At 42.2% G+C, this 71,435-nt stretch overlaps 3 protein-coding genes across 7 annotated transcripts in view; all 3 read right to left on the bottom strand.

The window, feature by feature from the left end:
- KNG1 (kininogen 1) overlaps nt 1-9,594 on the bottom strand; it is a 24,210-nt gene extending 14,616 nt beyond the window's left edge. Inside the window, exons 1-5 of one of the 3 annotated variants that reach the window (XM_034990107.1) lie at nt 9,187-9,594; nt 5,276-5,386; nt 4,224-4,308; nt 2,549-2,721; nt 1,609-1,716 (exon numbers count right to left, since the gene is read on the bottom strand). In XM_034990107.1, coding sequence (XP_034845998.1) covers nt 1,609-1,716; nt 2,549-2,721; nt 4,224-4,308; nt 5,276-5,386; nt 9,187-9,378 — 669 coding nt within the window. In that variant the 5' untranslated portion in view covers nt 9,379-9,594. The remainder of the gene's footprint in view (nt 1-1,608; nt 1,717-2,548; nt 2,722-4,223; nt 4,309-5,275; nt 5,387-9,186) is intronic. The other 2 variants (XM_034990106.1, XM_034990113.1) reach the window with 2 other exon arrangements.
- A 1,970-nt stretch (nt 9,595-11,564) lies between these two features.
- On the bottom strand, nt 11,565-20,885 carry HRG (histidine rich glycoprotein). The gene is made up of 7 exons (XM_034990104.1): nt 20,694-20,885; nt 18,894-19,010; nt 17,961-18,051; nt 16,646-16,812; nt 15,598-15,681; nt 13,771-13,872; nt 11,565-12,450 (listed from the first exon to the last, which is right to left on the bottom strand). Exons 1-7 carry the CDS (start codon nt 20,883-20,885, stop codon nt 11,605-11,607), a joined length of 1,599 nt encoding a protein of 532 aa, XP_034845995.1. The 3' UTR covers nt 11,565-11,604.
- A 3,553-nt stretch (nt 20,886-24,438) lies between these two features.
- Nucleotides 24,439-44,367, bottom strand: FETUB (fetuin B). 3 transcript variants are annotated; one of them, XM_034990086.1, is made up of 7 exons: nt 43,874-44,367; nt 43,427-43,537; nt 41,848-41,935; nt 39,794-39,957; nt 38,964-39,065; nt 25,787-25,870; nt 24,439-24,944 (listed from the first exon to the last, which is right to left on the bottom strand). In XM_034990086.1, exons 1-7 carry the CDS (start codon nt 44,093-44,095, stop codon nt 24,561-24,563), a joined length of 1,155 nt encoding a protein of 384 aa, XP_034845977.1. In that variant the 5' UTR covers nt 44,096-44,367; the 3' UTR covers nt 24,439-24,560. The 3 variants fall into 3 exon arrangements, with proteins under 3 accessions (XP_034845977.1, XP_034845983.1, XP_034845987.1); XM_034990092.1 differs by lacking the exon at nt 43,427-43,537 and having other exon boundaries at nt 43,874-44,095; XM_034990096.1 differs by lacking the exons at nt 41,848-41,935; nt 43,427-43,537 and having other exon boundaries at nt 43,870-44,095.
- Between the last annotated feature and the right edge of the window lie 27,068 nt (nt 44,368-71,435).

Below are 71,435 nucleotides of genomic sequence, written 5' to 3'. Positions count from 1 at the left end.
TTAATATGCAGATTCTGATTTAGTAGGTACGGGTGGAGTTGAGCTCCTGCTTTTCTAACAGCCCCCCCTGGTGATGCTGACACCGCTGCTCCTTGCAATACACTTTGGATAGCGTGCCTCGGACTATAGCAGCTGTGGGCAAAACATTTCATTTCTATTTCATGTCCTTGAACGATGCTAACCCCTCCGTGAGACAGGTGTTGCTCTTCTTCTTCTTCTTCTTTTTTAAAGATTGTATTTATTTATTTGACAGAGAGAGACAGCCAGAGAGGGAACCCAAGCAGGGGGAGTGGGAGAGGGAGAAGCAGGCTTCCCGCGGAGCAGGGAGCCGGATGCGGGGCTCGATCCCAGGACCCCGGGACCATGACGTGAGCTGAAGGCAAGATGCTTAACGACTGAGCCACCCAGGCGCCCCTCCTTTGCCCATTTTTAAATTGGGTTGTCTTTTTGTTGTTGCAATGTATGGGGTTTTAATAATATATTCTTCATACTAAACCCTTATCAAATAAGGGATTGTTGTGTCCCACTCTGTGGGTTGTCTTTTTACTCTCTTAATGCCATCCTTTTAATTTTTTCCCTGGTTATGAAATAAACACATGCTTCATCAGAGACCTTGAGAAGTACTGAAGAGTTCCAATTGTATGAAGAATTAGAAAAAGCACCTAAATTTCCAACTGAAAGTTAACTAATTTTATGTTTTGGCATATTAGTTTCTCATCACTTTTTATACTTACATTTACCTTATATTTTTGAATGACTCTGTATATATAGTTTTGTTCCCTTTTTTTACTTAACATATTATAGTCATTTTACTAGTCACTAAAACCTAGAAATGTAATTTTAATGGCTGCACATATTCTACCACAGATACACTGTAATTTACTTAACCATTCCCTACTGTTGAAGATATGTCACTTCCAATGTTTTTCTATTAATAATAATGCTGAAATTACTTCTGTCTGGATTTCTCATTTTCTTCCCATGTAACAGAATTCTAGAAGTTGAATTCCCAGGTTAAAGGGCTTGCTTAAAGCATAGTCTTCTGCGACTATGCCAATATCCCTGGGGAAGTCATCATGCCTTGGCCATCTTAACATGCACTAATGACTGTCACCTCGAGATACTCTCTTTTAACATAATTTTGGTTCAGACAATGGGATATCAGCCCAAAAAGGGTCACTAAGGGATAGAGACTCGGGATGTGTTTATTGGAGATAAAGGCAGGGGAGGAAAGGTGAGAAAACAAGCAGAGAGGGACTGTTCTGGGTAGAGCTTGGGAGTAAGGGTATGGAGCACATGGGGAAGAAAAGGAGACAGGAGAGTGAAGGCATGAAAAGACAGACTTAATCATGGCGTCACTTAGTCTCAGGCTCTCCTAGTCCCTGCTTACATCTGTAAGTGCTCTGTGGGGTGTGCAGATTCCTGGACTAGGTGGGAAGGGCTGCTTGACCAGTGTGTGAGCTTTGGAGTTCCCAAGGGAATGTGAATCAGTGAATGTCATCTAACATCTTAGTGACTGAGACTTCCTACACAGCTGAGCGTTCCCTCACCTGGAAAGACTGGACACAAAGTGCCAAGAATTTTGTAATTAGATTTTTGCCTACTTACACCATTCAAAAGGGACTTGCAATCTGGAGTTAAGAACAGAAAATTCTCCTTGGAACAATTCGTTTGCGCAATTGAGTAAGTAATTTCATAGTTCCATCCAGCCACCACCTGAAACAGTTTTGGAGCAAATATTTAAAAGGCAGTTTAAACATCATTGACAGCATTATGAGGCGCAGAGAACGTTGCCTGGCATATCGTAAGTGCTCAAAAATATGAATGATGATTATTACTAGGCAGAAGTCATTTCTGAATAAATAGCAAGCACTTTATGACTCTCACTCTGTCCACACAACCCCCACACCCTGCACCCCCACACATCTAACAACCGAAAGCAATATACATGTGGAGTTACTCTAGTTCCCTAAGTAAGACCTAGCAGTATTTCCTCGCTAGGCAGCAGGAAGAAAAGCTTCCACTGAATTTGTGAAATTTCGAGCTTGCGTGGCCTTTACTGGTAGAGCGTCAGGTTCCCAGACTGCCAGGCAGGAAGATTTCTCCTGCTTCATCCTGGACTAGTTGCACCCTGATACAGCTGGATATGGACATAATCGAGCAGAACACAGGTCTCGCGTGAAAGCAAATCAGAAGGTCTATTAAAAGCCGGGCATGTTACTGAGCAGAGTGAGTCCTTCATAATTAGAGGCCGAAATACAAAGGACCTAGTCAACTGTCAGTAGAGGCTTAGTGAACTGAGGCAACAAAAAAGACCAGATTTACAAGTTTTTACTCCCCCCCCCGATGATATGGAACCTAGAATTTAGAGGATATCCAGAATTTTTAGGTATAACTTAATCTTTGGAGCCATTTTGACTCATGATAGGTGGGTAATGATACAGTTTTCTTAAAGCCTTAAGGACAGAATAACTTTTCCATTTCACGGTCTCTGCAAAGATCACGTAATACCGACCACAGGTGCAAAATGAACAATTAAAGAACAAACCTGTCTGTGGGCCCTTCTCACTTCTCTAAGAGCAAAGAGGTGGGAATGATCCGTGTTGTTGTTAAAATGTTCAATGGCATGTCTTAGAACGGGTTCCAGGTCAGGGCTCGCAGTCGAGATGGGGTGCACACAGCCAAGGCACTCATACTGAGCTCTCACCACAGGGCCCTCGGCTTGACAAAGAGCAGGCAAAGGGGCAGCATTAATGAGTGAGACCTGCGTTTAGATACACTGCCCTAAATAAGATAATTTGGAAAGCCCTCATAAACTTTCCAGTAAATCCTAGTATGCATTAAAAAAAGAGGATGCAAGACTGCTCTCTAGCCAGAACAATAAACCTCTCATTCGCTTAGGAACATCTTACACACATACTAGTGGGCATAGTTATTTTAAATTTATTTAAAAGTAATTTTAAATTATAGAAGCAACATGGATTTATCCTCTTACGAAAAGTAAAACATTGGGGCGCCTGGGTGGCTCCATCGGTTAAGCGTCTGACTCTTGATTCGGCTCAGGTCATGATCTCAGGGTCGTGAGATGGAGCCCCGTGTCTGGCTCCACACTCAGCAGGGAGTCTGCTTGAGATCCTCTCTCTCCCTCTGCCCCTCCGTGTCCTCCACCCCCCCCCACACTCTCTCACCCTCTCTAAATAAATAAATCTTTTTTGGAAAAGTAAAACATAATAGATAAATTATTATTATTTTTTTTAGCATGAATTAAAGCTCCTCAAAGCCTGGTTCAGAGTATAATACATTTTGTATCAATTCAATCCAACCAACATGTTTTGCATCCGCTGTCACGCGCCAGGCGCTGAGCTAGGCTCCGTGGGTACGCTAATTTGTTAGTAATGGTGGCTGGTGTGAAGCAGTTGGGTAAAAGTCAAGTGAGAGACAAAGAACTGCAGATGGATCATTTCAATATGATTTGGCCCCTCTGCCATTTTCGGAAAGGAGCCAATAAGGAGCCACTGCTCCATCCTTAGATCCCAAAGGAATTGTGTTTATTCAGCATCTACAATACCAACTCTGCTATTTAGTAGTTGTGGGATCTTAGGCAAGATACCTAACTGCGGGGGGCCTCAGTTTCTTACCTGTAAAGCGGGGATATTAATGCCTACCTCCTAGAGTTGGGAGGATTAAGTAAGTTAATATATGTGAAGCACTTAGAACTGGCGGGCAGTAAATGCCCAGTAAATGTTAGCTCTTATCACTTGTATCCTGGTTAGCCTTACTAGATGATGACGATGGGACCTTCAGAAGCATCTTCCAGTTGCAGTCTACAACAACCCTCTGATGCAGAAATCGTTGTTATCCCTTATCCCCTTTTAGAGATAAGAGGAAAGCCGAGAAGATGAGGAATTTGGAAAGATTCCAGGCCAAGTCCGACCTCAAAGCCTGTGCTTTTCTCCCTCCCTCTTGGCCTACAGCTGAAGGCAGTTATCTGTCTTCTGGTCCCTTCTCAGGGCGTCTGCACATGCCCGATACAATGCCACAGTCAAGAGGAGAGTCGGGATAGCGCGGAGGGGATGACTGGCCTGAGCTCGGCCCTGATCTAGGACTCTGCCGCTCCCCCACCCCACCCCCAAGGCATTGCTGGTGCCACCTGGGGACGGGGCCCTCCTCTAGGCTGTGCTCCTGACACCACAGAGAACAGGTTCCTTGTCCCCCAGGGCTACCTGGAGTGATCTGGCAGGTCTGCGTAGCCACGGAGAATTTCATATTCCCTCTCTTCCCCACCGTGGCGGAGCATTCTCCTGTGGCCTAGAAAGAAAAAAGAAAAAAAAAAAAAAAGGAGAGAGAGACCATTTATCTTCACCTTTCAGATGGAGAAGTCCACCTAGTACTATGGCTCAATATAGCTTTTCCTTTTTTTTTTTAATTTTTTTAAACAGTTTTGAGACGCAAGAATGAAAGTTTTTGTAGCCTCATGATTATTTTGGCAAGGCACTGATTTCACGAGACGTTGGGGGAGGGGCAGTAAAAAAGGCGAGGTTTTAAAACAAGTTTCCTTTTCACCAAAATGGATGCAGTGCCTTAGAGCGAGCCTGCCAGGCTCTCCTCTTGATTTTCCTTTCCATTTCGGTGTTGAAAGCGCGGGCCCGAGGCCAGTGTTGTGACACGCAGACGTGGATCCCGGGACTGGGGAAAGAGCGGCTTCCATCGGGCCAGACGCCCCCCGCACTCGCCCCTCATTAAGGCAAACAACCAGCTGTGCTGGGCCAGGCACTTGCTAGGCATTTGGTTGAGGTAGGCATTGCCAGCAAAAGAAGGTTGTTTGTATACGTGTCTCATTTCATCCTCCAACAACCCGATGAGGTCAATGTTATCTCCCCTTGAAGAGGCAACACGGAGGGAGGTTCTGGGGTGTCAGCTGGTGGGAAGCAGAGCCTATGCAATGAAAGCATCCATGCTGTCTCCTCAGCAGCCCTCGATCTTGGCCCAGATGTTGATCTGTTGTCTCTTTGGGACCCGGTCCCCTGCCCTAATTGGTCATTAGAGTCCCCGTCTCTTGAGAGGGCTTTCTCTATGTCTCACTGCTGGCCTCTTCGTGTTCTGACATAGAGAACGAGAACACGGACGCCGAGCCTTGGCTTTTCTAGGCATTTGAGGGTTTATGCGCATCCCTTACAAAGAGGCCTAACAATACTAACCATCTCCAGCTCTGGTGACAGAATCTGACAGTCTCGACAGAGAACACTGGGGGCTCAGGAACCACCAACCCACTTACAGCTTGTGCAGATTCTTTGTAGTCACAATCCTGCCAGGTTTTGCCACTTTGAACAGAACAATTTCCTTCCCTGATTTGGTACTTGAAGGAATAAAACGTGTCAGGGTCATCCTGAAAAAAACAACCAGAGACATATAATTGACCCAAGAGCAAATAATTTGAGTGAGATCTAATGCAGATGTGAGTATTTGATCTTGATTTAATTCAGTGAGACGGAAACATTTCTTAAAAATACTTAAAGTTGGGGCGCCTGGGTGCCTCAGTTGGTTAAGCGACTGCCTTCAGCTCAGGTCATGATCCCAGGGCCCTGGGATCGACCTCCATGTTGGGCTCCCTGCTCAGGAGGGAGTCTGCTTCTCCCTCTCCCTCTGCTCCTCCCCCTACTTGTGCTCTCTCTCTCTCTCAAATAAATAAATAAAATCTTTTTTAAAAAATTAAAATACTGAAAGTTATAAAGAGTTACTTGGAAGAGTGTTCATAATATATTTATAAATACATATTTGTAAGTTACAAAGTGGTATCTATAGTATTAGCCCATTTTTGTAAAAACCAATTTATAGGTACATATATGATTCTTAAAAGTCTGGAAAGTTATGAAGCAAAGCTATTAAAATGTTTGTCTTTCGGTGGTGGGAGTACAGCTGCTCACTTCTTTAAACAAATGTTTGTGAGTTGCCTTTTTAAAAAATAAACATATTTATTTTACAGTGAGGAAACAAATAAGAGGTCACTTCTCGTTTTCAAAAAAATGTTATCTCTGGATGGTGGATTAATTTTTGGTAATTTCAGTATTTTTATTTGCCTTATTTTTTCTAGTATGACATGAGATAATAAATAAAACTTTTAAAGTGCAAGGTACTTTAAATACCTAACTGTGAGACCTGAAAATATAAAACTCCTAGAAGAAAGCACAGGCAGTAATTTCTCTGACATTGGCCTTGGCAACATCTTTCTAGATGTGTCTTCCCAGGCAAGGGGAACAAAAGCAAAAATAAATGATTAAGACTACACCAAAATAAAAAGCTCTTGCACAGCAAAGAAAACCATCAACAAAATGAAAAGGCAACCTACTGAATTGGAGAAGGTGTTTGCAAATGATATATCTGATAAAGGGTTAGCATCCAAAATATATGAAGAACTTATACGACTCAACACCAAATAAAACAAATAATCCAATTAAAAAATGGGCAGAGAACCTGAATAGACATTTTTCCAAAGAAGACCTATAGATGGCCAACAGACACATGAAAAGATGCTCAACATCACTAATCATCAGGGAAATGCAATTCAAAACCACAATGATACATCACCTTACATCTGTCAGAATGACTAGAATCAAAAAGACAAGAAATAACAAGTGTTGGTGAGGACATGGAGAAAAAGGAACCCTCTTGCACTGTCAGTGGGAATGTAAACTGGTGCAGCCATCATGGAAAACAGTATGAAGCTTCCTTAAAAAGAATTAAAAATAGAAATACCATATGATCCAGCAATCCACTACTGTGTATTTACCCAAAGAAAACAAAAACACTAATGTGAAAAGATATATGCATCCATATGTTTACTGCAGCATTATTTACAGTAGCCAAGATATAGAAGCAACTCCAATGTCCATCAATAGATGAATGGATAAAGAATATGTGTGTGTATATATATATACGCCTTGATGTATACATATCTATATAATGGAATATCACACAGCCATACAAAAGAATGAGATCTTGCCATTTATGACAACATGGATGGACCTACAGCATATTACGCTAAGTAAAATAAATCAGACAGGAAAGACAAATACCATATCATTTCACTTATATGTGGAATCTAAAAAATGAGACAAATGGACAAACCAAAAGCAGAAACAGACCCCTAAATACAGAGAACAAACTGACGGTTGCCAGGGCAGAGGAGGGTGGGGATGGGTAAAATGGGTGAAGGGGAGAGGGAGTTACAGGCTTCCAGGTATGGAATGAGTAAGTCACAGGGCTGAAAGACACAGCCTAGGGAATATAGGCAATGATACCGTCATAACGTTGTATGGTGACAGAGGGGAGTTACGCTTGTAGTGAGCATCGTATAGCATATAGAGTTGTCAAACCATTATGTTGTACACCTGAAACTAGTGTAACTCTGTGTGTCAACTACACTTCAATTAGAAAAAAGAAAGTGCAAAGGTGTTGAGTTAGTTGAGCTTCCCAAATGGGAAATCCTGGCATTCAAACAGCAAGGGACCAGAGAGGTGATGTTGTCCAGCCCATCACTTTGCAGGTGAAAGAAAGGAAGCCCCAAGTAGACGGGCAGGGCTGAGGCAGCCCGCACACCTTGAAAAGGCAGAACCGGCCCCAGATCCCAAGTCTCCTGACTCTCAGAGCCTGCTTGCATCACTTTATTTGCATCTGGGATGATTGAGTCAAACAACATGGTCTCCCAAGTTCCTTCCAGGTCTCAGATTTTGATAAAGAAGTAGGCAGTAGTGGTATAGATGGTGCCCATATGGCAAAGTAAAGCATGATTCCATGGACATTTTAGAACAAAAAAGCACATTTGTCATGGATGTCACCCAACGAAGAGAACACCAATCAACTGTTGCTTGAGAGGACCAGGACCAAATGTCTACATCATTACACTAGTTTGTGAAACAGAATGGCTCAATTTTACTTTCAGGGGAAAAAAAATCATGTCCCGTGGGCTTTTTTCTTTATCCTGATCATGTCAAATGACCGGACTTTTCTCCTCTGCCAAAGTAAACAGTTACTTTACTATGATAGGCACAGAGTTTTATAGTGAAGTTCATTTAAACAAACTATCGAAAGACTAGTATTTTTTGAAATCACACATACTGTCAGGATTTGTCTCCAACCTGTGTGCATCAATTAGTTATAAGAAATATTAAAAACCATCTAGAACGTCACTGTTACCCTTGATGCATTCAGCCATACGGACTGATCGACATTTTGTCTAATGCATGCTAATCTCATTTCTGCCTCCTCTTAGATGTAACTCTCCCTTCCCCCTAGCTTTCTTGAGGTATAATTGACAAATGAAAATTGCATATGTCAAAAGTTTGCAATGTGATGAGATATATATACATATATACACATACATTGTGAAGTGATTGTCACAAACAAGCTGATTAACACATCCATCGCCCAATATAGTTACCTTCTGTGGGTGTGTATGTGTGGTGAGAACACTTAAAATCCAGTCTCATAGCAAATTTCAAGTATACACTACAGTATTATTAACTATAGTCACCATGGTGCATCTTAGATCCCGAGGACCTGCTCGTCTTATAACTGGAAGTTTGTACCCTGTGACCAGCACCCTCCGTTTCCCCCAGCCTGAGCCCCTGGCAACCACCATTCTACTTTCTGCTTCGGTGAGTTAGACATTTTTTTAGATTCCACATATAAGTGAGATCACGCAGTATTTGTTAGACATAAGCATTCCCGCCCCACCTGTGGTCTGGAGGTCTTCATATTTTCTAATGGGTGACCAGTCCTTAGGCTGGTCACCCAGTAAGTCCTTTTGTTGCAGTCCCACTGAGTTCCTGGATTCTCCCACTCTGAATAGTTTCTTTCAAATGATTCCATCTACCTTTGTCTCATTACACCCTGCCTTCCTGATCACCCAGGAAGCCAAGCTTGGCCGCCTGAGGGCTAGTCATACCCTGCCCTGCACCCCCGGGGCCAAAGAGTGGTGTTGATCTTTTCTCAGAGCTGTAAGCTTCTACCTTTGCTTCTTGGTTCTTTGGTGATTGTTGGTGTTGTTGTTGTTGTTGTTGTTGTTGGTGGTGGTGGTGGTGGTGTTGGGGTGTGTGTGTGTGTGTGTGTGTGTGGTGGGGGAGGGGCTGGGCTCCGAGTGACAGCACACATCTCAAATGGCCTCAAGGTAAGACACAGCTCACTCACCGTCCTGACGACCTCAGTTACACGGTACAACACAAACTGGTTGCCGCTTTGGTTTCTACTATTATATTTCTTCAGCGCAGTGTCCACTGCCTTAAATAAGTCCTCGTCATCACAGTCGATTTCTTGTGAGGACTCCTGGGTTAAACTTGGTAGTAGCCTGGAGCAGACAAAAAGCAAGGCAAGTAATTTCATGATTTAGCAGTCTCCCTCCAGAAGCCGAGGGATGGTTTCACCAAGAATCGGGCGCCAACTTGGATGCCGATTTTAGCTATTCCCAGCCTTTTATTTCTGTATGTGCGTGTCTCTGCCTCAGCGCTCCAAAATCTGGTGGATTCCTGCCCGCCATACGCAATTCACCCTATTTCCAAAGGACAAATGGCTCTGTTGGGTTATCCAAGCAGATTTCAGGCTGAAACATTACAACACTGGGGTTGTTAACCTGCTTGTTTGCATTCAGGAAGCACGTGGGAGCACAGAGCACATTTCCAGGTGATTGCACAATGTTGTATAACAAATCAGAACAGAAACTATTAAAGGAGGAAAAAAACACCAATCGCCTGTTATTCCCTTTCCCAAATGACTTTCCCAAAGCCCTTTATGAAGGTCACTACATGGGACAACAATGTGACAATGAGTACAATGTACAGATATCTTTTAATCATTTCTTTGCAAGATACCTAGCTGCAGAAAAGCAGGCTGCTACCAATCACGTTGCACGCCTGGGGAGCCCATGCATAGGGACATAGTGCATGCCGGGAGTCCCACACCAGGACGCTGGTGCAACTAAAAGTAAAATATGGGCATCCTCTCTGGTCTCTGGTCAAGTCAGCCTCTCTCCACTCAATTGTATTGGTTCTAGAAAGGAAAATGCTCCCCAGGGTGGAGGAGACAGGAGACAAGCATAAGAAGAGATGTGTTGAGTGAAGTCCTGTGTCCCCCATCCTTGCATCTTGTTTCTGGTGTGGTGGATTTGGGTGTCTACTCACCAAACCTAAGGAACCTTTCTGATAAACCCCAAGATCTGATTCCAACTCCTCCTGCACTGTGCGCTGTTAGACATCTCCTCTCTCTTCCAGTTTCACCTTCTGCTTCTTTGTGGGCCCCTCCTTTTTCCCAGCCTAACAACCAACTTACCCACATCTCTTTTAGCCTTAGTTTTTTTTTCTTTCCCCTATAACCTCCCCCCCACCCCCGGCTCAGATACACACACACACACACACACACACATGCACACGAATCTACCTTCTGCCATCACTATGTACCTGCAACTGCTTCCAGTAAGTCAGGTAGCAAGCCCAAAGCTTTATTAGCCTACGTCTAAATGCTTGAGCCCTGACTTGGGAAGAAGGGAAAAGAAAGAGTATTTGATTGTGGAGAAAGAGTCCTCTTGGACCAAAACTGAATAAAGAGAAGTTACTTGAGACTAGAGCACCCCTGGCCTGGGGGGCAAGATATGAGAAGAACGATGTCTCTGGGTGTCCTGAAGCAGAGAACACCTCTGCCCTGCTTTCTGGGCATGTAGCCTGGAAGGCAGCAAGATCTCAGGGAGAATAGTCCAGGGCAGATATGTTCACTAGCAGTCTTGCAGAGACTCTTATACCTTCAGGTTGATACAGAGGTAGCTGATAAACTAAACCCAAAGAGGGAGGTGTACAGGGTAGTAAGTATCCCTCAGCAGGAGGGAACCTAGTGGACCAAAGATGAAGACTCAGACCTCCTTCTCATACCCACCACCCAAACACCTTGGCACCACATGAAATTCTATAACTGTGGCACAACTTTGTGTGGGGAGTAGCAGGGTGAAGGAACTCAAAGAAGGACGGAGGTTAAGTCTTCTATTAACCGACTAGGATGGCAGCCTGAAATGGAAATTAATTTGTTCTGAAAATAAAGTGATATTTCTTGTGCACCTGAATTTATGGTCATGATTTGTACCTGCAACGTTCTTTGCAATTCATTGCCCAAGCCTTGATTGCATCATAATTGAATTTAGAACTTATTTCTTTCCAAAGGGAAATTTAGAGGACTAGAAATAACAAGTAGGGGGGAATTTGAATTTTAGATTTGAAGAATAATCCCTTGACTGATAAAACATACCTTCTTGGTATGCCCAACTACAGCGTAAGTACTCAGTGAGGAAAGACACTAGAATTAAAGGAGTTAAGTCCAGGAAAGAAAGAGGATCAGAGATTTGCTGCAAGGATTTAGTGGTCAGTGACTGACTTGTAGCACTGACATCTTTCCTCTCCTTTCCATTTGTCTCTCTCTTCTCATGCCATCTTCTCCCCCACCCACATTTGCCCTACCCTGAATATGAAAGTAAGATAAAAATACATGAATTTTGTATTCATTATTGGTCATATTTTATTTATGGTTTAAGTCAGAATATTAATTTTACCCCATCGAGGAAATCAGATTTTATTTTGGAAGCAAGTATGCAAAAAACTTCAAGACATGTGAAAACTCACTCTTAAATGTCCCTGGGCATGATTCAGAAACTGATTGAGGGAAGGGCTGAATTTCTGGCTTTAGAGGATTGTTGTCGCCTGGCAATGAGAAGCTGGGAAAATTGGCTTCGGGAAAAGGAAGAACTTCACCTTCCTTTAGTGGAGGGAGCTGGTAAACATATCCGATTTGTCTCCGGTGGAAGGGAAAGGGTCTTTTACCTGGACCTCTTACTTTTGAGTGCCTAGATGGTGGGCCATGTCCCCGGCGACCCTGGCTATGGGGTGGTGAGTCACAAGGCCCATGGTCAAGGAAATCGTGGCCATGGGGATGGTGTCCGTGGGGATGGTGTCCACGGGGATGATGCCTATGGGGATGGTGGCCATGGGGATGGTGGCCATGGGGATGGTGGCCATGGTGATGATGCCCATGAGGAGGGGGCCCGTGAGAAGGGGGCCCGTGAGGAGGGGGTTCTTGAGGAGGGGGTCCATGACGAGGGGATCCATGATGAGGGGGTCTATGGGGGTGGTGCTCACTGGAACTATGATTATGAGGGTGTCCATGGGTCCCACTGGTGCCAAAATGGGGGTGATGACATCTTGACCCTGGAGGGGGCAATACAGGAGGAGCTCCTGCCTGAAATGGTGGTCTGTCTTCTAGAAGAGGTGGGCATTCAAATTTATGTGGTTTGTGGGGATGATGGTGATCTCTAAATTCATCAGGCTTAAATGGAGGCTTGCCAGCAAGAGAATGCCCATGCCTACCAGAGCGGTGGGGATGGCCAAAATGGTGTGGTACACCACTGATGTTTCTACATTCCTGGTAAAGGATACAGAAAAGTGAGTATTATTATATAACACAAAAGAAGTTAGATGTGCAACTCAATTTAGACCAATGGCTTCCAGACTTTTGGATTCTACAAATCAATTTTAAAAATAGGATAGCGAAAAAGGGCTCTCAAACTTTTACTCAGCCAAATTGACATTTAAAATGCAAACAGTGGGGCGCCTGGGTGGCTCAGTCAGTTAAGCGTCTGGTCATTGTTTCGGCTCATGTCACGATCTCAGGGTTGTGAGATTAAGCCCTGCATCAGTCTCCACACTCAGCAGGGCATCTGTTTAGTATTCTCTCTCTTCCTCTCCTTCTGCACTTGCCCTGCTTGCGTGTGCTCTCTCTTTAAATAAATAAATCTTAAAAAATAAAATTAAATACAAAAACTATCATCTGCCACCATCATTATTTCACAATCGGAACACTATTTTGATAATACAAGAGTCAGAAAGATATCTCAGAGTAAAGCGTGGTTCTTTAGATGCAATAAATGTTGTATTATGAAAAACTTTACTTATCCCTACTTTTCTCATTTCAACATAAAATGGTAAAATTAAATTGTAGAATGGTACTTATCTGTAGACCAACATTTGGAAAACTAGTGCCTTATAATTTATATCTTCAACAGAGTTCTGAGGCTTTATGGTATAATCATCTCTTACTCCTAAAGGATGAGCACTTCATCTCTTCACTCTCCTTCTTGTTCAGATTTTAATTAAAAAAAAAAAATCTGTGGAGCCATGTTCATGGTGATAAACCTGCCTTGCCCCTCCCCGTCTTTGTTTTATGGTTTGGCACATAGACATTTGGATTATTTTCAGTTTTTGCTGACATGAAAAATACTGTGATGAATATCTTGGTACAGAACAAAGCTTTCTGGGACAGATGTGAAATATTGCTTTGTGCCTTATTTTATGTACCTTTATATAATGTGTTTGAGGTTAATTCATTCCCCTTAGGTTCTATGCTTAATAATAAAAGTTAGGAATTGAGTCTCAGGACTGGAGCCTTGGCTACAAGGACCATTTTCAAATTCATTAAAGGTTGATTGAATCAGTTGATTTTACTTTACAAATCTTACGTCTCCCCACTTGGAAATTTTTTATACTTTTTGTATCATATCAGCAATTGCACCCCGTTCGTTCCCCAGGGGCCTCTTCTCTCTGTATTTCTTTTCAGCCTCCTCTCATCTCTCTGCCTCTCTATCTCCCCACCACCCCCAGAGCTATAAGAACAAAATACACTATGTGTATGAAAATATCTCTTAGTCTGGCACTGCTCATAACAAAGACTACTTAAGCAACCCACCTCAAAATTGAAGACTTCACAGTTTATGGCAATGTCTTCTGGGGTTTCCAAGTCAGAGACTCCTACATCATAGGACAAATCTGCTCTGCAGAATCCAAAGACCTATAAAGAAGAGAGAAGCCTGTTAGTGTGTGTATGTATGGGTGTGTGTGTGTGTGTGTGTGTGTGTGTAGGTGGTATGAATGTGCACAGCTAGAGTTGTAAACTTTTATACATTTGGGAAAGAAGATGAGCTTTAGAAAAATCAGGGTAATATTGTCAAATATCTCTGCTAGTTATTTAACGATCTTTCCCAGCCAATACTTAGAGAAAGTGCAGTTTCCAAAGTGATTCACTTCAAGTTGCTGTGGTTCTCTTCCATGAGGGGTCACCACCAGGGGTCACTCCATGGGGGGTCATGAGAAATACCACATCACTGACACCTTGCCTTTCGTCCAACCCTTCTGCATGGAAGACCCAAGTTTCCTGTGCCTAGAGAGAATGAAGAGTGGTGCAGAAGAGGGATTTGTACAACTTGACCCAGACCCTTGAAGGGAAGTGCTGGAAGGGAGGGAACCGGTATGAAAATGGGTTTGCTGGACCCTGTCAAAGTGACTTAGGGCCCTACCTCAAGTACAGGGGATATGACTGGCTGGCATCCCTATGCGGCAGAGGCTCCTACACCCAGCTGTCAAAGGCAGACTAGGACAAGAAGACAATGCTTTTCCAGAAGCAACAGTTAAGCGCTGAGATTCCGAGAACAGCTTTGGAGTCAGACAGAGCTCTGTGAATTCTGCCTTCACCATTTACTAGTTGTGTGAGTTTAGGCAAGTTACAGGAAATTTCTAATTACCTTCGGGTTGTGGGAGGGCTTAGTTAAATGAGATAATGCTGCAAGAACACTCAGCACTGAGACTCCTTCTCCAGCTGCCCTGTGTCTGCACTGGGTTGTTAAGGATTTGTTGAAGAAGGGAGGGGGACAGGGAGGTAGCTTTTCTGGTGGCCACTAAGCAGGGTTCTAGAACTGCTTCAGGTAGGAACAATGACCAGCCAGAAAAGGAACTAATGAATGCTTCCTCTCTTCTGGCTCTCGAGAATGTGTTGTTATCCTGAACTTGAAATCAGAAGGCCACTGTTAAAATCCGATGTCGTAACACTTTCTAGTTGAGTGCCCTTAGGCAAGTGGTTAAACTTCTGGGCCCTTCTGTCCCATGGAAATGGGGGTAGACATTTGCTTCTCCTCAGCACGGTTGTCACAAGGATCCAACAAGGCAAGAATATACGTGGAGATGTTTTGTAAACTCTAAGTCACCCTACAAAGACTGAGTTTTATTAATAAAATCTTTCTACAGATACATGAGTATCAATTAATAAGTGATTAGGGGGAAAATCCTACTGGACTAAGCATTAGGAGAACCGGATTCTAATCTCAGCTTGGTTATGAACATGGGGCAAAACGCTCTGCTGATCCTCAGTTACTCCATATTTGTCACATGGGGTCACCGTGAAGAGTAAATGAGATGTAGTGAACAAAGGCACCATGGTGTAGGCTCTTAACGCAAGCCAGTTGTTAGTTTTAGCGAAGTCTTTAACCCTAGTGGGTTCAAAAAAATCTCAGTGTTAAGTTTAGGTATTTATTGTGCCTATTACAAAATCGTACTCTTATGATTCATTTAACTTCCCTGTGCCTTGGTTTCTCCATCTCTAAGAGAGATAAAACTAGTATCTTCCTCACAGGGTGGTGGTGGGGTTAATAATGTATGTGTACAGCACTTGGAAGGGTGCCTGCCACATGGGGGGCGGTCTCTAAACGTTACCTGGTATTTCAGAGACGTTTATTATACTCACATAAGGGTGCCTGGGAAAATGGCGTCTCCTGGAGCAGTTCCTCACAGAGAAGTCCACATAGTAGTTGGTTCTTTCCTCTCCTCTCTAGAACAAATTGGATCAAAGTAGTTTCAGGCACATAAAAAGTTAAAAAAAGAAAAAGGCAGTAGATACCTACTACCCAGTAGACTGTAAAGCACCACGGGGATTCAAAAGCACCAATATGTGCCCTTTTTCTTATGGCCGCTGCCTTTTAAAAATTCATCACATAAGTGATAAGGTAAATACTATTTCATTAAAAAGGTCAAATAATATAGACGTAACCAAGCACAGTGTGAAAACTCACCCTTCCTGCACCCGATCTCTTCTTCCCAGAGGTACCACTACCACGTATCTGATGTGTTTATCCTAACCTTTCCCTAAATATGTTGCCCATATACACACATATCTAATTTACATAAATGGGCTCAGAGTCTAAGTATCATTCTCTAACCTGCTTTTCCCCTTAGGAACTCTTCCCCGTGCATATTCTCTCTAGTAATTGTGCCGTATTCATTCCATGACTTGTACACACCGTAATTTAACTTGGCATTTTCAAAATGCAAGATAGATATCAAAGAGCTGCTTTATAAGACCCCTCTGGGTGGGAGGCACTTGGGCCACTGGCCTGGAAGGCAGGGGAGCTGTCTTGCCCCAGCCACACCACTGGGTGTGCCGAGACGGTTTCTCTGTCACTCAGTTTCCCATCATCGTACAAGGAGGTTAGGATGGGATGATTTTTAATGACTCACAAAACCCTAATATGCTCTTCTGTCTTTCCCTCTTTCCTGTCTGAGTTTTCCCTCCTCTTCAGTAGGTATTTCGACTCCCCACAACTCCAAAAAATAAAAAACTGCAGGAAAACAGTTTCTTTGGTATCTCTTGCCTTTCTATTGAGGCTGCAAGAGGGCCCTCAGGTAGAAAGGAGCTGGACATGTGAGGCCGGGGGAGAGGGCCAGTGCCACTGAGTCTGGACCTGCCAGGTTGGAGCTGGGCCCTCAGACGCTAGCTGACATGAGTAGAGACTCACCCATCTGACAACTCTTTCCAAGTGGTCCACTCTGAAAGAGGCAAAATCTCCATTCTCTTGTTGGTACTTCTCAAGGGCTTTGTCGGCTAGTTTTCTGTAAAGCTCAGGCTCTTCTAAGAAGTCGAAGAGTAGGGGGCTGTCTTTGGTACTGGCCAGTGCCGAAGAGACTGGAGAAAGAAGATGGAAATTTTGCAGTACCAGTTTGGAAACAGCAATGTCAATGCCTGGACTTAATATACATAAGCACGGTGGCAAGAGTAACCAGAGCTTCCATTTTACAGGTGGGCAAATTGAGGGTTGGAGAAGCTAAGTGATTTGTTTGAGATCAAATCGGCCAGTCAGCAGTAGAGCTAAACTTAAACCCAGATCCTTCTGATGCTTAAGTCTCTGTTGTGACCCCATTGAGACACCCCTCCCGTCACTCACAAAGTGTTAATTATTCACTAAACTCCTCCTGTCTCTCCAAGGAGGGAGGGGCATCATTAACAGAGTTTTGCCCAGAGAGAGAAGATACAGGTCAACCTTTCTTCAAGGTGACTTCTTGAAGGAGTTGCTTGGCTATTAAGTTGTCGTATACTGAATCATGTTGAAAATGGACAATTTTTAAAGGAATTCTGTGATAATTCTTTTGGAAAAAATAAAAAAAGCATGGCATTTAGAGTCAACACTGGTGAAATAGGATCATGTCTTTCACATTTTGGCTGTGTTCTCAAGGCCAAGGCATTGAACCTCTTGGATCCTTAGTTATTTTATCTCTAAAATAGAAAGTATCATAATCTTTACCTCATATGGTCTTATTGTAAGATGAAATGGGATAATCTGTGTAACCGCTTTGTGAACTCTACCGTAATACATAACTTTTAGATGTTGAAATCAATAATTGAGTGCTGAGTATTCTGCAAAGTGCACTACATAGAGCATCTTACTTAATTCTAAGAAGGATCCAGAAGGCTAATACTATTATTATCCTCATTTTACAAAGGAGGAAAGCTTAAAGAGGTTAAGTAACTTGCCCTCAAGACGATACAACTAATAAGTGAGGAAGCTGGGATTCAAACTCAAATCTGACCTCAGAGCCTACGTTCTCTACAATGACACAGTCCCGCCTCTCATAGATTTCTGTTCTTATATGTTGAATTTCTTTAAGAGAAGGCATACCAGTAACAGAAGAAAACCCTCTCCCTTTTCCTCTGAAGAGAGCAAATAATAATTGAGTCCATGAAGGCAGGGGCCATTTCTGATATGTACATCTTGGCATTATATGATGAATACCACAGTATTAATCTAGAATTAGCATTTTCACAGATGACCATACCAGAACTTGTGGTGCAGTTATAGTCATTCACTCTGAAATGCTGAGAGTCATTCAAACATTGTGTTGCTATTACCTTACACTGTCCGATCACCTGTAAGAGAAAAGGGTTCATGTCATTGCAAACTGCTTTCCTCAGGTTGAATGTAAGGGGACAAAAAGTGATGTCACCTACTCCTACTATCCATTGAGAATTCATCTTTGTTTTCTCTCACCAAATCCTCTTTCACCACCTCTATTTTCTTAGTCTGTTTCTGTGAGCTGGATGCTGTAGACATCCAAAACCCTCATGAGAACCAGGGAGAAATGGTTTAAACAGATCATGACCATATCCCAAACATTTTCAAGGGGAAAAAGTGCTGGAAGTCCTAGGTATGTCAACATCTTATTTTCTAGAAGTGAAATCTTATGTATATGCTTAGTCATCTCTGTGTTCTCTTCCTGTGCTGGAGAATCTGGCGTCTGAGTGCCCACGAGCAATGTGTAAAACAAGACCCTATTCCTCAAGATCACTGCAGTAAATCCCTTTGGCTATTCCTGCCTATGGGGCCGGTCTTTATAGGACACATTCACAAGTTCAGAGGTTCCTAGATCCCTAGAGTAGACCTTAGAAGTCCAGCTACTCTAAACCCCTCCTCTTATCTTACAGTGGAGGAGGCCAAAGTCTAGCAACTTCCGGTGATTTACCCAGGGGCTCACAGCTGGGCATGTTATCCCATGGAACCACAATCCCCACTGACTCGTCTTGAACCAGGATCCCAGGTATGGCTCTCAAGAGACTATTCCTCAAGGTCAACATAGTCTTCATGGGTCAAGAGGTAGACTCTGCTCTTCCTTTCTCATTGTGTTAGCACAGGCATGCGGCCACCCTGAGTAAGCAGAGTAGACAGAGGTCAGGAACGATAGAAGAAGGAGAATGGTACCTTGCTTACTTACTATATCAGATACACGTTTAGAAAGAGCGGGCTCACAGTCATCCCAGTGTTTCCCTGATAGGACTGAACAGTCGGATTCTTTCACATCCAAGACTAAGTAATAGACAGCCACAGATTCCTGAGGAATGCCAAAAGAGCAACAGGTGAATAGCATGTGGGAGCCCAGTGCTTTTTCAATAAAAGCAGTCTCTTTATTTCTGAAACAGAATTCCTGCTCCTCTCCAAATCATCACAGATGTCCTACCTTTGTGTCATTTGATCTACTTATTCTGAATAAAGAGCTTCAAAAAGTTACTTCCAAATGTTCTTTTTAACTGGTCATGATGTTGCTTCTGCCCACAAGCTTTAAAAAGCAACCACTAAATAGCAGTGTGGGTTTGGGTGGAGGTGTTGAAGGTGCAAGCCCAGAATCGTAAGTGATGACAGCTTCCAATCTGTATGTGCAGTTATGTCCTCTCACCCAACTCTATTCCTGAACTCGGATTGCTTGCCTTGATTTCAACTTGCCCAAAGCTGAAACCACTTTCTTCTCCTACAAACCAGCTCCCGCTCTCAAATTCCCTTGTCTTTTGTCGGAGGCATCATTAATTATTGATTGCTTTAGTCTCTGGCTTAGAATCGGGAGATCAACTTTGATTTTGTTCCTTTGCTTTTACTATCCAGGCGCCAGGCCCGCCATGGTCTTTCTTTGAAATGTCTCGTGTCTTTTCTTCATTCTCCCTGCTCTAATTCCCACTGCCTGGGGCTGGTCCTCATTTCCTCCCTCCTGAACCCATGAAATAGCTTCCTAGTTCATGTCACCTGCCTCCATCTCCCCAGGCACATTGTGCCCCTGCCTTACCCACCCACATACCCTCTTAGCACCGCTCGGAGGTAGCACTGTGCCAAGCCATCCCGTGCCCTACACATGTGGCAGAGAACCTGAAATGGGACTAACGGTCACTAATTGCTGGTTGAATCCTAAACTCCTGCAATCTGTCTTGCTCTCTGCAACATGTAGTGCCTCCGTGTCTAATACTTGTAACAAGTAGAAATTCCTCTGCGTGTCTTCTATGGTGCTCCATGGTCTGGCCTTCTTGATTTTGGTGGTTCCACCAAAGGGTAGGTTGTTTTGGGCGTGGGGCAGGGAGGGAAGCCTTCTTCCATAATCTCTATCAAGCCTTCAAATCTCCTCCAAACGAGCATATAATCTTATTATTAAGTGAAAGCAGTAGGCTCTCTTTGCTTCAAGATAAGCCTAGTTTCTCTTCCAACCTGATAGCTCCAAAGCCCACATAAAACTTCTGGAACCCCACCCCCACCCCTCTGCTTATGTGCAATTACTCCCTGGTACCCTCCTTCCTGATTCCCTACCCAAATCTTTCTCCCATCCAATTTTAATAGACCTCCTTTCCTTAGATTGCTTCAGCATCTATACCACTCACTTGGCTATGGGAATGTGTCCTATTTTATCCAGTTTGCCTGTGTGTGTCTGTGAGCCAATGATTCTTTCCTTGAGGCCCTGCCCACAGCTTACTCTAAGTCTTCTCTTACCGTACTTACCATTTGACTTGGCTCAGCATAACTGCTTCTAAGTACTTAGAGACTGACTCATAATGAAGGACATACAAATAGCAAATGTCAGTTTGAAGGAAAAAAGAACAGTGTAAATCAGCAGCAGAAACTGAACGGGAAACCCTAGCCAAGGCCACTCCATCCTGCATAGCAGTAAGCTTTGGGGCCAGAATCACTGCCCCCCCCCCCGCCCCCCTCCCCCGGCTCCTGGTCTCCCAGCTCGGCTCTAGCCCTGCCGATTCCTCACCGCTTTGTCCACATGGGCATCAGCGACCCGCAGCAACTGGAAAAGGTAGCCCTGCCTCCGTCCCTTATTGAGCTGGTCTAGCACTTTCCCAGCAAAGGGCTCAGTAGCGTCACAGTGTGAAGGACTCACAGCGCCGGAGTTCTGCATTGCAATTAAAGGGATGAGGAGCAGTGCGGCTCTGAAGGCGCTCATCTCGTTAAAATGTGAACACCAACGCTTGCTATAGTTTTATCACAGCAGAGAATTTTATAAAGGCTTTCTAAAACACATAAACAGGGACGCCTGGGTGGCTCAGATGGTTGGGCATCTGCCTTCGGCTCAGGTCATGATCCCAGGGTCCTGGGATCGAGCCTCACATGGGGCTCTGTGCTCAGCGGGGAGCCTGCTTCTCCCTCTCCCTCTGTCTGACTGTCTGCCTGCTTGTGATCTCTCTCTCTCTCTGTCAAATAAATAAAATCTTTAAAAAAAAAAATAAAACACAAACACACACACACAATTGATTAAACAAAGTCTTTATACATTTCTGTTGTATAATCAGGGAGTCACCTTGACCCCTGGTTAAAACATCTGTCAACATGCTGTAAATGATTAGTGGATCCCTGGGGACAGAAAGTCGAGACACGCCACTGGTGAGTGGGTAGACCCGTGATCTGCACAAAATCTGGATTTTTCTAGTAGTACCAAATTCAGAGAGTGTTTCTGACCATAAGCACTGCCTACATTGGTGTGTGGGGTGGGGTTAGAAGTAAAGCAGTTCTCCACCTGCCTGCCCGTCTCCACCGGAAATCTCCACCATCACTCCCGGCTTTGATTATGGCGCCCAACGTCCTCAGTAGAATGTTAACTGCATTGTTTAAGGGAGGTAACACGTTAAATGGTTAACACCAGAAAAGGAACTGAGTTCTGAATAAAATAGAAGGATTAAAAGGCTGTTACTTTGGAGTCAGATCTGAATTTCAAACTTGCCCTGTTCTCTTACTGTGTGATGCTGGGTAAGCTGTAAAAGTTCTCTGATTCTTAATTTTCTCATTTATAAAATGGAGATTCACAACTCTTGGCAGGATTGTGTGATACTTAAATAAGAAAACACATATAAAGTAACTAGTACAATTCTTGGCACAGATTCAGGTGTTGAATAAATGGTGCTATGTATTCTTGTTATCATTATCACTAGTGTATATGAGAAGAAGTTGGGGGCACCCCATGTCATTCCGGTTCTCGGTGGCCCCTAAAGTGTGCTAAAGAAAATTGGTTTATGTGGAAGAGAATTGTGGTGAGGGTAGGAGTCAAGTAATTTGATGCCCATCCCAGAAAAGGGGTTAGGAGGACTATACCTAGGAGGGGCTCAGCATGGGGGGCAGACCTGGGAGTAAGCTGGTACCCCACCCCCACCCTTCTCGAGAAACAATATACCTGTAGGCACTCTTCCCACCAGCAGTGGCCAGCATCAGAAAGGGCCAGAGGGAATCAGCCCAGGTTCCCTCCCATGACCAGTCCCTTGAACAACCGCTCCCCACTTCCTGCTCTCTCGGCAGTGAGTATTTCTAAAGGCCATGGCAGTGGTTCTCATACTACTGAGAATCACCTGACGGGCTTTTAAAGATCCTTATGTCTAGGCTTCTCCCCAGAGCAATTAAATCAGGATCTCTGGGGGTGGACCTGGGTATTGGTACTTTGAAAACTTCCAGGTGATTCCAATATACATTCACAGTTGAGAACCACTGGGCTCTAAACAGACCCTGAAGGGAGGGAAAGAATTGGAAGAGAAAAGGAAAGGGGAGGGGAAATGAAAAGCAGGCCTCACTCCCCAGAGTCACAGGTTGGCTTAGCAAGTGCTAAACATGGAAGACACACGTTTTGAATTGTGCTTGATATTGAACTTTTAGCATTAGCAACACTAGCTTTTGAACACCCAAATAGGACCTCTTCAGTGAAATTCAGAATGACAGGAATAGTGTGGAATCTGGCCAACGTGTTACTATGGGGCTCGAACCTGGGGTGGGGCAGGGAGAAAACTATAAATGAACATAGAAACTTACATGTTTTGATGAGCTGAGCTCCTTAATGAAGCCCTCTATTCTTGCTGTACTGGCCACACCCAATACAGAGTGCCTGTCGGGGGGGACCTAAATGCTGGTGGAGGGAAAGGCAGGGGATGGGAAGGCTCCCAGGATGAAGATAAGCTTTTTCTCCAGTTTTGCTGAGATTTAGGGGTGCTCATACAAGCCGTGCGTTCTCTTCCCCTTCCTTCATTGAACCTTCAAGGTCAATACAGTGCTAGTGATGCATTGTGTTTCTTGTTGGACTCTGAGTGAGACAGGGTCTAAGACTCGGCATGATGCCCCTACTTAATCGTTTTCCTTCCTATAGGAAGCAGCTAAGAGTAACAGTGTGTGAATATTGTCTGATGCTCTTAAATGCTGTCAAGGCCTATGTACCTCTTCTAAGAAACAGCTGCTGGGTTGGAGCACAATAGTTATACCTGCAAATTCCCTGTTGTACTAGCTTGCCAGGACTGCCATAAGAAAGTACCATAAACTTAGTGGCTGAAACGACAGAAATTAACTTCCTCACAGTCCTGGAGGCTGGAAGTCCAAGATCAAGTTGTCAGCAGGTTACTTTCTTCTGAGGCCTCTGTCCTTGGCCACCTTTTCTCTGTGCCCCACATGGTCTTACTTCTGTGCTCATCTGGGTCCATGGGCTCATCTGGGCCCATGTTGTATTAGGGCCCACACTAATGATTTCATTCTAACTAAATCACCTTTTTAAAGACATATCCAAATACAACCACATTCTGAGATACTGGAGGTTACGACTTCAGTATATGAATTGTGGGGAAACAATTCAACCCATAACACCTGTCAAATTTCAAAAGACATGTGTGTATATGTATATGCAGGTATTACATATATTTGTGTAAATATATGTACACAAACATATACATGTGTATACATATACATTATATACATATCTTATATACATTATATACCTGTACATTATATGTATATAATATACATTATATACATATCTATTATTTTTTAAGTGAAAAAAACTGGGGATGAATGTTATCAGGCTCTTAATTTCTACTCTGAGCAAAACTATTATAGGAGTCAGAAAGCTCCCCAACTTGGAGCAATGTTTGGTTCTCCCCAGGCTCAACCACAGGCCACAGGCAACAGTCTCTTCCAACTACTCCTTATTGATAGGTGAGTTTATCAAGTTCTGGGACTCAGAGACTATTCAGACAGGTCAGAAAACAACACAAAATTCCGCCCTCAGATTGAAGGCTGTACAAACAATATCTGACCAATACTTGGTGTTGAAAAAATTATGGAATAAAGGGAGAATGACATTCCGATGGATCTCAGTCTCTTGATAGCCTTCAATTTTCATCTCATTTTGATCAAAAGAATCACAGTGTGCTCTTGCCCAGAAAGAAGAGGGCATTCCTAAGTATGGCAGGCCCTATATCAGAGACTTAGCTAAAAGTCAGTAAGAGTACAGCAGGAGAGACTGAAGACAGGGGAGGCAGAGAGCATCTGTCCACGGTATGAGGCCTTGGATGGTTCAGAAGAGACACAGCCCCATGTACAAGTAGACAGCAGGAGAGACTGAAGACAGGGGAGGCAGAGAGCATCAGACCACGGTATGAGGCCATGGATGGTTCAGAAGAGACACAGCCCCATGTACAAGTAGACAGTGTAGTCTTATTATTTATACTTCCAGATAACATGATGAGACCAAGAAGAGTCAAAAGATATACTTTATTTGTCATTCTTCTACATTTGAGCTGTCTCTCTGCCCCCCTTCCCCAGTACCTCTCTTCTTCTGCAGAGCACTACACCCCCATGGAATCCTCCATGGTTCTCATGGTGGGAGAATAAGAGTGTTGTCCTGCTGGGCTGGTCCTGGGCACTCAGCAGAGCGTTGTGCTTTCTTGGGAAAAGGCAGGACAACCAGCTTCTCCTCCACAGGCCCCAGGAAAAGGAAGGACACATCCAGGCTTTCTCCCCAAGAATTTGTGGTGAGATCCAGCTTCACAGGAAAGGCCTCAACAGGGCTGTTTTCCTCAGCATCCTCGGGCTTCTTCTCATCATCCAAGTCGGGTAGGTATAGGACAGATCCTTTAGGCACAGCCTTGGGGGGCAAGTTGGGAGTAGCGGATACGATTTTCTGCTGGGACTCTTCCAGCCCGGGGAGGTGCGCAGGTCCCTGGTTAACAGCAGGGTCTTCCCCTCCAGGGGCAGGAACCTGAAATAAGAACATTTTCAAATAGGGGAACATTCCCGGGAAAGACTCCTGCCATGACTAGTACCAAGCTAAGCTGTTCTGGGACTTTTTGATGGAATGTCTCCAAGGGAGACCACCTAGAGGGATGGACTGCTGGTTAAAGGGTTAAAAAGCAAAAGCAGACAACAGAAGCTTGACTGCAAGTCTCACAAATTCAGAGCTGAACCATGGTTTGGAAAGGTTAAATGGCTCCTTCCAAGTCCCCAGGGCGCTGTCACCCTACTCCCAGTAGTGCGGACATAACCACTTTTATTCAGGGCTTATTCACTGCCAGGCCCCACACAGGGCCCTTCATCCGGTTTCTCTCATTGTTTCCCACAGGGATCTGAACAAGGTCGGTGTTGCAACCCCATTCTACAGACAAGGCAACCAAGACTCAGAGAGGTAAGAACTTGCCCAGAGTCACACACCTCACGGGTGGCAGAGCAGGACTGGGACAAGGTGGCCTGTCTCAAGCACACTCTCAACTAGAGCTGGCTGCCTCGTAGTAAACATTCAATAACTTTTGGAAAGGGTAAGGGTCTTTGGGACACTGGATTTAATGTTTCAGAGGCCTGAGCCATCCGAGCTATGATATCTCTGTTTCTGAAGGAGTCTTACTTATTCTGTAGGACCCCATTGTACCTGGGAAAGAAAAAAAAGTCTGACCGGTCTTTAACCAGCCGCCCTGTGGGTGTGACCTTGGGGCAACCTGAATAAAGTGGTGATCACAGATTTTAGGAAATTAAAAGGAGAGGGTGGTTAGGATTTAGATTATCTGCTCTCTTCTTCATGAGAAGACAAACAATTAGATTGAAAAATACCTGTTGTTCAAAGAAGTCACAAGTCACGGAGACAAACTTTTCTATTTCTCGATCAGTCACAGAACCTTTGCAAAGACCAACAGGCTAAAAACAGAGAAAATACAACATCCTGTGAGTATTATGATTATCAGTGATTATAAATGGAAATCAACTTGCTTTCTGCTTGTGTAGACACACAGCCAATCAACATTTTTATGTTCCTACCATGTTATGGGTAGGCTCTGAGCCAATTCTCTCTAGATCATTTTTACCAAATAATCACCCAAACTAGGCTAAATTTCCTCCAAAGATGTGAAACTCAGGATTTACTTTTTTTAAAAATTTTATTATATTATGTTACTCACCATACAATACACCACTAGTTTTCAATGCAGTAATCCACGATTCATTGTTTTTGTACAACCCCCAGTGCTCCATGCAGTATGTGCCCTCCTGAATACCCACCCCTGGGCTAACCAATCCCCCCTTCCCCCTCCCCTCTATCCCTGTTTCTCAGAGTCCATAGTCTCTCATGGTTCATCTCTCCCTCCAATTCCCCCCACCCTCATTTTTCCCTTCCTTCTCCTAGTGTCCTCCATGCTATTCCTTATGTTCCACAAATAAGTGAAACCATATGATAATTGACTTTCTCTGCTTGACTTATTTCACTTAGCATAATCTCCTCCAGTTCCATCCATGTTGATGTAAAGGTTGGGTATTCATCCTTTCTGATGGCTGAACAATATTCCATTGTATATATGGACCACATCTTCTTTATCCATTCATCTGTTGAAGGGCATCTCGGCTCTTTCCACACTTTGGCTATTGCGGACATTGCTGCTATGAACATTGGGGTGCCTATGGCCTTTCTTTTCACTACATCTGTGTCTTTGGGGTAAATACCCAGTAGTGCAATTGCTGGGTCACAGGGTAGCTCTATTTTTAAATTTTTGAGGAACCTCCACACTGTTTTCCAAAGTGGCTGTACTAACTTGCATTCCCACCAACAGTGTAAGAGGGTTCCCCTTTCTCCACAACCTCTCCAACATTTGTTGTTTCTTTCCCTGTCCATTTTTGCCCTTCTAACTGGTGGAAGGTGGTATCTCAGTGTGGTTTTGATTTGGATTTCCCTGATGGCTAATGATGATGAACACTTTTTCATGTGTGTGTTAGCCATTTGTATGTCTTCTTCAGAGAAGTGTCTTTTCATATCTTCTGCCCACTTTTTGACTTGATTATTTGTTTTTTGGGTGTCGAGTTTGAGAAGTTCTTTATAGATCTTGGATACCAGCCCTTTATCTGTAGTGTCATTTGCAAATATCTTCTCCCATTCTGTGGGTTGCCTCTTTGTTTTGTTGGTTGTTTCCTTTGCTGTGCAGAAGCTTTTTATCTTGATGAAGTCCCAAAAGTTCATTTTTGCTTTTGTTTCACTAGGCTTTGGAGATGTATCTTGAAAGAAGTTGCTGTGGCCGATGGCAAAGAGGTTACTGCCTATGCTCTCCTCTAGGATTTTGATGGATTCGTGTCTCACATTGAGGTCTTTCATCCATTTTGACTTTATCTTTGTGAATGGTGTTAGAGAATGGTCGAGTTTCATTCTTCTGCATGTGGCTGTCCAATTTTCCCAGCACCATTTATTGAAGAGACTGTCTTTTTTCCATTGCATGTTTTTTCCTGCTTTGTCAAAGATTATTTGACCATAGAGTTGGGGGTCCATATCTGGGTTCTCTATTCTGTTCCATTGGTCTATATGTCTGTTTTTGTGCCAGTACCATGCTGTCTCGGTGATCACGGCTTTGTAATATAGCTTGAAATCGGGCAACGTGATGCCCTCAGCTTTGTTTTTCTTTTTCAACATCTCTTTGGCGATTCGGGGTCTTTTCTGATTCCATACAAATTTTACGATTGTCTGTTCCGGCACTTTGAAAAATGTCATTGGAATTTTGATCGGGATGGCATTGAAGGTATAGCTTGCTCTGGGTAGCATAGACATCTTAACAATGTTTATTCTTCCGATCCATGAGCATGGAATATTTTTCCATCTTTTTGTGTCTTCTTCAATTTCTTTCATGAGTGTTCTGTAGTTCCTAGAGTATAGATCCTTTACCTCTTTGGTTAGGTTTATTCCGAGGTATCTTATGGTGTTTGGTGCTATTGTAAATGGAATCGTTTCTCTAATTTCTCTTTCTACAGTTGCATTGTTAGTGTATAAGAAAGCAACTGATTTCTGTGCATTGATTTTGTATCCTGCCACATTACTGAATTGCTGTATGAGTTCTAGTAATTTGGGGGTGGAGTCTTTTGGGTTTTCCACATAAAGTATCATGTCGTCTGCAGAAAGAGAGAGTTTGACTTCTTCTTTGCCAATTTGAATACCTTTTATTTCTTTTTGTTGTCTGATTGCTGTTGCTAGGACTTCTAGTACTATGTTGAACAATAGTGGCGAGAGTGGGCATCCTTGACGTGTTCCTGATCTTAAGGGAAAGGCTCTCAGCTTTTCCCCATTGAGGATGATATTCGCTGTGGGTTTTTCATAGATGGATTTTATGAACTTGAGGAATGTTCCCTCTATCCCTATACTCTGAAGAGTTTTAATCAGGAAAGGATGTTGTATTTTGTCAAATGCTTTTTCTGCATCAATTGAGAGGACCATATGGTTCTTCTCCCTCCTCTTATTAATGTGTTCTATCACATTGATTGATTTGCGAATGTTGAACCACCCTTGCATCCGGGGATAAATCCCACTTGGTCGTGGTGGATGATCCTTTTAATGTATTGTTGGATCCTATTAGCTAGGATTTTGTTGAGGAGTTTGGAATCCATATTTATCAGGGATATCGGTCTGAAATTCTCCTTTTTGATGGGGTCTTTGCCTGGTTTGGGGATTAAGATAATGCTGGCCTCAAAGAATGAGTTTGGAAGTTTTCCTTCTGTTTCTATTTTTTGAAACAGCTTCAGTAGAATAGGTATTATTTCTTCTTTGAATGTTTGGTAGAATTCCCCAGGGAATCCATCAGGCCCTGGACTCTTGTTTTCTGGGAGGTTTTGGATCACTGCTTCAATCTCGTTACTGGTTATTGGCCTATTCAGGTTGTCAGTTTCTTCCTGTTTCAGTCTTGGCAGCTTATAGGTTTCCGGGAAGGCCTCCATTTCATCCAGATTGCTCAGTTTATTGGCATATAGTTGTTGATAATAATTTCTAATAATTGTTTCTGTTTCCTTGGTGTTAGTCATGATCTCTCCCCTTTCATTCATAATTTTATTAATTTGGGTCCTTTCTCTTTTCTTTTGGATAAGTCTGGCCAGTGGTTTATCGATCTTATTAATTCTTTCAAAGAACCAACTTCTAGTTTCGTTGATCTGATCTACTGTGTTTCTGGTTGATCTCTGCTTTAATTTTAATTATTTCTCTTCTGATGCATGAGCATCATTTGTTGCCTTTTCTCTAGTTCTTTAAGGTGTAGAGTTAGTTGGTGAATTCAGGATTTTTCTATTTTTTTGAGTGAGGCTTGGATGGCTATGTATTTCCCCCTTAGGACCGCCTTTGCAGTATCCCATAGGTTTTGGACCGATGTGTTTTCGTTCTCATTGATTTCCATGAATTGTTTAAGTTCTTCTTTGATTTCCAGGTTGACCCAAACATTCTTGGGCAGAGTGGTCTTTAGATTCCAAGTGTTTGAATTTCTGCCAATTTTTTTCTTGTGATTGAGTTCCAGTTTTAAAGCATTGTGGTCTGAGAATATGCAGGGAATAATCTCAATCTTTTGGTATCGGTTGAGACCTGATTTGTGACCCAGTATGTGGTGTATTCTGGAGAAAGTTCCATGTGCGCTCGAGAAGAATGAGTATTCTGTTGTTTTAGGGTGGAATGTTCTGTAAATATCTATGAGGTCCATCTGGTCCAATGTATCATTCAAAGCTCTTGTTTCCTTGGTGATTTTCTGCTTAGATGATCTGTCCATTGCTGAGAGTGGAGTATTGAGGTCTCCTACAATTAACGTATTGTTATCAATATGACTTTTTATTTTGGTTAACAGTTGGCTTATGTAGATGGCTGCTCCCATGTTGGGGGCATAGATATTTACAATTGTTAGATCTTCTTGTTGGATAGACCCTTTAAGAATGATATAGTGTCCTTCTGTGTCTCTAATTACAGACTTTAGTTTAAAATCTAATTTGTCTGATATAAGAATTGCTACCCCAGCTTTCTTTTGAGGTCCGCTGGCATGGAAGATGGATCTCCATCCCTTCACTTTCAGTCTGGATGTATCTTTAGGTTCAAAATGAGTTTCTTGTAGACAGCATATGGATGGATCCTGTCTTTTTATCCAATCTGCAAGCCTGTGCCATTTTATGGGAGCGTTTAGGCCATTCATGTTGAGAGTGATTATTGAAAGATATGAATTAATTGTCATCATGTTGCCTGTGAAGACGTTGTTTTTATAGATTGTCCCTGTAAATTTCTGTTGTATATCACTCTTGGGGTCTTTCTCCTTTTATAGAACCCCCCTTAATATTTCTTGCAGGGCCGGCTTAGTGGTCACATATTCTTTCAGTTTCTGCCAGTCGTGGAAGCTCTGCATCTCTCCATCCATTCTAAATGAAAGCCTTGCCGGGTAAAGTATTCTTGGCTGCATGTTCTTCTCCTTTAGTACCCTGAATATGTCTTGCCAGGCCTTTCTGGCTTGCCAGGTCTCTGTGGATAGATCTGATGTTATTCTGATGTTCCTCCCTCTGTACGTAAGGAATCTCTTCCCGCTAACTGCCCTTAAGATGGTTTCCTTGATTCTAAGATTTGCAAGTTTTACTATTACATGCCGGGGTGTTGGCCTGTTTTCCTTGATCTTAGGAGGGGTCCTCTCTGTCTCTAGGGCGCGAATGTTTGTTTCATTCCCCAGATTAGGGAAGTTCTCAGCTACGATTTGCTCAAAACATCTTCTAGTCCCCTCTCTCTCTCCACTCCCTCCGAGATTCCAATTTTTCTGACATTGGAACGCTACATGGTGTCACTTATTTCTCTGATTCTATTTTCATGGATTCTGAGTTGTTTTTCCCTGGCCTCCTCTTTTCCCTTTTTATCTATTATATTGTCCTCCAGGTTGCTTATTCTCTCTTCTGCCTCAGTTACCCTAGCTGTTAGATTATCTGGATTGGATTGGATCTCATTGATAGCATTCTTAAGTTCTGCCAATTCATCTTTCATTTTTGCCCTTAGAGACTCTATGTTGCCATTAATTGATTTCTCCATTCTAGCCATTGTCTTCACAATTGCTAGCCTGAATTCCGTCTCCGACATCTTGGTTGTAGCTGCATCCATTTGTAAATCTGCAGCAGAAGTCATAATCTCTGAGTCTTTTCTGTTTTGGGGGCTCCTCCTCCTAGTCATTCTGTTGATGGGTGTTTGGAGGGAATGTATAGAGTCCAAATTATTGACCAGAACCCAAGCAAGATGCACCTGTTTTCTTGGGACCTTAGGGTTTCTGGCTTCTTGTTTTCCCAGCCTGTCTTCTGCAGGAGGGGCCTGCTGCGCTGTTACTCAGGCAACCCTGTTTGGGCGGAGTTGCCCTGCACCCCTGTGGCGGGGGGTGGGCTCAGTGGGAATCAGTCTTTGGGGCTTTTGTTCTCTGGTGCCTTTCCCTGGTGGCTTTCCACGTCTCTTCCGCGAGTCAGAGCACAAGAGACCGTTTCCAACCCTCTGCCTCAGAGCAGAGAGACCGCAGTCTGTTCTTCAGTGAGCTCTCCAGGCCACACTGTCTCCGTTTCTGTCCGTGCTGCTATAAACTGCAGCGGCCTGGGTTGTGCGCCCCTCCGCAGCGCTCCCTGTCCTGCCTCCAGGTCGGGGCACATCTCTGCCCTTTGTGCTTCTAAAACCACCAGCCATTCCCAGTTCGCACGCGGGACCAGCCGCTCTGGGTTTCCGCCCCAGGGGCTGCCCTAAAGTCCTTTCCCCGCTGCTACTGGTCTGTGAGACTGTGCCCCATCCGCAGCGCACGAGGCTGTCACTCACTGGCGGTGTAGGATCCCTACGTCCAGGCACCCTCCCACCTCCCTTTATCCTCCGATATCTGCCCGTGGAATCACGGCTCTCTGCTTCCTACCTCAAAACCAACCACCTGCAATATTCTGTTTATAGAGATCCAGATCTTCTTACATCTCAGGCTGGTTTTGTGGGTGCTCAGAGTGGTCTGGTAGATATCCAGCTCAATTCCGGGGACCAGTTGAAATAGGGTCCCCTACTCCTCCGCCAACTTTCCTCCCCCCTCCCCAGGATTTACTTTTTAAACTTATTTTTATTTTTTAAGTAGGCTCCATGCCCAGTGCAGAGCCCAATGCCAGGGTTGAACTCACAACCACGAGATCAAAACCTGAGCTGAGATCAAGAGTTGGACATTTAACCAGCTAAGCCACCCAGGGGCCCCTAAACTCAGGATTTCTTGAGGAACAAACCATTAGAAAATTCTTTGTATTGAGCAGAAATCTGTGTCTATAGAACATCTACCTCCTGTTCTTCTTCCTTTGGGTCATTTTGAAAACCTGTTCTCATCTCTCACATAGTAGTGGCCTTTTGTGTATGTTCCACCTGAGTTTTCCTTTCTCAGACAAAATTCCTCTCAGCTCCTTCAACTTCTATTTAGAAATAAAATAATTTTGTTTTCTTAATACAAATATAAGTATTTAGAATATGGATAAACAAAAAGAAAACAAAAAGACCTGTACTTGCATGAAAGGTAACTGTTTCCCACAATGATTTGATTTCTTTTCTTCTAACCTTTTTTCCTATGCATATATATTTTTCTTCTAGATAAATAGGATTATATTACATATATTATTTTATAACTCTCTCATCACTTAATAATCTATTGTAAAAATCCTTTAATGGCATTAAATAGTCTTCTGTGATCTTCTTTATAATCACTAACTAATATTCCTCTGCATTATTTAACAAGTTCTTAGTTACTTTCTCAGTGTAAATTCCTAGAAGAGGAATTTTAGAATCATAGAGTGTACATATATTCAAGTGCAGATAGAATATTGTAATAAAATGCTGCCTCAATTTCTAAAGAAGAACTCTTAAGAATATTCACATGGACTTTACTAAAATGTGGCTAAACAGACTGCCTGAATATTACTGTATCACCCATGTCCAATTGGAAAGTCCTTGGAGAATGGGGCTTCAGCCTCTTCCTTCTCCAATTCTTCACCAAATCATATAGGGGACACTCTCTAAGAGAACCTTCTGGAGAGACTGCAGTTACCTGTACCAAGTAGAGCCTGGCTACTCCCACTCTGACTAGGATTTGCTGAGCTACTCTAATTCATGCTGAATCTAGGGTGAACCACAAAGAGGGAGTTTGTGAGCAAGCTTAACATGTGAACCCTAGAGTTTGGGGATGTATGGGCTATGAAGATTGGTATCTGCTTCTCTCTCAGAGCATTCTGAAGGCAGTGTCTTGGCTAAAAGAGTCTACTATGGTAGTGTAAGGAGAAGGGGCAGGAAAGGGAACACTGTTTCCACTGTTTGGAATAGTAAAAATGTGTGAATTCCTTGGGACAAGCAAATGCCATAGGTAAGGCTTTTTTGAAAGTACCTACCCAATGGACAATCTTCCAGAGAAGGGGCATGTGATAGTGAAAATCTGTGGGGGCTGAATCTGAGAAGGAATGGTTCCAAGGACTCAGCTAGAGAATATATCATCCTGCCAGGAAAGGACCCCAGGATGAACCAACACCTGTACCACCTGAGAGAACCAGCACTGGAACCTGTCTTATGGAGGGCCAGGGTAGACCAAGAGAAAACTACAACTGCAGTTATATAAAAAAGACTTTGTACTCTTCTTTCTTCTCCTCTTTCATTCTTCTTGGAACTTGGAAGAGCAAGAATTAAGCAAAAGATTACAGAAGAGGGAGAAAGAGTGAAAGACTAGACCTTGACCCCCTTTCTCGCAGCAAGTCCTAAACTCTGAGTTAGGTTGAAGCTATGGAGAGAGAGAAAAGCTTTGCATTGGATATAAGATACAAGTTTTGATTCAGAATTGATTGAACAGATTTTTTTCAGACCTGCAAGTGAATCTTAATTACCTAAGTGAAATTGTTCTTATTATTGAAAATGACCAGAAAGCTATGGGATCTGCCCACGATGTTATTGATAAGCAAGAAGAAGAGATCCTACAGAATAGGGTGAAAATGGTTTCCCAATTATTCCTTGAGAAAATTCACTTGAATAATTATACAAGGCTTTTGAGACACACACTTTAGATTCAAAGATGCACATAGGTTGAAAGTAAAAGGATGGAAAAAAATATATAATGCAAACAGTAACCAAAAGAAAGCTGGAATGGCTATACAAATATCAGACAAAATTGACTCTAAGAAAAAATTGTTGGTAGAGACAAGGAAAAACACTTTATAATGATAAAAAGGCCAATTTATTAGGAAGACACAACAACTATAAATATATATGTACCTAACAACAGAGCCCCAAAGAACATAAGCAAAACTGACAGAATTCGAAGGAGATAAAGACAAGTCAACAATAATAGTTGGAAACCTCACTTTTAGTAATGGATAGAACAACTATACATAACATCAACAAGGAAATAGAAGACCCTATAAACCAATCATTACAGAATGCTCCACCTAATGAGAGTAGAATATACACTCTTCTCAAGTGTACATGGAACATTTTCTAGGATATACCTTATGTTAAATTTTAAAACAAACTTCAGTAGATTTAAAAGACTTGAGATCATATGGAGCATATTCTCCAACCACAATGGAATGAAATTGGAAATGGATTAAAAAAAAATTGGGGAATTTTGCAAATATTAGATGACATACTCCTATATAGCCAAGTGGTCAAAGAAGTAATCACAAAGAAAACTAGAAAATACTTTGAGATGAATGAAACCAAAACAAAACATGCACAACGTATGAGATTAGCTAAAGCACTGCTTAGAAGGAAATTTGTAGATGTAAATGCTATTGTTAAAAAAGAAAAACAAAATTGCATATCATTTACATAACCTTCTACTTTAAGAAACAGGGAGGAAAAAAACCTCATCCCAAAGCAAGCAAAAAGAAGGCCATAATAAAGAGCACAGAGGAAATAAATGAACTAGATGATTAAAAAATGGAAAATAAAACTGCAAGTTGATTATTTGAAAAGATCAACAAAAATGACAAAACTTTAGCTAGACTGACCAAGAAAAAAATGACTCATATTACTAAAATTGGAATTAAAGAGGGGACATCACTTCCAATCTTTCAGAAATAAGAAGGGAATACTATGAACATCTTCCTGTATACTGAGAAATTAGGTAACTTGGATAAAATGGACAGATTCCTAGGAAGACACAAACTACCAAAACTTAAGAAGAAATAGAAAATCTGAATAGAACTATAAGAAGTAAAAAGATTGAATTGTTAATAATAATTTTTTGAAAACCCCAAACTTCTCACAAAGACAAGCTCAGGCCCACTGGTGAATTCTACCATTTAAAGGAAAATGAACACCAATCCTTAGCAAACTCTCCCAAAATAAAATAGAAGAGAAGGGAATTTTCCCAACTCATTCTGTGAGGCCAATATTAAACTCAGGTGAAAATCAAGCAGAGACAATACAAGAAAACTATAGATTAATATCTCATGAATATAAATGAAAAATCTTATAAAAAAATACTGGCAAATTGAATTTAGCAACTCATAAAAAGGATTACATACCGTGACCAATTGGGATTCATCTCCAAAGTGCAAGATTATTTTATTTTTATTTATTTTTTAAAAAGATTTTATTTATTTATTTGACAAAGAGAGAGTACAAGTGGGGGGGGCGGGGGGGGAGTGGCACGCAAAAGGAGAAGCATGTTCCTGCTGAGCAGAGAGCCTGACATGGGGCTTGATCCCAGGACCCTGGGATCATGACCTGAGCCAAAGGCAGATGCTTAACTGACTGAGCCACCCAGGTGCCCCCAAGATTATTTTAACATACAAGAGTCAATCATTGTTATATACAATAATAATAAAGGAGAAAAAAAAACATGGTTATCTCATTAACTCAGAAAAAGAATTTGATTAACACTGTTTCTTGATTAAAAATCATTCAGAAATTAGAAATAGAACTTTTTCAATTTAATAGAGGGCATCCATGAAAAACCTACAGTTAACATCATATTCAATGATGAAATACTCAATGTTTTCCCCAGGAATAAGATAAGGATGTCTACTCTTCCCACCTCTGTTCAATATTGTACTGGAAGTCCTAGCCAGGGAAATTCGGCAAGAAAAAGAATTAAAAGGCATGCAGATTGGAAAGGAAGAAGTAAAGCTATCTCTAATTGCAGATGACATGATCTTGTATGTAGAAAGTCCTAAGGAATCTACTAGAAAACTATTAGAAAGAGTAAATGAGTCCAGCAAGTTTACAGGATGCAAGATCAATATGCAAAAATCAATTGTATTTCTATACAGGAAACGATTCAAAAATAAAATTAAGGAAACAAATACATTATTTTAACAGCAAAGAGAGTAAGATATTTAGATATACAAATAAATGAGTTTTGAACATGGAAAACTACAAAACATTGTTGAAGGAAATTGAGTGAGTCCTAAACAAAAGGAAAGACAATCCATATTCATGGACTGAAAGACTTATTATTGTTAAGATGACAATATGTCTCACATTGGTCTACAGATTCAGTGCAATTCTTATCACATTTCTAACTACCTTTTTAAAATAGAAATAGAAAATGACAAGCTGATCCTAAGATTATTATGAAAATGCAAGGGATCCAGAATACCCAAATAATTTTGAATAAAAAAGAACAAAATAGGAGGACTCACACATCCCAATTTCAAAATTTGCCACAAAGCTATAGTATTCAAGATAGTGAAGTAGTGGCGTAAGGATAGTTACATAGATCCATGGAATAAAATTGAGAGTACAGAAATAAACCTTGACATTTATGGTCAAGTGATCTTCAAGAAGTATGCCAAGACACTCAAATGGGGAAAAATGATTGTTTTTTTCAACAAATAATTCCAGGACAAATGGACATCCACATGCAAAAGAATGAAGCTGAACCTCCTACCTCACACAATATACAAAAATTGACTCAGTATGGGTCACAAACCTAAACATAAGAGCTAAAACTACAAAACTCTTTGAAGAATACATAGGAGTAAATCTTAGTGATCTTGGATTAGGCAACGATTTCTTAGAGATGACTCCAAATGCACATTCAATGAGAACAAAAATAAATAAGAGGGACGTCATGGAAATTAAAAACTTTTTTTTTTTTACTAAAAATGTCATTTTTTTGTTGCAGGTTGGTATTAGATCTTTAAAGTATGTAATTATTAAGTATTTAATTATTTTTAAAGTGTGTAATTATTAAGAAAACTAGAAAAACATGTATTTCAATTTTTAAAAATATATACAGTAGAATATACAATGTACATTTGAATGTACAACTTTTATACTTCAAAGAACATCATTAAGAAAATGAATAGATGGGGCGCCCCAGTGGCTCAGTTATTAAGCGCCTGCCTTAGGCTCAGGTCATGATCCCAGGGTCCTGGGATCGAGCCCCGCATCGGGCTCCCTGCTCAGTGGGAAGCCTGCTTCTCCCTCTCCCACTCCCCCTGCTTGTGTTCCCTCTCTCTGTGTGTCTTTCTCTGGCAAATAAATAAAAATCTTAAAAAAAGAAAAGAAAAGAAAACGAATAGACAACCCAGAGAATGAGAGAAAATATTTGCAGTCATATATGTGATTAAGGGATTGTCTCTAGAATATGTAAAGAACTCCTACAATTCAACAATAAGAAAATAAATAGTCCAATTTTGAAATAGTCAAAGGATCTGAAGAGACATTTCTCCAAAGAATATATACACGATAATGGCCAATAAGTACATTAAAAATGCTTAACATCATTAGCCATGAGGAAAATGCAAGTAACAACCAAAATGAGATACCACTTCATCCTCAATAAGATAGGTATAATAAAAAGACAGCTAACGATAATAATAAGTATGAGCAAAAATGTGGAGAAATCGAAACCCTCATATGTTGCAGATGGGATTATAAAACTGGTGCAGTCACTTTGGAAAACAGTTTGGCAGTTAGTCAAAAGGTTAAACATAAAGTGTGACCCAGCAATCCCACTTCAAACTATATATACAGGAGAAATGAAAACACAGTATACATAAAAACTTGTATACAACCCAAATATCCATTGACTAATGGATGAGTAAACAGTACATGGTGCATCCATGCAATGAAATATTATTTGGCCATAAAAAGGAATGAAGCTCTGATCCATGCTACAACACAGATAAACCTTGAAAACATTATCTTAAGTGAAAAAAGCAGACACAAAAGGCCATACACAGCATGATTCCATTATATGGAATGTCCAAAAGAAGACAAAATCATAAAGACAATAAATTAATCTATTTAATCTATTTATGCTAATCTGCATTCTCCAGGGGCTTGGGTGAGGGGCTTCTTTTTGGGCTGATGAAAATATTCTAAAATTACATAGTGGTGATGGTGGCACAAGTCTGTGAATCTACTAAAAGGAAAAAGAGAAAAAAAACACTGGATTGTATACCTTAAATGGTGAATTTTATGATGTGTGAATTATACTTAATGAAGCTGTTAGTGTAAGTAAGTAAATAAGGAGAAAAAAGCTCTTTGATTCATTTTGCCCAATTGGGCTACAAGACATTGTGTCCATTGACATTTCCCACCAGATGTGTTTCAAGTTTCAAGGTGCCCTGCACATCTTGAATGCATTCTTTGAAAGAAGCCCTCTTTGAATTCTTTGTCCTTCTAACAGAGTGGTCCGAGGAATGGAATACCATGCTGTATTCCAAATGTAACTGGATTTGTTCAGATAGAAGCAGGACCCATCACAAACCACTGAGAAGATTCGTCTATGTTTTACAGTGTCCTATGATTAATTTTTTTTTTTTGCAAAGCCATCATATTGCTGATGAAAATTGCAGTTATGATAAAATAAAATCCTTTATAATTGCATCTGAGCCCGCACAATCTCTATTTAGTCAGTTGTTCCTTAAGGGGAAGAAAAGCATCTCATGCATTATAACACCTCATGTAATAATTTATGCTCAATGAGTATCGATAGATGACTTGTGAACACAAAAATCTTAAATTATGAAGACATTTAGGAACACTTACCTCGGAGTCATGGGGCTGAAGGGCACAGCTGCTGGCTTGGGATTTGGTACATGGTGACTCTCTGATTAAGTATTCCACAAAGTAGGAAAGGCCAAACACCCACTGGTATGAGATGAGAGTTGAGAAATAAAAAATCAAATCTTACTATATGGAGAAATAATTCAGGTTTGGCAGCATTTTATTTAGGAGAACCAAACGTCCTCAGTCAAAGTCATTGTCAACACAGGACTCCTACTGTCCCTATACTCCCCACCAAGATCAAAGCATGCACTGTGATTTTGTCATTTAAAAAACATAATCACCATACTTTTCTTCCCTTCTTAAGGATTTGAAAGAGCTCTAAAAACCTTCCCTTGGGTGAGCTGATTTTTCCTCCCATAGATTAGTTTTTAGATTAGCTTTTCTCTATATAATAGATTCAACATCATCCAAATACAAATGAGCCTTCATTTTCCCTAATCTGTAAAACTCACAATCCATTCCAGGCCTTAAGATGAAGCAGAAATTGACTTGCTAAATGGTCCATGGTCAATTAAATATGAGAATGTAGCAGCAAATAGTGAATAACCAAGGAGACTATGAGTCTATTTCCCTTCTCACCTTAAGGCCAATGAAGTAAAATGGAGTCCCACAACTCTCGTGGAAATCCCATGGCATAACTCAGACACTGAAACATGACTGAATGTATATCAGGTCTACCCAAGTAGGGAATAAAGAAAAGGCTTTTCTGTTCAAATTAAAAGGAATGCCTTGATATTCACCTCTCAGCTTAGGAACTGACAGTAACAGTTATGAGACACATTGTTGGTGTAATGACACTTCAGCCTCACCTGGCTAGAAGCCTGGGTGACTTGGACGAGAGAATACTGCTTTGAGGTGCTCTCACTGTTGTATTTTGCAAGAGATTCAAGGGCAGCTTCCAGAACCTTGGGATCTGACAGGTCAGTGGCTCTGGGGCAGTCAGGGCACATTCTGTGAATCTTTCTTTGAGAAACTGTTGATGCCAAAGAGAAGTTTAAAAATGAAACTCCTTAATGATTTTTAATCCCAGAAATCATACGTCCACAACAGAGGCAGAGATCGAAAAAAATCATTTTGGCAAGGATGGAATGAATGGAAAAGACATTATCTAGAAAGAAAGCTGTCAGCAGAGAGTTTTCTGCAATGAGTGCGTACTACTTTCATAATTCAAAAAAAAAAAAAATCAAAGCAAGATTTTTTCACCTCACACAAAGGTATTTACCCCAGGAATTGCATCCAAAAATATATGTGTGTTATATTGATATAAAACCTTTCCCCCAGTTAGCTCAGTATCTGCTACCATCATTGCCTCTGCCCGGCGGACTGAGTGTCTTAAAATGTTGGGATTTCATTAGTGTCATGTCTTATTCACCTTTTAGTCTCCAACACATAACATTAACGTCTAATGCATTGTAAGCGCTTAGCAAATGCTTATTGAATGACATACAGCAGGTAAGCACACCCTCCCCAGTTAGAAAATACAGGCGGGCCAGAAAACAAATACTGGTCAAATCACTGTGTGACTGGATAGAATAATTATGCTAAACGTGTAGCGAGCATTTCTGATTGGGAGGAGCTGGGGGTGGCAAAAGTCCTGTGAAAGTCAGGCCAGGGAACTTTTCTGGAAGTTATTTCTGTAGAGCAAATACATTGTTTTGATCAATTGCATGCTTATTTGCATGTTTGGGGGCATACTGTGAGGCAGTTTCCATAGCTTATCACTCCTGGCACCATCGTCCCCACAGGTCTCTTCCTGACCTCCCATACCTCTGTCACCTATGACTTCCATTTAAATCCCAATCTGTCTTGTTGGTTGTTCTCTGGTTCATTTATGAAGACTCATCTTCACAACCAGGAAGCTTAAACGGTGGCTAATATTTGCTCTGTTGCTTTATCTCCCAAAGGATCCAGCAACATTGTTATCTCCTGGATCTTATTAGAAATGCAGACTTTCAGGCAACACCCCACACCTCTAGAATCAGAATCTGCACTTGAACAAGATCCACCAGGGGAGTCACATTCACATATAGTTTGACAAGCAGCCACATCCTATTTTCCCATGCCTTGGATATTTGCTTTCCGAATAAGGATCCAGAACGAATGCACGTGCCTATTTGAAATGCCATTAGTTTCAGCCTCATTCTTAGTTCATTTATTCAACAGTACTACGGACTCCTTACACTTAATAGGAACGGAGGGAGGGCTTTGGCAGGCAAGAAGAAGGAATACATGTTCTGCTCGATAGAAGATAGGCGACCCAAATCAAGGCAGCACGTTGTCTCTGTTCTGTGGTTAGGCTAAATCTGTATAGGAATGAGAACAGGTGAGCACCTTTCCTTTCTGGAATAGAGAACGTGACGGAAGAAGCAACATTGGCAAGGTCCTCAAAGAATGTAAGTTCTAAGGGCAGAGGGTGTCGGGTGAGGGCATCCTTAGCAGAGGAGGAGGCAAGCAGTAGATGTGGACATCGGAAAGTAGTGTGTGTGCTTGGAAAATAGTGAAGCATCCATCCAGTTGCAGAAAGTGCAGAGTTGATGTAGTCAGGGAAATAATGTCAGAGAGAGCTAGAAAGGGAGCCTGGGGACCAGAGTAGAGATGAAGCCATTTCCATCAGACTAAACATTTAGGATTTAATGCAGCCCTCTATAATAAAGGATTTAAGCAGGTTATTTAAGAAGATTGCTTGTGAAGAGGAGTGGTACAAATTGAACTTATAGGAGAGGCAAATACTGGATAGAAGAACATGGCCTTAGTATGAATAGGAAGTAAGGATGGGAGAACCCCGTATACGCTAGGCATAGCCCTATTTAATGTTCTTTTTCCATATTTTATTAAAATGAACAAAATCAGAGTGCTCTCTTACCTGGGCGAAGAGTACAGTTATAAGCAGGTAAGTAGAGAATCCTTGCTGGCATGTTTACATAAAATATTGCTTTGCATTGACCATAAACCTGGAACAAACACACACATTTTATGAAATGGTGGAACAAAAACTCTGACTTTTAAAAATATCCCCAAAATTAGATTGGACATTTTATTTTTTAAGATTTATTTATTTGAGAGAGAGAGAGAGGAGGGGCAGAGGGCGAGGGAGAGAGAGAATCTCCAGCAGACTCCACGCTGAGTGCAGAGTCTGACACAGGGCTCGATCTCACGACCCTGAGATCACCGACCTGAGCCGAAACCAAGAGCCGGACACTTAACTGACTGTGTCACTCAGGTGCCCCTGGACACTTTCTTTTTAAATAATGAAAAACTAAAGTCAGTTTTGGCGGTTTGGGGTATGAGAAACTGCCAGCAAATCAACAAATAGTCAACCTTCTTCTGAGACACAGCGAGTCTACATTCCCCAGCCTCCTTCCAGATTAGGTGTGACTGTATAATTGAGTTGCAACCACAGGGAGGTGAGAAGTGATTGTAACCATTTCCAGGTGGCCCATGAAGTTTTCTCCATGTGAGCTGTCCACCACGCTCTTTCTCTTGCCATAGCCTGATGCAAATAAGCATGGCAGTCATAGAAACCACGGGTTGAAGGTGGCTGTCGAGAACCACAACGTGGAAGGCATGTGGGGCTCCAGGTCACTTCTGGAGGAAAGCCCCCTCTTGATCAGGAGTTTCTATTCTGAACTTTACATGAGTGAGAAATAAACTTCTATCCTGTTGGAATCAGCATACACTTCTTAGGGTATATATTAAAGCATCTATAGTATCACTGTAACAAATACAAAGAGCAAAGTACTCTGCTCTTCAAAACCAGATAGGTGCAATTTGACAAATTTGGTTGAATGACTAGAAAAGATATCTCGATCACATAGTTTATTTCTAAACACAGTTCTGCACTCAAAATATAAAGTTTCATATGAATGGACATAACCTCAGGATAATTGAGAATCAAAACACAGCTGACTCTGTTATTTTTGAGCTTCTTCAATAGTCGCCTTTAAAAGCTTGAATTCTGAGGCCTTTTAGGTTCTATGATTCCAGGAAATCCTTCTATGGCACCTCTGGGAGCTCCCATGCTGTAAGCCTTCCCTCTCCCCAGCCTCACATTCTGTATCAGTGTTCACTGAAACAAAGCAAAATAAAACCAAGAAAGAAGCCCTCTCTCCATTGCTTCTATAGTCTTCCTTAGACACACATCCAGAGCACTACATCTCAAATCTTTTTTCTCACAATTCAAATACTAGCTCAGAGCCTATAGGAGGGTCTTGGAGGTAGAAAACAATTTTGGGGCAACTTTTCAGTTCTGGGGTCATGACTCCCCATGGGACGCTCAGAAACTCCTTTGATTAAACTTTTAAAACTAAACTCTACAGTATTGGAATAATCACATGGGCACCATGCCCAAGAGATTATAATGAAGAGATGGTACACATTGAGCAATCCTCACCCAGGTCAGAGAACACCTAGCTTCTCCAGAGTGCCTGGACACAAGCACTTACCGATCTATGAAGGTGCCTCTTCTCACAGTCTTTCCACGCCTTCCTGGTGAGTACATGGCAGTCAGTCTCCAACACGTCCAGTGTGAGATAGAACAGAGATCCCAGGTCAACCTGTGAGAGGGGGTTGAGAAATGCACTGCATCCCACATGAAGCAGAAACCCCTAAAGACTGGCCAAAAAGTCTCTGGTTTATGGCAGAGCCAAAGTCTGTGATGTTTGTGAAGATTTTGGATAACCTGTTGGACACTAGACAAAGTGTCAGAGTAGGATAACTATTAGCACAATAACAAGAGCATGTAGCACACCCTGGCAGGGAAGAGAGGAACGTTCTTAGCAGGGTTTCCAATTTGGAAAGCATCTGCCAACACATGTCTCTGGGGTCCCATCCCCTGGTTGGCCTCCTCAGCTTGTGTAAGCACCTGCCCAAGATAAGGGACGGTCACTTGCCTGTCTGTGTTCACGGACATCGCTCACTCGGTTGAGTCTCAGAATGTAGCCATCCTTTCGGTCCCTGTTGATGTCCTGAAGGGCAAAGCCTGCGACTGTCAGAACATCTGAGTCATTGCAGCCACGGGGGAGGACATGTAAGGGGAGGGGTGGCATAGGTGGAGATCTAGCCCTGCAGCATGCAGCCAGTGTGCAGAGCACCAGGGGTAGGAGCAGACCCATTCTGTGGGCAACAAGTTCCAGGATGAGTCAGGATATAGAGGTATAGGGATCAGGCTGCTCACAGTGCTCTCTCTGTAAAGCTAATGTGCACAGTTTTATAATCACAATCTGAACCGGTAACCAGGTTTTGAAACACGATGTCCCATTTTATCTCCTTGAATTCTAACTGTGGATTTCCCTGAGTCAGTACTTTGGATGGGATTTGCCAATGTTTCTAACCTTGGACCCTGGAGCAATCTCATATTCACACGTCATGTAAGCAAATTTGTTTCCTAACCTTTTCTTTTTTTTTTCTTTTTAAAGATTTTATTTATTTATTTGACAGAGAGAGATAGCAAGAGCAGGAACACAAGCAGGGGGGAGTGGGAGAGTGAGAAGCAGGCCCCCCGCCGAGAAGAGAGCCCGATGCGGGCCTTGATGCCAGGACCCTGGGATCATGACCTGAGCCGAAGGCAGACGCTTAACCGACTGAGCCACCCAGGTGCCCCTCCTAAACTTTTCCTAAGAAACCATAATAAACACGTGGGTCAAGGCTCCTAGGAGGTCAGGACTGGATTCTGGTTTGTGTCCAGGGCTCTACACGAATCAGAATATGTGGGCTGTCATCTTTTTCCTTCTCCCCTGGCACCTGCCCTCCAGCCAATGAACTGGGCCACACTAATAGTTTGGAACCCAGTGTTCGGTCCCAATGGTGTTCAGTGAGTTCAGATTTCATGCCTGACTTTCCGTGTTCACCATTCTTGTTAGATCAGGAAAAGGCTCTGACCTCACATCACCTGCATAAAGCATCAGTGACATTCCTAATGCACTTTGGGACGTGGCTAGAAAGTGTTCTATTTAGCCTCATTTAATTTTTTTTTAAAACAAAGCTTTGTTTAAAGAAAAAAGAAGTGAATGATACATCAATAGTTCTTGCATCATACTCCAAGTCTACTTCTCTTTCTGTGGATCTGTATGGAAGCAAACTCGTTAAACACTATGGTTAAGAAGAGATAGCTAATCATTCAGGATAGAAGGAGAGGTGGAGTTTCTCAGACTAAACACTAAAGGAGTTCATGACCATTAAACCAGCCCTGCAAGAAATATTAAAGGAGACTCTCTGAATGGAAAGGAGACCAAAAATGACAGTATAAAGGTAGGAAACACAAAAGCAGTAAAAACAAGTATTTCTCTAAAAAATCAGTCTAGGAACTCACATGAGAAAAAGGATATAAAATATAGGGGTATCTGGGTGGCTCAGTCGGTTAAGTGTCTACCTTTGGCTCAGGTCATGATCCTGGGGTCCTGGAATCGAGCCCCACGTCAGGCTCCCTGCTCAGTAGGGAGTCTGCTTCTCCCTCTCCCTCCAACCCTCCCCTCTGCTTATGCTCTCTATCTCTCTCAAATAAATAAAATCTTGGGGAAAAAAGGATATAAAATATAGTAGCATATACCTAAAATGTGGGGAGGAGAGGAGAAAAGAATGGGTTCAAACTTGAACAACCATCAACTTAATATAGACTGCCATTTGAAGAAGAGGTTATATACAAACCTAATGGTAACTGTATATCTAAAACCACTAATAAACATGCAAAGAATAAAGAGAACAAAATCCAAATATATCACTAGAGAAAATCAGCAAGACATGAGAAAAAGACAAGAAAGGATCAGAGAAAATCTTCAGAAACAACCAGAAAACAAGTAATAAAATGGCAATAAATACATATCTATCAATAATTTTGTTTTTTTATTTTAAAGACTTTATTTGTCAGAGAGAGAGAGAGAGAGCACAAGCAGGGGGAGCCGGGGGAGCGGCAGGCAGAGGGAGAAGCAGACTCCCCTCTGAGCAAGGAGCCCAATGCAGTACTTGATCCTAGGATCCTGGGATCATGACCTGAGCTGAAGGCAGACGCTTAACTGACTGAGCCACCCAGGCATCCCTATCAATAATAATTTTGAATGTAAATGTACTAAATGCTCCAATCAAAAGAAATGGGGTGACAGAGTGGGTAAAAAAAAAAAGACTCATCTATATGCTGCCTACAAGAGACTCATTTTAGACCTAAAGACACGTGCAGGTTGAAAGTAAGGGGATGGAGAAACATTTATTATGCAAATAGATGTCTGTGGAAAGAAAGCTGGAGTAGCAATACTTACATCAGACAAAATAGACTTTAAAACAAAGACTGTAACAAGAGACAAAGGACACTATATAATAATAAAGGGGACAATCCAACAAGACGACACAATAATTGTAAATATTTATGCATCCAACATAGGAGTACCCAAAATCGTAAAACAGTTAATAACAAACAGAAAGGAACTGACCAATAATAGTGCAATAATAGTAGAGAACTCTAACACCCTACTTACATCAATGGACAGATCATCTAAACAGAAAATCAACAAAGAAACAATGGCTTTGAATGACACACTGGACCAGATGGATTTAACAGATATATTCAGAATATTCTAGCCTAAACCAGCACAATACACATTCTTTTCAAGTGCACATGGAACATTCTCCAGAATAGATCACATAGTTGTCCACAAAATAAACCTCAACAAATTCAAGAAGATTGAAATCATACCATGCATATTTTCTGACCAAAATGCTATGAAACTAGAACTCAAACACAAGAAAAAATCTGGAAAGACCACAAATGGAGGTTAAACAGCATGGTACTAAACAATGAATGGGCCACCAGGAAATAAAAGATGACATAAAGTACATGGAAACAAATGAAAATGAAAACACAGCAGTCCAAAACCTCTGGGATGCAGCAAAAGTGGTCCTAAGAGGAAAGTTCATAGCAATACAGGCCTACCTCAAGAAGCAGGAAAAATCTCAAACAACCTAAACAACCTAACCTTACACCTAAAAGAGTTAGAAAAAGAAGAACAAATGAAGCCTAAACCCAGCAGAAGGAAGGAAATAATAGAGATTAGAGCAGAAATATGTGATACAGAAGCTAAAAAAATCAATAGAACTGATCAATGAAACCAGAAGCTGTTTCTTTGAAAAAATTAAATTGATAAACCCCTAACCAGGCTTATCAAAAAGAAAAGAGAAAGGACCCCCAAAATAAAGTCACAAATGACAGTGAGAAATAACAACCAACACCATAGAAATACAAACAATTATAAGAGAATGTTATGAAAAACTATATGCCGACATATTGGACAATCTGGAAAAAACGGATAAATTCCTAGAAACACATAAACTACTAAAACTGAAATCAGAAGAAATAGAAAATGTGAACAGACCAATTGCTAGCAAAGAAATTGAACCAGTAAACAAAAGACTCTCAACAAACAAAAGTCTAGGACCAGATGGGTTCACAGGCAAATTCTAACAAACATTTAAGAAGAGTTAATGGGGCGCCTGGGTAGCTCAGTCCTTAAGTGTCTGCCTTCGGCTCAGGTCATGATCCCAGGGTCCTGGGATCAAGCCCCACATCGGGCTCCCTGCTCAGCGGGAAGCCTGCTTCTCCCTCTCCCACTCCCCCTGCTTATGTTCCCTCTCTTGCTGTGTCTCTCTCTGTCAAATAAATAAATAAAATCCTTAAAAAAAATAAAGAAGAGTTAATATCTATTCTTCTCAAACTATTCCAAAAAATAGAAAAGGAAGGAAAACTTCCAAATTTATTCTATGAGGCCAACATTACCCTGATATCGAAACTAGATAAAGACACCAAAAAAAGAAAAGGACCACAGGCCAATATCCCTGATGAACACAGATGCCAAAAAAACAAAAAAACAAAAAACTCAACAAAATGCTACCAAACTGAATTCAACAATACATTTTAAAAAATCATTCACCAGGATCAAGTGGGGTTTATTCCCGGGATGCAAGGGTGGTTCAATATTCCCAAATCAATCAATGTGATACATCACATCAATAAGAGAAAGGATAAGAACCATATGATCATTTTGATAGATGCAGAAAAAGCATTTGGCCAAGTACAACATCCATTCATGATAAGAACCCTCAACAAAGCAGGTTTAGAGGGAACATACCTCAACATAACAAAAGCCATCTATGAAAAACCCACAGCTAACATTATCCTTAATACGGAAACACAGAGCTTTTTCCCTAAGGTCAGGAACAAGACAAGGATGTCCACTCTCACCGCTGTGCTTCACATAGTACTGGAAGTCTTAGCCACAGAAATCAGACAACAAAAAGAAATAAAAGGAACCAAATCAGTAAGGAAGAAGTAAAACTTTTCACTATTTGCAGATGACATGATACTCTATATAGAAAACCCTCAAAGACTCCACCAAAAAACTGCTAGAACTGATAAATGAATTCAGTAAAATTGTAGGATACGAAATCAATGTATAGAAATCTGTTGCATTTCTATACACCAATAATGAAGCAGTATAAAGTGAAATTAAGAAAACAATCCCATTTACAATTGCACCAAAAATAATAAGATACCTAGGAATGAACTTAACCAAAGAGGTGAAAGACCTGTACTCTGAAAACTGCAAACATTGATGAAAGAAACTGAAGATGACACAAAAAAATGGAAAAACATCCCATGCTCATGGATTGGAAAAACATATACTGTTAAAATGTCCATACTACCCACAGCAATCTACACATTTAATGCAATCCCTATCAAAATACCAACAGCATTTTTCACAGAGCTAGAACAATCCCAAAATTTGTATGGAAACACAAAGGACCCTGAATAGCCAAAGCAATCTTGAAAAAGAAAAGCAAAGCTGGAGGCATCACAATTCTGGACTTCAAGTGATATTACAAAGCTATAGTAATCAAAACAGTATGGTACTGGCAGAAAAATAGACACAGGTCAATGGAACAGAATAGGAAACCCAGAAATAAACCCACAATTATATGGTCAATTAATCTTCAACAAAGCAGGAAAGCCTATCCAATGGGAAAAGGACAGTCTCTTCAACAAATATTGTTGGGAAAACTGGACAGTTACATGCAAAAGAATGAAACTGGACAACTTTCTTACACCACACACAAAAATAAATTCAAAATGGATTAAAGACCTAAATGTGAGACCTGAAACCATAAATCCTAGAAGAGAGCACAGGCAGTAACTTCATTGACATTGGCCATAGCAACTTCTTTCTAGCCATGTCTCCTGAGGCGAGGGAAACAAAAGCAAAAATAAGCTGTTGAAATTTCATTAAAAAGCTTCTGCACAGCAAAGGAAATAATTAACAAAACTAAAAGGCAACCTACAGAATGGGGGATGATATTTGGAATGATATATCCAATAAAGGATTTAGTATCCAAAATACACAAAGAACTTAAAAAAAAAACCCTCAACACCCAAAAAATAGATAATCCAATTAAAAAGTGGACAGAAGACATGAACAGATATTTCTCCAGAGAAGACATTCAGATGGCCAACAGACACATGACAAGTGCTCAACATCACTCATCATCAGGGAAGTACAAATCTACAATGACATATCACCTCACATCTGTCAGAATGGCTAAAATCGGTAACACAGGAAACAACAGGTGTTGGCGAGGCTATGGAGAAAAAGGAGCCCTCGTGCACTGCTGGTGGGAATGCAAATTGGTGCAGCCACAATGGAAAACAGTATTGGAGGTTCCTCAAAAAGTTAATAGTAGAACTACGTTGTGATCCAGCAATCTCACTACTGGATGTTTACCCACAGAATACAAGAACATTAATTCAAAGGAATACATGCAACCCTGTGTTTACAGCAACATTATTTACAATAGCCAAGATATGGAAGCAGCCCAAGTGTCCATGGACTGATGATGAATGGATAAAGAAGATATGGAATATTACTCAGTCATAAAAACATAAAATCTTGCCATTTGCAACAACATGGATAGAGCTAGAGTGTATCACAATAAGTGAAAAAAGCCAATAAGAGAAAGACAAATATACAAGCAAAAGACAAAATAAACAAGCAAAAGGAAAAAAAATAAGAGAGAGACCAACCAAGAAACAGACTCTTAATTACAGAGAACAAACTGATGGTTACCAGAGGGGGTGGGCAGGGGATGGGTTAAACAGGTGATGGGGATTAAGGAGTGCACTTGTCCTGATGAGCACCGGGTGTTATATGGAAGTGTTGAATCACTATATTGTACACCTGAAATTAATATTATACTGTAAACTGGAATTAAAATAAAAACTTAAAATTAATATTACACTGTATGTTAATTCGAATTAAAATAAAAACTTAAATTTAAAAAAAATAAACTTACATGTACAAGCATAAAACAATAAAGAAGAGACAGCTAATGATTAGTAGGTGGGCTGGAAAGCCAGTAATACACTGTTTCTTGCTTTGTTTCTTGCAGCTTCTGCTTGGGGTTCAGGAAGTTTCTACGGATTGAAACTGTACAAAACACAAATATCATTTTAAACTTTCTATTAAAAAACCTCCCACACACATTAGAGGTAGCTTGTTACAAGAGAAAAGAACCAAGACTGGAAGGAAGCTTCTAGATTAGGATTTCTCAAGAAGGTATTCCATAGAAAGCTAGTGCCTGAAATGTGTCCCCAACCCTGCCCTCAATATTCTGTGCTCAGATACCCTTAGGAACTGCTGCACCCACAGCAGCTCGGTCTCATAGAGTCTCAAACACACATTAGCCTGTGAAAAGCTCTCCAGAGCTTTGAGGTGAAGAAATCTATTTTTCCAGTTTCCTATACTTACTTGACTGTAAGAGAGGTTTTTGTAATCCTTAGTGATAATTCACAAAATGCACGTTTGGAATTGCTGTATGTGATCTCTGAGTTTTTCTGTTAAGAAACTGGTGAGAGGTGTGAAGATTTTGACTAGAAGGGGAGATTTTTCAAATGGATTGAAAGAATGTCCCTCTGGCCCGAACCAAAATTCAGGATACGGTCAGCCATGTCTGATAACAGCAAACTAAATGTGAGCAAGGTATTTAAATTGACCTAGGTTTATTTTAAAACTTTAATTTCATGTGAAACTTAAATATAATGATTTGTGTTGCCGGTTAGAATTATTGTAATTAGCTATTGTGATCAAATTTAAACTTTTATTTAAAGGTTGAATGGAAAAGTTTTTTTCTTATTTGATAACCATGCTCTTAGCTAAATCATGGCACTGTAGGTCACCTGGTGGTAGTATCCAGCCTCACTGAAAAGTGCCCAGAATGGAAATTGAGTGAATCTAACCAGCATGCTTCTTAGGTGAGACGACTGAGGCTTAGGAACGTGGCGTGCCTAAACAAAAATCATAAACGAATTGGTGGTACAGAAACCTTCTAGTTTAGAATTCTTTTCATCAGGGACACCCGGGTGGCTCAGTTGTTAAGCGTCTGCCTTCAGCTCGGGTCATGATCCCAGGGTCCTGGGATCGAGCCCCACATCGGGCTCCCTGCTCCGCAGGAAGCCTGCTTCTCCCTCTCCCACTCCCACTGCTTGTGTTCCCTCTCTCGCTGTCTCTCTCTCTGTCAAATAAATAAATAAAATCTTAAAAAAAAAATAGAATTCTTTTCATCAGACCAAACATAGCAATAGCCTAACTGTAACTCTTTTAATTACCAACTAAATGAACTTGAAAAGCCACTTAACCCCTGTTAGCCTCAGTAGCCAAATCTATAAAATGGGCTAATCATACCTCTCCCTCATAGGAGATTACAAACACACCGAAGCCTAGACCCACACTTGGCGCACAGTGGGAGCTATCGCTGTCAGGATGGTCATGATAGTTCCTTGAAATTCTACAAGCATTTACTGAGCACCTCTATAACACCAGGGACTGTGGAAGGCTTTCTGGAACCAAGAGTTAATCAGACTAATTAGATTAACAAAATACAGCCCCTCGCTGATTTCTGCAGGCAAGTAAACAGTTTTCGAGGCTTGATTTACAAACCCAAATCTAAAGATCCCTGCTCCTTAGAGCTGGGCATTAGGCATTGTTTTCAAATAGGAGCAACACTAGGAAAATAGGAGATGGCATGGAAACTAGATACTCAGGTTCCGGGGTCCAACAAAGATTTCCAGCCAGCGAGTGCACAAACATTCCCGGGGCTTGAGCCATGTGCGGACAGAGGTCGGGAAGGACGGAGGACGCCGGACAGGAGGAGACAGTCCGTGGACGGAGGAAATGCATCAGATGGGCATGGCTGAAGGCCGTCACTGCAACCCGAATGAAAAGCAGGACTCCAAGAACCAGATTAAAATCCGAGGCCGCACTGACCAGAGAGTAAAGCAGGCTCTGACCCAGATGTCCTGGTGCAGCCCTTAGCTGTGTGACCAAGAGGGAGGGGCACAGCTTTCTGAGGCCCGGGTTCCTCATCTGTGAAACTGGGTTTGGGTGCCACAGGATCGCCTGGAGCCCTTCCAGCTGCAGGAAGGCCTTCCTGCCTTTCTCTGTACCTGACGCCATTCCATTTCCATGGCATCTGGGTTTCGACTCCGTGTCAAACAACCTGGGCCCAGCCTCCTTCTAGGTTGTGGAGTCTGGGAGCCCTGGCAGAGGCCGCGGGGAAGAGGCCAGTCTTTGGAGGCAAGCAGACCTGGATTTAAGTTCCACTCCTGCCCTTGGCATGGCGGAGGGCCTCACACGCTGTGGGCGTGCCCTAACATTTCGTTTCTTTCTCCATAAAAGAGCAGCACTCCCATGCACACACGCTCACACACACCCGCTCGGAGAGAGAGGGGAACATATTTCATCTCCCCAGGAACCGCACCCCGGGTGACACTTCTGTCTGGTCCCCGTCATGTGCGGGGACGATCTGAGCGTCAGCGTAGGGGTTTGGTTTCAGCATCGGAGTGAAGAGCAAGGCCGTGGACACATTCGACTTGGGTCTGCATCTTGGCTCTGGCTTAGGGTCGTCACCTAACCCGCCACTCCCATGTTTCAGTTTACATTTTCTAGCAGCCACATTTTAATTACAAAGTAAGAAGAAATAGATACAATTCCTTTTAGTATTGTGCTCAACCCAGTGTATTCAAAACACTATCATTTCAATCTGCAACTAATATAAAAACTGGGAATGAGCCGGTGGCCACAGTTTCACACTGCAGCAGACCTCAGTTAAGGGCCTCAGTGGTCAGTTGTGTCCCCTTGATTAGGCCGTGCGAGCTGCTCCCTGTCAAGGGCAGGTGGCAGGAGCACCCACCTCCTGAGGCTGTGGTCAGGAGCGGACACAGGGCCAGTGCGTGCAGGGTGCTTGGCGCAGCCCGGGGCCCTAGGAAGCACAGAGACGGTGTCTTTCAGTGCTGGGGTGCTCCCCGGGGTCCTCACCTCGTCTCATGCACTGCAGATCCCGTGCCACTCTGCTGGTCGCCTTGTTCCGGTCCGCCTGAATGGAGTCACCCCCCAGCGGGCCAGGCTAGGAGAAACAGGGCTGGTTTTCCTTGAGCTAGGAGGGGCCGGTACCAGGCCTCCCGGCCCACCCGCCCCCGACACAGGTGTGATTCGTGATTGTTCTAGAGCAGGAAGAGGTCAGACAGGTGAGGCATTGTTTGCTCAGAGCTGGGGAGAGGCGCAGTTCATGGGATTAGGTCTCTGGGGGAGTTAGAAATACAGGTACCAAGCCTTGCCCTGAGAGGGCAGGGTGTGCACGGAGGGTAACTGGGAGGCGCCCATGGCTCCAGATGCCAGGCCGGCACTGCCCTGGTTGAAGACGGTCTCTGTGGCCACTTGGTCTCTTCTCTCTCCTCTCTTTCCCTCCCTGTATCTTTTCTTCCTTCCACAAATACTGAATGAATGTTTGTTCCATATGCTGCCAACGCCCAGCATTATAAATAATAAACGACACTAATGAGTTCTCAGTATGTGTCCAGCCGAGTGCTAAACACTGTGGGCTCCTTCTCTCATTTCAAGGCCACAACCAACCCAGGTCTGTAAGTGCTGCTATTCTTCTCATTGTTCAGACGGGAAAAACTGAGGAACAGAGAGGTGAAGTAGGTTGCCCAAAGTCTTACAGCTAGGGTTTGCATCTAGCCCATATGGCTTCGGAAAGGAAGGCCCTCTCGAGTGGGTACTAGGAAAGCAACTGGAGGAGAAACTAGCTCTGCTGGGGAAGTCAAGAAAGGCTTCTCGAAGGAGGTGACGTTCTGTCTGGGGGGCTTGAAGGATGAGTAAAAGTATTCCCAATTGGAAGGGACCCCAAGGAAGTAGGATCAGGAATCAGCAAAAATTTAAAAATGTGGATTACATAGTTTATCTTCCATGTCCTTCCAGCTGTCTCCTCTATAAACTGAATGGTATTCGTCCTCTCAACCTACCCAGTGGCCTCTGTTAGCTTTTGGTGGTTTGTCTCCTAAAGTACTCTACATCTGGAGCCTCTTTCTCTCCCTTACTTTTATCAATCATATTTAGGCCATGTTTGAGAAAATTCAGAATGTTTAGGCACATTTTTCAGCATCAAAAATATTCTTAGGGCAAACCTGCTTTATAGTATCGCGAGTGGGATTTCTTCTAAGAACCCATATGGTGTTGTAGCCAAGAGGACAGACTCTGGGCTGGAGCAAGCCTGCATTGGAATCCCAGCTCTACCACTCATCAGTCGTGTCAGGAAATGTGGGTTCCTCACCGTCTCTGAATCTCAGCTTCCTCACTGATAAATTGAGGTCACAGTTAATCCACAGGACAGATGTGAGGGTTAGGTGGGTTCCCACACACAAAGTGCCTGGCACACAGTTTTCCTCAATACCTCACCAAAGAGAGGCGCCTGGGTGGCTCAGTCAGTTAAGCATCTGCCTTCAGCTCAGGTCATGATCCCGGGGTCCTGGGATCGAGCACCCAGTCGTGCTCTCTGCTCAGCGGGGAGCCTGCTTCTCCCTCTACCTGCCACTCCTTCTGCTTGTATGCTCTCTCGCTTTCTCTCTCTCTCTGTCAAATAAATAAATAAAATCTTAAAAAAAAAAAAAAAACCTCACCAAAGAGTTTCTAAAAGGTAAGAAAGCACCCTAAGGAAAAGCGTGTATGATCTCCAAATGCACATCTCCTACTCACCATCGTCAGTGAGGTTGGAGGGAGCAGTGCTGGTTTTTGAAGAGATGTCAAGCATGTGTCAGCTGTGCAGGTCACACATTCAGGCTTTCCTAAGGACCCAGAGTCACTGAGACCTGGGGGCTGACTCACACTGACCCTACGCACAAGCAACTGATGTATAAACCAGAAGCCTGATGGTTAATTTATGCGGGAGAAGGATGCCTCTCCAGCATCTCTCCAGCAGGCTGGGCAAACACTGACAAGTTCTTCCCCTCTGATCCCCCTTTCGTATCCTGCAAATAGACTGCATTGTCACTTCAGAATGCCAGGCAGCAATGCACTTCACTGAGCTGCAGCCTTCATTAGCTGGCTTCCACTGGTTCTCGAATTAGAGCTGGATGGGGGTCGGGCAGAAGGCTAATCTTTAATTAGGTGCAGTTTCTTTCTGAGGAGCAGCCCAGCACCTTGCTCAGACCTGGGACTTCCCAAATTACCTCATTAACTCCTGTACAAGCCAACTTGGAGGGTGCAGCAGCTCTGCAAATGGCTCCCTTCACCTGGAAGTGCCGGTTCTCATGGGTCTCGCTCCCAGAGGGTGGCCTTATTGCAGTATCCCATCCTAACTGGTACTGCGCATACACTGACCGAAGAAGGGAAGGGAATGAGCACTGCTGAGAGGGGGGTCTTACACTCGAGCCTCAGACTTTGTTGGAAGGTATTTTTATCCCCATCCGCTCACTGTGTCACCCCAAAGCACGTGCCCTTTCCAATACCCCCTGTGTGGTAACATCTACCAGTCACAGAACCAGAACTCGGGGGCCGGACACATTCTCATGGAGGCGTGGCAGCTCTAGCACTTTCGCTTTCAGTGGAAGCTCAGCTATGATTCAGTTCTCTTCCGGATTTGGCTTGAATGTCAGAGGTTAAGAAGATTCTGATGAAGAAATAAAAGAATATGGCCTTGAGGGTGGGCCAAATGGGTGAAGGTGGTCACAGGGTACAAATCTGCAGCTATAAGATGAGTAAAGTCTGAGGATCTAATGTACAGCAGGGTGACTACAGTCAACAATACTGTATCGTATACTTGCAAGTTAAGAGAGGAGATCTTGAATGCCCTCACCAACACAGTGTCCATCCTCCCGCCAAAGGAAACAAATGGTAAGTATGTGAGGTGATGGATGTGTTAACTAACTTTATTGCGGTAATCATTTCTAAAAATATACGTATAGCAAGTCACCATGTTGTACGCTTAAACTTACATCATGTTACATGTCAATTATATCTCCATTAAGCTGGAAAGAAAAGGGATATGGGGACGGCCAAGGTTGAGTGGAGCAAGGAGGAGGCATGTTCCAGGGGGAATCTTACCAAATCCTATTGCGGGAGGCATAACTGGTAATAATTGAAAGAGAATTTTAAGTATAAATAAGAGACAAAAAATAAATTACTCAAAATTGCCAGTACTATTTTCTAAATATTCCTTTTTGTAGAGTTTTGACTTTTGGAATCACGTTAATGGTTTGATTATTCAAAACAATAAAATTAATTCAACAAAGCTGGGGGGAGAAAGTGAAACTTGATTACGAACAGGAACAAGGGAGCCTGTGTTTCAGATGAATACCAGACACAGTGAAAGGGGAAAAAGTGGACTAATCCAAGTAACTTTTGAACACAATTCTTTGATTGTATATCACCAGTCTAAAGAAAAAAGAAACACAAACAAACGTTGAACTCTACTTAATGGGTTTGTTTTTCACAGTGGAATGGATGTAGCAGTTCCGGAAACTATTTTGTGTGTTGCAAGATTGGGCAAATGATACTATAGTTTTGTCCTTTGGGAACCGGGGTTCTCACCAAGGAGAAGAGTGGGAACAGGGAAAGACAAGGAAAATGCTGAGTTTAGATTGGTGCTAGAGGGAGCAGTACGAATTCATAATTTTACATGGATGGCATGAATGAGAGCTGGACCGTATGAAATGACTATTCTTTCCAATTTTGTCCACTGTGGAGGCCTTAGAAGCAAGAGCACTCAGCCCATCTAGTGCCCAGGTCTTGCTTTCTTGGTAGTGTTCCCCACTAAGAGCAGCCAAAGCTCCTGGAAGAAATGGTTGATCCCCAGGAGTATAAGATGAGCTTGTGCTGGAAAGTAAGGAAGAACTCAAAGAATGATGAGGGGCTGCAAAAAGGAGCCACTTGGAAAGCTGGCACAACCTGGGCATTACAACAAATAATGAGAGTAGCAAATTACAATCTGTAGAATAAAAGAGAGATCCCGTACTAGTACTAGCTAAAGAAGGAAAAAGGCAAAACCTTGCTCAGAATAAAATGCCAATGACTAAAAATATCGATGAAACGATAGAGTCAGAAAATCAACATTGTAACCATTGTTGTAATAATGAACGGAGGCAAGAATCACCAATGTATATTAACTAGTAGAGGGAAAATTTTATATGGACTAGGTTATCTACACACTCTTAAAGTATCTCCCTATAGACTACTTAATAATTAATTATAATTAATTAATCATTACTTATTCATTATCAGGGGGAAATTATAATTAAAAAGCAGAGAAACCTGGAAGACATCACCTTAACCAAGGGATCAGAATTAACATCCTCAATAATGGGACAAATATATACCATGTATTTCCTGATGTGATACACTGAGGATACAACATCCCTTCTATGGTATTCCTGGGGGAAGGGGGAAAGAATAGACTAACTCCATTATGAGCAAAGATTAGACAAACTCAAATTTGAAGAGCATTCTACAGAACAACTAGCTTATACTCTTCCAAAATGGCAATTCATGAAAGACAAAGAAAGCCTCAAGAACTGTTCTGGGCTAAAGGACCTTAAAAAGAATTTATAACTGGGGCACCGAGCTGGCTCAGTTGGTGGAGCATGGAATTCTTGATCTTGGGGTCATGAGTTTGAGCCCCATGTTAGGCGTAGAGGTTACTTAATAAAAAAATAATAATAATAAAAGGAATTTATAATTAAATGCAATGTGTGATTCCAACGTGACCCTGGACTGAATCTTGGGATAAGGAGGAAAGATTGCTTTAAAGAACTCCACTAAGACAGCAAATTTTGCATATGGAATGTAGATGATATAATAGTATGTATGTGTTAAGTTTTCTGAATTTGAGAACTATAATGTGATTATGTAAGAAAATGTGCTTGTTTTTATGAAACAGACATGAAGTTTTTAGATTGTGAGTGTGTATGTAGGGAAGGGGGGGAATGAAAAAATACCAAAGTAACAAAATATCAATAGTTGGTGAATCTGGACAAAGGGCATATGGTACTTTGTAATTCTTCTGCACTTTTGAAGATAATCAAAATAAAAAGTTAGAAATACTATAAAAATTAAAATTTTCTAGTTATATAAATACCAAGTAATGATTAGGAAGCAGGAAATTATTAATGTCATTGTTTACCATGAATGCCCAAATGCTAAGGACTGATGGTGTGTGTCCCTTCAAAATTCATATACTGAGATGGTATCCCCTACGTGATGGTGTCTGGAGGCAGGAACTGTGGAGATGATTGGGTTTGGATGACATCATGGGGTGGAGCCCTCAAGATGGGATTAGTGCCCTTCTAAAAGGATTAAGAGACCAGAGCCCTCTCGCTCTCTCAGTTATGGGAGGATGCAACAATGAGGTGACAAGCCAGGGAGAGCCCTCATCAAGAATCCAACCATGCTGGCATTCTGATCTTGGACGTCTAGAATGCAAAACTGTGAGAAATAAATTCCTGCTGTTTAAGCCACTCAGTCTGTGAGATTTGTTCCAGCAACCCTAGCTGATTGAGCACCAAATAACAGGAAACCCAGGTGCTCTCCCAATGGGAAGATAAGGTCCTATCCCTTGCTTATACCTCAAAACAACATTTCCAACAGCATTACGCATAGATTCCCAAAGTGCCCAATTCCCACTCCCACCAGCACTGCATGTGTGCACGCATCCATTTTTCTACAATGGGACTCACCACCCAGGGGATCCCACACCACCTCTGGAGCCCGGGGTCGAGAAGCCAGATGCTGCTTGTGCTGACCCAGCCTTCAGCCCTGAGCCTTCCTCCTTACCATTAGATCCGATCACCTCTGCCTCACACTCTTTAGATCCTGATACCATCAAGGAGGAAAGGTTTCAACAGTTTGAATCCAGGACTGAGTCACTGATCTCCTTAGTTTGTTCATTCATTCCACATGCGGGCTCTGTGAGGGGCCTTGGCAGGCAGCTGATGGGGGACAGGGGAGAAGAAGGGCCAGAAACGTCTGCATGGCTGCAGAGTTGTGATCTGGGGAGAATGTGGGGAAGGAGTACCATGGAAAAGACCTACCAGAAGGAAGAACAGCTTTGAGGAAAAGATAGGAAAGCCACAAGGAACTGAATTTTGGAAAAAGTAGAGGGTTAAATATTGCAACAGGTTATCTGGGTGATGTTTACCAGACAGTAGCTGCTCAGTGTTTGCCAACCAAGTGGGAGGGCTGTAAGATAACCCCTTGGAGGTGATAGTGGAAGCCCCAAGGATTGATAAGACCACTGAGTTTAGGGCAAGAGTCAAGGACAGAATTCTTGTACTACCTCCGTCAGGATTTTATAGACTGGGTGTCAGAGTTCTACACATTTCTGTAATTTTCTAAAGAAAAAGACTCATTCTTTTGTAAGATGGACCCATCCTTTACAAGATGCCATCCCATCATATCTCTATCTATCGATCTATCTATTGATCGATCTATCTATTCATCTACCTATATAGGCAGTATTTACTCTCCCAGGGCCAGTAAACTCAAGAGAAGCAAGGCTTTCTCATATTGTAATTAATATGTGTTATGGCAGTGCATGGGGAATAAAATTAAAGTGATAAAGCTGGTGTTGGTTTTATCCAGTCGGTGTTATTACAGATGACTTTATCTTGACACCTCCCACACTGATCACCTTGAGAAAACTGAGGAACAACCCACATGGGGATTCAGGCCTGTGGGAAGAGTCGGATGAACTGGGGGTTTTCCAGTGTGGTTCAAACAGCTTTGGAAGATGGTCATTCGTGCTTCATTCATCAAACTCCTTCCGAGGACCTGCATGTACCAGGTACTAAGTAGTGGGGGAGGTTGGGATGTGAATAAGACAGAGTCCCGACTCATAAAGCACACAGAGCCTGGAGGAGAAGAGCTCTTTGTAAGGAGAAAATATAATACATTGTCCTGTGTGTATATGTGACCAATAAGCCTCTGGTCACAACATTTTCATCAACTGACCAATAATACATAACGTCATTTTATGTGTTTCTGTTTAAAGACATCTTATTTAATACACACTGTTAGTTCTTTAACACTATCCTCACCGACACTAACTCATGCCTGAATGGCCCTTCCCTAACACACGCATTTTCAGCCTTCTTGTTCTTAGAAACCCTACATAGCACTTTGGCACGATGCTCGGGGGCCATGTCAAGCAGCAAAATCAACAAAAAGCACAAAACTGTGAAACACGTGGCACTAAATAGACGGTGAAAAGTACTCTTGTATACAGCATGAGAGCCGAAACAAGAAGCGCTTCACTTTGTTTGACTTCAGCCAAGAGCTCAGCCTGCCCCGGGAGACTTGACTTGTTCACCACTGTGCGCATGTCTAGGAATAACTGTGAAAAGAGTAGGGGTATGAATTTGGGGGTTACAAATGAGATTTAGCGAGTAGGTAAACTTGCAAATACAGAATCCCCACCTAATGAAGACTGTCTCACTCTCTCACTCTGTCTCTCTCTGTCTCCATCTCTCTCTCTCTGTCACACACACACACGCACACACACACACACACGATGCTGTGGGAGCACAGAGGAGAGAAGGCAGCAAACCCTGTCTGCACTGCATTGGAGGCAGGAGGAGGGTTATGTCCTCCAGGATGTAACACCTCAATTATGCCCGTTGCTGGTAATGACCATGTACTTGCTGAACCGAGCAGTTCCTGTTGATGCTGTAAGGGTAAGGGTGGGTGGGAGAGGGGAGAAGACAGCAGGAAGAGGGATGAGAATACAAGGGTGGGTTAGCCGAGAAGGAGGGAAGACTGAAAACTCTCCCTGAATCTGCAGGGAGTGGGTGACTTTTTACATTTCCTGCCCCTTTCCCACTGCATCAGTATCTTCCAGTTAGGACGTGAACGGAGAACAGAATTTCTGAAGTCATTAGGACGTGAACAGAGAACAAAATTTCTGAAGTCATTTTCTTTCTTTCTAAATTATGAGCATTACCTTGCCGCTTTTCAGTGTTCGAAAACTTCGTTAAAGTTCCTTCACTTTCACAACGCAGTTGAGAAGTCATGGGAGAGTCTGAGCAGTACCATTGGCAGGACTGGATGTAAGCTCTCAGGATCTAGGTCCTCAAGGCATCCAGAGAAAATGAGGCTGTTAGAGATTTCTGGGTGGAGACAATAGTCTGCAGCACTCAGAGTTTATTTCTGGAAAATAAATAAACAATAAATCAGCTTTGAGGAATGTCTCTTTAAAGATTTGGTCTTGCATGCCCTGAGCCAGGCCAAAAGGGATGTGCAGCTGAGCTGGGCAGAGACTTCCATGGGACCATCAGAGATAAAAGATGTGTCAGCCCTTTGCTACTCTGTTGGCAAAAGTGTTAACTTGTCCTTCACTAATTTTCTAGAAAACTTGGAAGTTACCATAATCACAGATTCTTAAAAAGAAGAAGGAGGGGGAGGAGAAAGAATATGAAGGGGTTTTTTTAAAGATTTTATTTATTTATTTGACAGAAAGAGAGAGCACAAGCAGAGGGAGCGGCACGTGGAGGGAAAGGGAGAAGAAGACTCCCTGCTGAGCAGAGAGCCCAAAGTGGGGCTCAATCCCAGGATCCCGGGATCATGACCTGAGCCGAAGGCAGACGCTTAACCGACTGAGCCACCCAGGAGCCCCAAGAGTATGAAGTTCTATGCGGGAAGATGCTCAAAAGCTTAAGAAATTGTCCCTATAACTTTTTAAAGAGCTGGTTTTCTCATCTTGAAAATATGAATAGGAGGGGCGCCTGGGTGGCTCCGTCTGTTAAGTGTTCCACTTTTGGTTTCGGCTCAGGTCATGACCTCAAGGCCATGAGATGGAGCCCCTCATCAGGCTCTGCCCTCGGAGGGGAGTCTGCTTATCTCTCTCTCTCCCTCTCTCCCTCTCCCAAGCCCCTCCCCCACTTGTGCACATACTCGCTCACTCTCTCTAATAAATAAATAAATCGCAAAAAACAAAGAAAATAAGAATAGGAAAATCTCTCTCTAAGGTTTAGTGAAACTGGGGACTTTGAGACACTGGAAATGTTCCTGTCCTCCTACCTGTAAAAAGATGCCCCTCCTACATGTTGTGTGATATACTTTTTATCACAGTATTGAAGTATCCTTAGAGATTGAATAGGCCATCCTCCATTTTTTTGAAATGATCTATCACTATCCTGAGAAATTTGATGACCTGCCCAAGACCATGCATCCAGCCAGGGATTGAACCCAAACCCTCCACAGCAGTGCTTTCCTCAGTGAGTGGGTAGTGTTTGTTGTTCTCCTTCATCATGGATCTGGTTGGGTAAATACGCAGATAGATAGACTAATAATCCATTAACTACAGGGAAAAACCAATATACACCCCCATAGCTTTGATCCAACTTCTATTAATGCAAGGGTCCTTGGCTTGCGATGGGCTTACATCAGAGGACAATGACCTCAGGAACTAACTTGTTTTCACCCTTCTCGGTACAGGCATTGGCCTCATGGGTGGGTGCTTCCAAGTGAGGCTTCTGCTGTGCTGGGTAGTAGAAAGGCCCAGGACTTCTAGCTGGGTAGGCCTGCTGAATGGAATCTGTCACTAACTGTGACTTCAGGCACAGGTACAATTTATTTTCTCCAATACTCAGTTCGCTCTTCAATAAAAATGGGGACATGTATATTTTCTAGGACTCAATGAGATCACATGTGATACATGCTCTATCAATTTTAAGTCTTAATAGTTGGTAATCTTTTCCTCCTCTTCCTCCTCCTTCTCCTTCTTTTTGGTTAAAAAGTATTTATGCCTATTAATGGTGTTGGGTGAAGGGCTTAGGGAACTCACTACAAGTTATTTAAACTTTTTTTCTCATTAAAAGGATATGATCAAAGCAATTCATGCACATTACAGAAGAATCAAAAAGACAGAAAGTGAAAAAGATGACAATGTTCCATTGCATGTTAGTAGTTGATGGATATCTTTCTAGACTTTCTTCTATGCACATATAATATACATGTTATATACAGATAACATCATACTGAGTTACTATATTGTAACTTGCTTTTAAAGTCCAATAATAGATCATGAACATCTTAACATATAAATGAACCCGTTTGCACAACTTAATTTTTAATTACTACACAGTAGTCCATTGACAGTGGATTCAGTTATCCAAACCAATTCTCTTTGATGGATATGCAGAGTGTTTCCAATTTTCTGCTGTTATGAACATGCTACAGTTAACATTTTTGTGGGTAAGCCTTTGTCCGCACCCTTAATTATTTTCTTAGAATTATTTCTAGAAATGGAATTACTGGATGAAGGCATTTCCTAATGTGAAAGGGTTTTAAGGACTTGGTTCTCATCAAGATCATTGAAGGTAGCAGTGATGAAAGGCCCCAGCTTTTTCAGGATACCCATGTCACCAGGGTCAGAGGCAGGAAGAATGGACTTGCATGTCCATCCATCCTAATGGGGTTCCAGCTCATGTCTGTGGGCTCTAGCCTGCTTCCCACCCACCCCCCCACTTCACAATTGATCTTCTGTTCTTGAACACCTGCCCCATGGACTTCAGGCTCCAGTAGCAGATATGAACACGGTCTTACAGGGACTATTTATTCAGTCCCCTCAAGAAGGAAGGGGGGCACATAATTGCATAAGCCCGTTCCCTGTAATACCTCCCACTGATTCCGTTCCTCTGGTTGAACCCTGACAGATACAATCATGAACAAAGAAGACCTATTGGAGGTGATGCTGCTGCAGAGACAGAAGTGACCGTGCATACATACAGAGAGGAAGGGATGGATCTGAGATCTATTAAAGATTGAGAAAGTCAAGACTTGGTGACCTATCAAACATGGCAGTGAGGAGGAGAGAGGGGTCAGAAATGCACCCAGAGGTTTTAGGTGAGGTGACTGGGTGGAGGGATTTGGGATGGGGATGGGGGGTAGGGAGAGCTGGAGACCCACGTTTAAGACTGTTAAATCGGAGAGGCTTGACAAATCTCTAAGTGGAGATTTGTAAGAGGTGTTGGATACATGGAACTGCAGCTTGTAGGGGATGAACAGGACCATCATCAGTACCACATAAAGGCTAACACCATGGGAGTGGGTGAGCTCCCTCTGGGAAAGCAGGTAAGGTAAGAAGAATCTGAGATTGAGAGGCTGTAGAGGAGAAAGCCAGATTCTCTGGATGAGGGAAGATTGAATTCAGAAAAGAAAGGGGGGTGGTCAGAGGGTCAGATGCCTCTTTAGAGAGCTTGAACCAAAAAAAGGGCTAAATATGGGTCCACTGGATTCAATACCCAGGAGGTCCCTGGTGACCATTGCTGATAGAAGTTTCAGTGGGGTGGTGGGGGTAGAAGCCAAATTGCAGAAAAAAAAAGATGGGACTTCAAGAAGTTGAGACAGGACCACTATCTTTAGTCTTGGCTGTAAATAGAAAAAAGTAATACATGAGGAAGAGGAATACAGGATTGAGGAAGGACTTTTTCAGAAATGTAAAAGATTTGAGTAGGTTTGCTGAGGGTACGGGCCCATTTGAGAGGGATGATTAGAAAAAGAGCAGAAGGGGGCAACTATGGAAGAAGACCACTCCATCGGTTGACTTTGTGAATTAATTTGTCAGGAGGAGCATTCAAAGTGAGGAGAGTGGAGAAGAAACTCCCTGGGATGCTTTGGAGATGGCTGGAGGAGACGGAGACAGAGAACAAACTCCACATGGGAGGTATACCAGGCATACCAAATGGGAGGGATATCACAGCCTCATGGAGAGAAGAAATCGTATAAGAAGGAGAAACAAACCAGTGCATCCGTGGTTTTGGCAAATAAGGAGGTTACTGACGACCTTTGTCCAGAGTAATTTCATTATATTGGTGTGAACCCCAGCCAAAGTATAGTGGATTGAGATGTGATAGAAATGTGATCAATTATCTTTTATTTACCAAGGCAGATATAAGTTAGCACTTTGTGGGAGATCATGGCGACTGATGGCAGAAGGTCCATAAGTGGGCACTCTGGTGTCTTGGCAGTGCAATTTGGTAAACTCTGTTTGGAAAGCAATTTGACAGTAAATGCCAATAACCTTCAAATATTCATATTTTGGAGTACTCTATTTCTAAGACTCTACCCTTAGAAGGTATTCATAAATACTGGAAAATTTTATGCCTGATAATATTTATCGTCAGGCCACTTATAACTGCGAAAAGGTGGGAACCACCTAAACTTCTGCCAAGAGAGAAGAGTTTAAGTAAACTATGGTATGTTCGTTTGCTGAAATCCTGACTAGTTATCACAAATGACGTTTGTGAGTCCTATAACATAGAAAGATGTTTATGCTATAATGTTAAATTACAAAGCTGGATAGACCATTGAAACTACAGGGTAATTATATGGTGTTTATAAAGCATCCCTATGGCAGAGGCAGGGGGGTCACATGAATACAATACAGAAAAATGTGACTAGTGCCAGTGTCAGAGATACAGGACTATATATAGGAGATCCCTATTTTTATTCTTTCAGTTTTCAGTATGTCCCGAATTCTCTTTAGTGAACATGTAACATTTTTTAAAAATTTAAATAAGCATTTTTTATTTTATTTTTTTTTTAAGATTTTTTATTTATTTGAGAGAGAGAGAATGAGAGAGAAAGAACACATGAGAGGGGATAGGGTCAGAGGGCGAAGCAGACTCCCTGCCAAGCAGGGAGCCCGATGCGGGACTCGATCCAGGGACTCGATCCAGGGACTCGATCCAGGGACTCAATCCAGGGACTCCAGGATCATGACCTGAGCCGAAGGCAGTCGCTTAACCAACTAAGCCACCCAGGCGCCCCTAAATAAGCATTTTTTTAAAAGAGGTTTGGTGGTAGGGGCGCCTGGATGGCTCAGTCGGTTAAGTGTCTGCCTTTGGCTCAGGTCATGATCCTGGAGTCCCTGGATCGAGTCCCACATCGGGCTCCCGGCTCAGCGGAGAGCCTGCTTCTCCCTCCCCCTCTGCCTGCCGCTCTGCCTACTTGTGCTCTCTATCTCTCTGTCAAATAAATACATAAAATCTTTAAAAAAAAAAAAAAAAGGTTTGGTGGTAAAGGGAAGGGGAGGGATAGGGGAGTGGCTTGAGAGAGGGGAGTGGGTTTTTAGGATGGGGATTATCTGAAAGTATTTATGGTCAGGGGAAAGGGTGAGGCTGATTCAGGAGAAAAAAAGACTCCAGGAAGGACACAGTAATCACGGATGGGGTGGGGGAGGTGGTGGTGGGGTTGGGAGAGTAGCTTGAGAGAGGGGAAAGACATCTGTTTTGAGCAAGAGAGGAGGTAAGAACGGGCAACTCTGGAGATGTACTGGAGGGAAGTGGAGGGACTTTTCACCAGGGAACATTTATTTTATTTGGAAACTAGGAATCTCAATCCGTTGAGAGCCAAGATGTGGGAGGGAAGTGGTGTCATTTACCATGTGTCATCTCAACAAAGATTTTTATTTAAGCCTTTCTAAGGACAAGGCACCATTCTATGCAGGCTGAAGAATAAAAGGGTGAATTAAAATGAACCAGACAATCTGAGACATGCAAACAAATAGCCACAAAATAAAATAGAAAGGGCTCTGTGCCATAAAATAGGTCCAGAAAAGGGTGGGGCTTTTAAGCTGGGGCTTAGGGAAGGCTTTTTGAAGAAGAGGGTATTGGAGATGGGTCTTGGAATAGCACTTAGACATATGGTTTGGGGGCGTTGGGGAGAAGACAGGGAGTAGCATGAGGTGGTACAGGAATAAGAAATCCCAGGGTCTGTTCAGATGAGATCTAGTAGCTGAATTTGGTTAGAACATAGTATATACAGGAAATAGGATATAGAAGGTGAGGGAGCCGATTTTGTAAGGACTTGAATGCCCAGGTAAGGAATCTAGACTTTATTCCATGCATTAGGGGTTTCTAAATTTTTTTAATCATGCACCCTATTAGTAATAAAATGTTAGAATATGTTTCCCTGACATATGTATGACTATTTATTATATGTGTTTATATCAATAATTAATATATTAAATATTAGCAGAGCTTAATTTCTTTCTTTGTAAGTAAAAACAAATAAAAACAGATGCCTTTAAGAAAATGAGAAAGCAAGTCACAGACTGGGAGAAAACATTTGCAAAAGATCAATCTAATAAAGGACTTTATCCAAAACATTCAGAGAACTCTTAAAACTCAAAAGTAAAATAAACAACCTGATTTAAAAATGGCAGGAGCACCTGGGTGGCTCAGTCAGATGAATGTTGGACTCTTGATTTTGGCTCAGGTCATGATCTCAGGGTTGTGAGATGGAGCCCCGCATTGCATGGGCTCCATGCTCAGTGGGAAGTCTGCTTCTCTCCCTCTCTCCCTACCCCTCTTCCTCCTGCTCGGTGTGTGCACGTGTGCTCTCTCTTTCCCTAAAATGAATAAATAAATCATTAAAAAATATAAATAAATAAATAAAAATAAAAAAGGGCAAAGACCTGAGCCTCAACAAAGAAGATGTACAGATGGGCAAATAAGCATATAAAAAGGTGCTTCACATATCATATGGCAATAGGGAATGCAAACTAAAACAACAATGAGATATCACCACACACCTTTTAGAATGCCAAAATCCAAAATACTGGTGAGGGTGTGCAGCAACAGGAATGCTCATTTTTGCTGGTGGGGATGCAAAATGGTACAGTCACTTTGGAAGACAGTTTGGTGGTTTCTTACAAAACTAAACATACTCTTACCATACAAACAATCCAGTAGGCATGTTCCTTGGTATTTATCCAAATGAAGCAAAAACAACATACACACAAAAACCTGTACATGGATGTTTACAGCAGCTTTATTCATAATTTCCAACACTTGGAAGCAACCAAGATGTCCTTCCACAGGTGAATGGACAGATAAACCGTGGCCCATCCAGACAATGGAATATTACTCAGAGCTAAAAGGAAATGAGCTATCATGCCATGAAAACACATGGAGAAATTGTACATGCATACTGTTAAGTGAAAAAAGCTAATGTGAAAAGGCTACATACTGTATGATTTCAACTATATGACATTGCAGAAAAAGCGTAACTGTGGAGACAGTAAAAAGATCAGTGGTTGCTGGACGGTGGAGGGGAGAGAGGACTTTCAAGGCAGTGAAATGTATGTGTGATACCATAATGGTAGATACATGTCATCATGCACACGTCCAAGCCTATGGAATGTGCGACACCAAGAGTAAACCCTAATGTGAACTGTGGACTTGGGGTGAAAATAATGTGTTGACTTAGGTTCATAGATTACAACAAATGTAATACTCTAGTCAAGGATGTTGATAGTGGGGAAGGCTGTGCCCATGTGGGGACAGAGGCAGATGGGTATGCTCTGTACTTTTTGCTCAGTTTTGCCGTGACCCTAAAACTACTCCAAAAAATAAAGTTTGTTTTAAAAGGAAAAGTCACTGTCATATGACCAAATGTACACAGCCAATAAATACAGTAAAATATTAAAAACCAGAGAAATCGATTTCTGATCCTTTCCCCCCACAAGCCAATGATTTATCTTGTGCATTCCTGGGGGTTTGCACCCCCTACTTTGGAGACCTGTGGTCATATGAATCCTCCTTTGGCAGGGGAGTGCTGCAACCTGGTCTTCGTGCATAAGCCCCTGGAGCCCAGTATGAGACTGCTGGAAGGAGGCAAGATTGGTTAGGAGGTCAGACTTTTTTTACTTACTCATTGAGTTCTTCCTCTAGGCAATGCCCCCAGAGGAGGCAAAGTAAACACAAAGGAATACAATGGAGGAGGCCGTAGAGATGATGAACACATTATTGCCCAGTCCAGTTACATTGGGGCTTGTCTCAGTGAGGACCAAAGGCTACAGAGCCATGGATGAACTTTGGGTAAGGTGAGACCGGGGGAGGAGGGCATGGCAGTGGCCTAGTGAGGAAAAGGCCTTGCATCCGCCAGAGATAGCTGTGTTTCTTGTATTGAAGGCCTGGAAGTGAACTCATCCCATGGCCTGTCCCTGCATCACCAAACTACTGCCTACGCATTCCCCACACAGATCCTCGCAGGACCCACATGCCCCCAACAGAACCCCTTTTGCTGTCTGTCCCCTCTTGGCACGGTCATCTTCTTTGTGCTATGGCCTCTCCTGCCAACTGGTATACCATCAAGCATCCCTCTTTTGCCCAAATCTCTCTTTCCACTGTGCCTTCTGAAATTCCCTTTCCTTAGTAAATAAAGCTACCTATGTTATTAACCTCGTCAATTCCTGGGCTCAACCGAAGGCACAGCTGCTCCATAAAAACTGTGGAAGAGATGCTTCCATCTGGTAACATTTCCAGTGCTATTTCCAGGATGGTTAGGCCTCTCTGCTTGCATAAACCCTGTTTCTTTGAGAGTCATGCCACGTAGTTGCCTCAGCCTCCTGCTTCCGGTCACTGTCATCTTCTGACCTTCTGGTCACTCGCTCTCTGCTGGAAAGCCTTTAGCTCTTGCTTACACTCCGGCCCTCCACCCTCACCCTGCTATTGTTCAGACAAATTCATCATCCCCATGGCAACAGTCTAGCTTCTTTCTTACCTGACCACTCTGACTCTAGAGACCAGCAGCACCCAACTCCACATGGAATCACCCTGGCTCTAGGAACACCTAGAGTTTGTTTCCTCCCAATTCCATTTCTCTTTATTTCTACTGTTCTAAGACACTACGACCTGAGGGCCGGATGCAGCTCACTGTTAACTTTGTAAATAAAGTTTTATTGGGACACAGCCATGCCTCTGTGTTTAGGTACTGTCTATGGCTATTTCTTGCTACAAGAGCAGAGTCAAGTAGCTGAGACAGACACCATATGACCCACAAAGCCTAAAATATTTATGACCTGGCTTGATAGAAGAAGTTTGCTAACCCCCATTCTAAGCACACAAAATAAAATAAAAATCTTTTTCTATAAAATTAATACCCAAGTATTATAGAAAGTTTAGAAAATACAGAAAAGGATACAATAAAGAAAAACAACTCATTATTCCATAACTTAGATACAATCACTATTAATATTTTAGTGTTTTTCTTTCTGTTATCTTGTAGTTTTCATGCCTGAGTGTGTGTAAATATAAATATGCCTATATACAAAATTAGGATCATAATTTTAAAACCTGCTTTGTGATTTCAAAATATATTATGAATATTTTCCTATATGAATTATTATGTTTTTGTAACATGATTTAAACTTTCTGTGTAGTAGTCCATGGAATGGATGTAACAAAATTTAGTCAGTCATCATTGCAGAAAATTTATGATGTTTACAATTTCTGCTCTTTTAAATAATGCTGTGATGAACATTGTGAACATTCTTAGCTCTGGAAGGTCATGAGAGGAGGGTTAGAGTCATCACCTACAGAATGGACATTTTGTTTTCTCTCTCTCTCTCTATATATATATATAGTGATAAGAATGCTAGTAAGTTAGCATTGTATTTCACATATTCCTAGTGGTCCTTGGGGGTTTAGGGGCCTGGGTGGGGGGGTAGGGAAAGGGCTGGAGGCAGGAGGAACAGTATACACTAGCACCAGCAATATTTTATGAAAGCAATTAACTGGGAAACAATGTTAAGAGTGCTATATTATATAGGTTACATATTCTTGCTTTAAATCTTAAAGATGAAAAAAATAGAATTTTCTTTGTGATGAATAAAATTTTAATTGTTGGGTGACTGGGTGTTATGAACCAAACTGGGCAAGATGCAGGGATGGGAGTCAGTTGGGAAGACAAATGGACCACTTGAGGTTTGCACATACATATATCTTATGATAGTGACATTGCATGATTTTGAATCATGCAAATTTTAAATAGTGGGATATTAAAATAGCAATAAAGTTTCACCTTATACACAAAATTAGAAACAACTTGAATTCCCCCAATTTTAAAAATTAGCCAAAGATTGGGGCACCTGGGTGGTTCAGTCTGTTAAATGTCTGACTCTTGATTTTGGCTCAGGTCATGATCTCAGGGTCCTGAGATTGAGCCCTGCATCAGGCTCTGTGCTGGGCATGGAACCTGCTTAAGATTCTGTCTCTCCCTCTCCCTCTGTCCTTCCCTGCACCCCCTATCCCCAGCTCATGCACACGCATGCTCAATCTCTCTCTCAAAAAAAAAATTTTTTTAAGATACA

Source organism: Mirounga leonina, unplaced genomic scaffold, assembly GCF_011800145.1.
Source record: "Mirounga leonina isolate KUSES-001 unplaced genomic scaffold, KU_Mleo_1.0 Mir_115, whole genome shotgun sequence".
NCBI lineage: Eukaryota > Metazoa > Chordata > Mammalia > Carnivora > Phocidae > Mirounga > Mirounga leonina.
This window is presented reverse-complemented; position numbering and strand designations above follow the sequence as displayed.

Bases quoted from the DNA above. Each gene is read 5' to 3' on its own strand.
- FETUB (XM_034990086.1), bottom strand. From the start codon at position 44,095: ATGGGTCTGCTCCTACCCCTGGTGCTCTGCACACTGGCTGCATGCTGC. The intron at 39,958-41,847 runs GTAAGAGAGCAC...TGGCATCAACAG, and splicing joins TAACTGTACTCTTCGCCCAG to TTTCTCAAAGAAAGATTCAC. The intron at 25,871-38,963 runs GTAAGTGTTCCT...CTCTGTTTTTAG, and splicing joins TTCAGCCCCATGACTCCGAG to CCTGTTGGTCTTTGCAAAGG.
- HRG (XM_034990104.1), bottom strand. From the start codon at position 20,885: ATGAGCGCCTTCAGAGCCGCACTGCTCCTCATCCCTTTAATTGCAATG. The intron at 19,011-20,693 runs GTGAGGAATCGG...GGCATTCCTCAG, and splicing joins ATGCCCATGTGGACAAAGCG to GAATCTGTGGCTGTCTATTA. The intron at 18,052-18,893 runs GTAAGTAAGCAA...TTTCTCTTACAG, and splicing joins CTAAACGTGTATCTGATATA to GTGATCGGACAGTGTAAGGT.